Source organism: Musca domestica, unplaced genomic scaffold, assembly GCF_030504385.1.
Source record: "Musca domestica strain aabys unplaced genomic scaffold, Musca_domestica.polishedcontigs.V.1.1 6, whole genome shotgun sequence".
In the NCBI taxonomy this organism is placed as follows: Eukaryota; Metazoa; Arthropoda; class Insecta; order Diptera; family Muscidae; genus Musca; species Musca domestica.
Window position 1 is genome coordinate 22,385,598 of NW_026712363.1, and position 72,089 is coordinate 22,457,686.

Below are 72,089 nucleotides of genomic sequence, written 5' to 3' on the forward strand. Positions count from 1 at the left end.
ATGGAGGTTGCAGTATTACAATATGGGATGGGGTCCATATTGGGGTGGACACATGCATGGGATAAATATATTCATGGACTAACATATTGGCATTGATATTATATAACCGGTAAGGAAGAGTCAAAAGTCGGGTGCGACCGACTGTATGATATCCTACACCACTATGCATATTTAGTAGAACTCCCATAACAAAAGAATTTATTTGAAGTAGATCATACCACCTATCTACATTTGGCTTTAGAGCAGTTACAGTTTTGGTTTCAAAGGGAACTAATATATGGGAGGCATATCCAATTCTGATTCGATTTTCACTAAATTTGACGGAGACATTTCAATCTTAACAAAACATAACATTGCTATAGAGTGCGTGATATCACTTCGAGAAGGATTATTTTAAAACAAGCAAAAAAGTTGTGAGTTCGGCCGGGCCGAACAATTTAAAAAAAATTAAAATCCATTAAAAATTCTGTTAAAATCTGGAAACTACCGAATGTAGCCATATATTAGGGTATATATGACGACGTGGGCCTGCATAGGCAACTTTTGTAAAAAGCTATTATAATATTAAAATACGTAACTTGAAAAAAAATATGTTTATAATGTAGCTAAAATAAATAAAATACCGAATATAGGGAGGTACCATACGTGGACTTGCAAAGACAATTTTCTGACATAGGCTGTACTATCCATTACGAAATTCAAATACCAAATTTGAAACAATTCCGGTAAATAATGTCGCTAAAATCATCAAAATACCGAATATCAGGAGGACCTACATGGCCCATTTTTAATACCATAAGTCCTGCTGACATAATACACATTTGAGTAAAATTTTATCAGCCTACTCCATTTCGTTCGGAAGCTAGAGTGATTTCCACAGACGGACAGATGGATGAACTGACAGACAGACGGACCGACATTGCTAAATCTAAATAGAATTTTATGCTGATCAAGAATATAGATACTTTGTGGGGTCTAAAATGTATATTTCGAGGTGTTACAAAGGGAATGACAAACTTAATATACCCTCCGTACTATGGTGAAGGGTATAAAAATCATATCGAAGCCGAGTTCCACAAAATGGAAATCTACGTCCAGAAATACACTCCATTTGGGCTGATAGTAGCCATTATTTGCACAATAAACCTGAAATCGGATTAAGGATATATATGGAAGCTATATCCAAATCTTAGCCAATCTCAAATTTGGCAGAGGTATTTCCGATATCTATAAGATATCTGTTGTCGTATGCATATTACGAATGTGAGGGACTTAAACACCAAATCGGATGAAACCTATATATGGGAGCTATAGCTATATCTGAACCGATTTTCTACGAATTCGATGTACTTGCCTCTGGACTGAATTCGGTGGGATGTACCAAAATTCAGAACATTTGGACTGATATTTGCCATTTGGTGCACAATTAACCCGAAATCGGTTGAAGATATATGGGAGCTATATCTAAATCTGATTCGATTATCACCAATTTCAATAGGGTTCGTCCTTGGGCCAAACGAATATTGTTTGCGAAATTTAATCTCAATCGGATAATAAATTCGACCTCCATTTTGTTCACAAGAATACATGGACGGACGGACTGACATGCATAAATTGAATCAGAAAGTAATTCTATGAAGATCCTCAAAATTAATTATGGGTCTATCTCGCTTTCTGTTCCATGTTAAAAACAAATGCACAAAAACACACCTTTCCTAAACCGCAAACAGCCACCCTCTTTCTAAATTTCAAAATTCTGACTTGTTTTCTCAATATAAAGTATTCAATTTTTAGTCCGTCTTTAGTTCGAATTTTCGAAAACCCATCACATCTAAATAACGACCTTGACCCACATGGAAAATTTCAAAATATATATGTAGGTATATGTAGGTTTAGTTTTTTCTTAAAATGTTGGCCATATGTGGAGTAGTAATAGTGGCCCGATATATCCAATTTACCATTCCATAGATCTATAAAAATTATAAATATGTATCAGATTGGACCGAGTAAAAAAAAAAACAGGGAAAAATGCGCATTGTGGGATAGTTACCACAAGTTGGACATTATTGTGGAATTTCGCAGCTGAACTAAGCCTGAAATAAATATTTCGATTTACAAAGTTCCAACTAAATCAAATACTTGAAAGAATTTAATTTTTTTGAAAATTATACATTTTTTGGGAAAGATTCCACACAGCGTTGACCGACATAGTTCAACGTCTTCTTTGAGCTTAGTTTGACTTTTGTCAAACTTGCAAAAGTTGGAACAATTCAAATACTCCTTTTGAGAGTTGTGCCCAAACCAAAATTTTGCAAGTCAAAATTTAATTGTTTTTATACCCTCCACCATACTATGGAGGGTATATTAATTTTGCCATTCCGTTTGTAACTCCTCGAAATACTCATGTCAGACGCAATAGCGTAAAATTTTAAGACGATTTAGCGATGTCCGTCTGCCTGTCTGTTGTAATCACACTATATTTCGAACGAATTGAGATAGAAGGCTAAAATTTTGCACACATGTATATTTTGCCAGTGGGCAGATTAAGCTCGTAATTGGGCCATGTAGGTCTACGTTATCATATAGCCCCCATATAACGGTACCTCCCGATATTCGGTATTTTGATGATTTTAGCGACATTATTCACCGGAATTGTTTTAAATTTGGTATTTGATATTCGAAATGGATACTACAGCCTTAGAAAGAAAATTGTCTGTGCAGGTCCACGTCTTCGTATAGCCCCCATATAAGGGTACCTCCCGATATTCGGCATTTTTATGATTTTTCGCGACATTATTTACCGGAATTGTTTCAAATTTGGTCTTTGAAGTTCCCAATGAATACTACAGCCTTAGACAGAAAATTGTCTTTACTGGTCGAAGTCTTCGTATAGACCCCATATAACGGTACATCTCGATATTCGGTATTTGATTTAAGCTACATTATTCACCAATTTTTTCTAAGTTTCGCATTTGAATTTTGTAATGTCTTATGACAAAAGTTACCTATGCAGGTCCATGTCGTAGTATTGACCCATATATAACAGCTACATTCGGTATTTCTAAGATTTTAACAGAATTTTGTAACAGATTTTATTGTTTTTGAGAATTGCCAATTTCGTACCAAATGGTGGAGGGTTTTCAAAGTTCGGCCCGGCCGAATATATAGCTTTTTTACTTGTCAAATTTTAAATCATTTTTATTTATCTCTTAGTCCGCATTTACAAAACGAGTAACCCCAATACAAATTTGAGATTTCTAGCTTTATCCGTTCGCTAAATAATTTTAGAACTCGTCCGTCTGCCTGTTTTGTTGGCTGGTGCGCATGATAACGATCGAAGGGAATGTTTCTTTTTTTTAAATTTCACAATTCTCCATATTTCTACTAGCGCAAAGTCGGATTTGAATATGGTAGCTTTCTATCCGCTCCTTCTGATACCTCGCCCCACAAAAGGGGTCAACATTTTCAATAACCATGAAGCTCATAAAAATCATTTTTTACACATTTCAAATAATTAGTGTAATTTTATAGCCAAGCTAAATTGCTTACCAAATTAAAAGCTATGTTTTTAATTTCTCACCAAAATGTCTACATTTCCAAATACACACACACACACACACAGACACAAATAATCCCCCCAAAACATGGACGCATTTGTTTAAATTACAAATTGTCTTTTACCAAAAATGCCTTCGGTGTTAATTTGATTTGGAAATAAGTATGTTTGAGCGAGGTGCGTTGTGTCGCCGTGTTACGCTTTGGGACACAGCCAGTACAGGCCAGTCAGCTATTCGCGATTATCTTGCTCGTTTCGAATATTTTACAAATTACCTTTAATTTATTTGCTTTTTTCCTTTTATTGTCCACATACATTTACAGATACCACGTAAGTGGTTTAAATCCCTGCTGCTATTCGCTGTGATCGTGGCGAGCCAAGTCAAGACGGTAGAATTACAGCCAATACATGTGATCGACGAAGATGAAGGTGGCGAAATACAAAAAGAAATGATGGAATATGCCCCACAATTTGTAAGTAAAAATTTGATAGTTATTTTTATGAATTGTACAAAATTGTAAAAGAAATGCCCTGGAGGAACCTCTATCTCCAAATATCAACATTTGGTCGACAAGAAGGGTTTCTTTGGGAATCAAATATATTGATAATTTTTTCAGGATTTTTCTACCCAACAACACAATGTGCTGGGGGTATTATAAATTTGATTGGGCCAAAAATTATGTAACACCTCGAAATACTGTTTTCCCACATAGGAAAGTACATATGGATCTTCCTATCTCACCGAGCTAAGTCGATCTAGCTATGTATGTCCGTCCGTCTGTCCATGTTAATTTTTAATCAAGCTATAGGTCGCAATTATGGCCCGATCCTCACGAAATGAGAATGAAATGGAGGTGGTGTTAGGGCCGGAATAGAACCCTATTGGAGATGGTTGTGCAATATTTAGGGATTGATTGCAAAATAGGAACAATATATAACTATCACATATATATATATATATATATATATATCTTATTTATTATGCTTATAAGTCAAAAACATTTTTGAATTGTAAATTTTTACACCCTGTAACACTACGTTTTTTTGGTATTATATGCATGTCGCAATTATCGTCCAATACTTACGAAATTTTGCATGGAGATAGGGTTATGGTCAGAATTAAAGCCTATTGTTCTTAAGATTTACATTTAGGGGTTCAAATTTACTAAAAAATTAAAAATTTTCTAAGTCACGGAATTTTGCAACAGGAGAGAGTTAGGGTATTATTTTTGACATTATTTTTAAAAAGAAATCTTCCACAATGGATTCGGACATAAGGGGACTTCGAACAAATTGTAGTATTGTAGAGTAGCACATGGTCGGCCCCGCACGACTATAGCCTTTGCTTAATTGTTTTTTTTTTAGATTTGGTATTTAGAGATTTTAATGTGGTATAACATTATCTATATAAGTCGACATTCACATAGCCTTAAAATAACAGCACTTCCAGATATTCGGTATTGTGCCGATTTTTATCGGAATTTTTTGAAATTCGATATTTGAAATTCCAACAAGGTCCTTAATATCAAATTTTGGGATTCCCGCACAATTCCTTTACCCAATACCCAATTCAGGACCACTTAGTACTTTTTGAGCAATTATATTACGCATATCCAAAACCAGCCCCTTCTCTCATCCACAGATATACAGTGACATCTATATCAAATTTCCGGATCTCAACTCTATTCGTTCGCTCAATACCAAATTTTGTACTATTTACATCTATTCGTACAATTAGAGTGCAAACATAGACGACAATATCAAATTTTGAGGATTCCAGCCTTATCCCTTCACCCAATACCCAATTTGGAAGCACTTTGTACTTGTCGAACAAATGTACTTCACATTTCCAAAACCACTGCTATATCTTAAACACAGACACCAATAGTGACATCTATATCGAATTTCAGAATTTAGTACTTTTCCGAAATCACCTCCATATGTCCAGACTACACATGAATAGCGACCCTAATAAAAAATTTCAGATTTCGACCTCTTTCTGCACCATTGTAACATTTAGTACACTTTACGCACTTAGTACACATTTCCAAAACTACATCCATATCTCAATTCTAGATACAAATAGAGACCTCAATAACAAATTTCTGGGTTCCAGCCCTATCCCTTAAACAAATACCCAATTAAGTACCACTTAGTAATTTTCGTACACCAACAGTGACATCTGTATCAACATTCTGAATTTAATCTCTATCCCTTCAACCAATACCAAATATAGTATCATTCGGTACTTTCCGTGCAATTATAGCACACATTTCCAAAACCACCTCCACAGCTCAATTTCTGACACCAACAGAGACCGCAATATCGAATTTCAGAATTTCCTCCTCCCTCTCTCTCTCTCTCTCTTTATCCATGGCAAAATATGGTACCATTCAGTTCTTTTCCTACAATTATTGTACATATTTCCGAACACAATTCCAAAACTAACTTCGTATACAAAACTTTATTTCCGACCATGATTCTCACACAAAATTTCAAGTTTTAGCTCTAATCGTTTACATAATACCAAATGGTACCATTTTACAAGTTTATTTACATTTTAGAACGTTTCCTAAATTTAAAGTTCGATTTTCCAATAACCCTTTCTGAGCATCTATCCTGCACTACATCAAATACTCTCATTCCAAATTTCAGAACTACATTGGTTCATCACATTTCCAATTTGTACCAAATTTTGTACCGTTTAGTGCACATAAGTACGAATTTCCAAAGCTCCCTACATACCACAATCCTACACTCCGACATTTATCTCAATATCCAAATTTGAGGACTTTACCCCTGTTGGTTCGCCCAAATACAAATTGTACTTTATTTAGTACATTTTAGTACATATAAGTACAAATTTCCAATCCGACCTACATATCCCAATCTTACACTCGGACAGTAATCACATTTCCAAATTTCAGGATACATATTGTACCACAAAAATTACATCATACTGTCCGATAGAAATCTTATTTCCGAATTTCAACACAATTGGTTCACCCAAAATTTAAAAAGTACCAAATTTTTTACCATTTAGTACACATAAGTACAAATTTCTAAAACTACCTACATATCCCAATCCTACACTACAACAGTAATCCCAATTCCAAATTTTAGGATACCAGCTCTTTTGATTCACCCAAATCCTAATTGTACCAAATGTAGTACCATTTAGTACATATAAGTACGAATTTCCGTAACTACTTCCATCAGGCAGTCCAATAGAAATCTTATTTCCCAATTACAGGATTCCAACAGGACTCCAACTTCTCCCAAAATTTAAATTGTACCAAATTTGGTATCAGTTAGTACACATAAGTACGAATTTCTACTACAAACATTCCTCATTCCTAAAATGAAATTATTTCCAAATTTCAGAATTCGAGCTCAATCGGTTCACCGAAATTGTACTAAATTTAATACCATTTAGTACTTTTCGTGCACATAAGTACAAATTTTGAAAACTTCCCCTACGTTTTGGTACTTTTAGTACACTTATAGTGCGAATTTACAACATTTCGAAAATTTCAAGATTTCAACTTCAGCCGTTTTCGTCAGTCAATTACCTTATTCTTTTATTAAAATAGATTTCGAAAATTGTCTTTATATCCCAATCCTACACTTCGCAAGTAATGTTAATTTCAAATTTCAGAACTCCAGCTCCAACCGTTCCTCCAAATTTAAAAAGCACCAAATTTAGTACCGTTCAGTACTTTAGTAGAGTACTTTCCGTATAGATTAGTACACACTTTCAAATCTACCTCCTTCTTTCGACCCTACTTCTCAACCTTGATTACATTCACTCAATACCAATAGAATAAAATTAGCATCTTGAGGAACTATTCGTTAGCCGTTAGGTACGTATAGTACTAGGGTTCTAAAAATTTACTTATTTGATAGTATTTTTGATCATTTGAAATATAATTGTGTCTCTTCGGGCTACTCACGTGTGTAAGTTAAACCAGTAAAGGAAGTCTTAAAGTCGGGCGGGGCCGTAGTAGAGCTCCGCATAACAATTAAACGTTTTAATGGGAGAATTCAACATACACGCTATAATTATAATATATATATATATATATATATATATATATATATATATATATATATATATATATATATATATATATATATATATATATATATATATTTCAGTTAATTTGTTCAATGTTTTGTATGATATTCTAGAAAGCAGTTTTTTGTTGATTGGAAACATAATTCTACCTCACATTTAAGGCAATACACTGTTGTTCTAGATGTGCAATTCGGCATTTTATAATGAGGTTCGCCTGTTGTTAGGTATTTCGGGATGTGCCCAAAATTATCAAACCGCACGTCACTAGGCGGCATTACTACCCGAACTCGTTTTGGCACATTTTCAGGGGTCTAACATCCTCCAGTGCTTCTTGGACGTCCTTTCCTTATGAATTGTGTGCCAGATTTTACTAAAACTTTGCTGACGTCGTGCAAAATCAGCATTTTATCTGTACGAGGAGATGAAGAGAATTGGCGTTTATATAAAATCCATGCATTTATCATGACCATGTCCATCATATGGTATATAAGACGATTTGTCCATTTGCGTGACTTTATTCTTATGCGGCTTCTACCAAAGCACGAATCCATGAGATCAACACCTCCCATGAACTTGTTGTACTCGTGGAGTATCGCTGGGTAATTATCGATTGGGTAATTTTTCTGGCAATTTGCAGCCAGAAATTCGGTTACGTCGAACTGTTCCAAGCCCATAGATTCCCTGGGTGCGTAAATAAGCCAATAAAGGAATAGTTGTGTAATAGTTATCGAAGAAAATTCTTTAGTTCTTGAAAAGCGGAACTGGACAATGAACCAGACTTGGGAGCAGCAGCAAATGTTTGCTCATTGTCCAAAACATGGTCTTCATTGCCAGAATAAATTTCTAAATTATAGCAGAATCCCATATCGTCACACATCAAAAATAACTTATTGCTAAACGGGTGAGGCTTGTCTGGAAAGTATTGTTTCAAATAGTGGAACAGAGACAAAGTTTCGATTTAGGGCATCAATAAGCGGACGAATTTTATATAAACGATCAATGTTTGATGAATCAGTGTTTTGCGGACGCGATATTCGTCGTCGTGAAGGAGCTGCTTCTTGAGCTGACGGACGTGGCATCTTACTGTTGTCATTTAGATGCAAAAACTGGCGTACCTTGTCATATCGATTTCTCGTCATGGTATTCATAATAGCCGGTATGCCAAATTCACCCCAATACGTCCTGATACTTGGGTACTTGAAGACGGAAATAAAATATGTAATGCCAAAAAAGCGTTTTATTTCGTCTGGCGTTGTATTTAGAGGTTTCGATGAATCCTTTGGAATTGCGTACAAATTGCTTTGGTCTACAATATTAGAAATTAAATTTTACAAAGTAAGAAAAAAATTTGAAAGGTGAATCTAGTGCCATTATTTCTGTTGTCAATTCAATTCGCTGCCAAACTGAACCCAACTTGCATGATTCTGCATATGGTTTTTCTTCCAGATACATTTTTTAGACTCGGAAGAGTCCTTGTCAATTGTGATATCTTTGTAAAATGTTGCATTTTGATGCCAGCGTGTGCTATCTCCAGTAACAACAATGTCTTCATTTTGAATACTCTCATCAGCAGTTGGTTCCACACTCACAACTTGTTCAGCATCTAATTCGTTCACATTTTCGAACACATCATCCTCCAACTATCAGTGATATTCGCTCATCATTTGTCACTATATTGAAATCGGGATCGTCTAGACTGTCGTCGTCAAAATCTGATATATCGCCAATTTCACTTACTGGCCATTCAAAATCATTGACGAATGCTTCAAACTCTTCAGCCGTGGTAAAATCTTTGTATTTACGTGGCATTTTTCTATAAAAAATTACAAATTTACACTAAAATTAGAAAAAGACGCTAAAACACTAACGAATTTCACTTCTCTAATGAGTGCCTACTGGTTCTTTGAAGGACCGAAGGACAAAAAAATTATATTGCTTAAGAGATACTTACATGGTTTGAATATAGTGCACAAATAATAAAAATTAATTTTATTTGGTTCTTTTGGAGCAAAAGTTTTGATTTCAATTAATTTGAAAAAGCACGATTTGTTCACTTTGAAGCTTTTTTGTGTTTTTCTGATAAACGTCAAAAATCAGGTGTTCAGCACCGAAAAGCATATGATTTTCGTTTTCGTTAGATGGCATACATTATAAAGAGAATATTTGCTGAATAAACATTGCGCAAAAAATGTAACAGTTTTGAAAAACAAGTCTCTAAAGTTGAGGTTCCTGAAGGGACCACCTGGCTATAAAGGGTTAAAGTTAAAAAAAAAAAGTAATATATGCCGAAGCATTTGTATCTTTTAAATTCGGACTTGTATTGCCCATTTGGTGCACAATTAATTTGAAATCGGATAAAGATATATATGGGAGCTATATCCAAATCGGAACCGATGTCCATAAAATTTCGCTGTATTTGATATATTTCCCTGAATATCGTTGTTACGGGGTGCATATTACGGCTGTGGGTAACAAATATAACAAATCGGATGAACAGTATTAATGGGAGCTATATCTGAACCGATCTTCACCAAATTTGACATACTAGCTTCTAGACTAAATTCGGCCCTAGGTGCCAAATTCCATCCCATTTGGACAAATATTAGGCGTTTGGTGCACAATCAAAGGTAAATCGGACGAAGTTATATAAAGGAGCTACATCCAAATCTGAACCGATCTCGATAAAATTTGGCTCATGTATTTTTGGGCTGTATTTGATACATTTCCCCAAATATTGTTGTAACAGAGTGCATATTACGGCTTCGAAGGACAAAAATAACAAATCGATCAAAGATCTGATCAAATTTGGCATACTTATTTTCAGGCCTAATTTGGTTGTATGTGCAAAATTTCATACTATTCGGACTGATATTACACGTTTGGTGCACAATAAAAGGCAAATCGGATAAAGATATATATGGGAGCTATATCTAAATTTTGACCGATTATCTCCAATTTCAATAGGGTTCGTCCTTGGGCCAAACAAATGATGTGTTCAAAATTTCATCTGGGTAGGGCAATAATTGCGAACTGTACTTTGTTTACAAAAATACATGGACAGACAGATGGACGGACATGCATAAATCGACTCAGAATTTGATTCTATGCAGATCATCAAAAGGAACTATGGGTCTATCTCGTTTCCTTTTGCCTGTTACAAACAAATGCACTAAGACATAATACCCTGACCACCTTGTGGTGTAGGGTATAAAAACGAAAAACCGAACCCCCCTTTAAAGTATACCACTTTATGCAACAAACACCCCCCAGCATTTAGTCCGACAACAATAACTGTTACTTACCTGTCTGGCAAAACTTGTCAGGAATTTCGAATGGACATTTTATTGTTCTAATTGCCAGGCTACGGAAAGGCCTAGAACCTCAACTCACAGTCAACAACAACAAAACGAAGATAAAAGTATAAAAGTCTCAATTTTTCACCGTTACAATCCCACATTATGTCAATGTCTTGATCCGATTATGTCCGTTAACATGTTTATACCCTACAACACTATGTGTTGGGGGTATTATAAGTTTGATTGGGCCAAAAATTATGTAACACCACGAAATATTGGTTTCCCACATAGGAAAGTATATATGGATCTTCCTAGCTCGCCGAGCTGAGTCGATCTAGCTATGTATGTCCGTCCGTCCGTCTGTCCGTCTGTCCGTCTGTCCGTCTGTCCATGTTAATTTGTAATCACTCTACAGGTCGCAATTATGGCCCGATCTTCACGAAATTTGGAATGGAGGTCGGGATTGGGCCAGAATAGAACCCTATTTCTTTTTGAGATGATCGCCAAATGTTTAGGGGTTGAAATGGACCAAATACTGAAAAAATGTCGGATTTTGCAGTAGCTATACAGGTCGCAATTATAGACCAATCGACGCGGAATTTCGCATGTAGCTAGAGTTTAGGACGGGGAAGAAGCCTACCAATTTGGGTGGTCATCGGATAATATTTAGCGGGTAAAATAGACCATATATTTTGTGTTGAAAAAATTCAACATTTTTCATTAAACCGCGAATATTTTAAATCCCGGCGAAATCACAAAGCCATGACAAGGTTACTTCTGACCTTTACATTGATGTTAACATCCAACAAATCGGATATATAGCAAAATATGTTCGATATATATGTCTATCAAAGAAGATATGCTTGAAAGATCCCTTATATGTCGAGAACGGCTGAACTGATTTCGACAGTTCTCATTAATTCAGAATGGCCTCTTGGCAGGAAAGAAAAAACGTCTAAAAAATCGCATAAAAATATCTCTCTAAAGATGAAAATATTGATTTTGTAAAATTTTCTCATATTTTTTCAATTTTGTCATATTTTTGGCATATTTTCATTTTGAATTAAACATTTGGTAATATTTCTACAGCTAACAAAACTAAGTAGTTATGACATCAGAATATCATATACAGATCGCATTTATGGCCCGATCCTTACGAAATTTTGCATGGGGATAAGATGAGGGCCAGAATAGAAGCCTACTCTTTTTGGAGATGATCGCCATATATTTAGGGGTTGAAATGGACCAAAAAACTGCAAAATTGTCGGCAGGTCGTAATTATCGCCCGATCATCACGCACATTTGAAAGGGGGACATTGCGAAAGCCAAGCAGTTTTGGATGGCCATCCAAAAATATTCAATGTGTGAAATAGTTTGCCAACTTTTGTAGACAAAATACGAAAATGTCCATTCCAGAGACTTTTTCGAGAATTCTCAAATACAGGAAAGACGCACTTCTGACAATTTCGTTAACGAATATAGTCAAATGTCTGTATCTCATATAGATGCGTTTCAGTCAAAAACCAATAATAAATGTTAATCTTTTGCCACTTCTGTGTAGATTACAGGTCTTTGGGAAATATTGGTTCCAGATCTAGGAAGACCATTAACGTGCAACATCTATCAATAAATTTGAAATGAGCCAATTCGTTTAAGTTGCTATTATTCGAAAATTAGAAAACGAAACATTAAGGTTTTCTTTTATTATTTGTCACAATATCTTGTGGAATTCTGTCGAGTATCTCGCCTATATAAACTGTATCATTTATTATAGTGTTGTAGGGTATTCAACGGTCGGCCCCGCTCGACTGTAGCCTTTGCTTACTTGTTTTGACATACAAATGACATATTTATTTATAGTCGTCGTCATATTTGAATTATATTCGCCATTTATGCAGAATAGAAAGCTAAACGAGCAACGAGCAGTGATAGATAAGCGGATGGATGGATGGTTGGATGGATTGGTAGACAGGCATATGCAATATATCTACATATCTGTTCTGCGGTTCTACAAATTCAGACTGCAGGCAAATTCACATTTCCAACACTTGAATTTATTATTGTTGTAGTTGTTGTTACTTTTTTTTTATTTTTTTGTTTGTTATGTAAATTGGTCTGTTAACAAATCTCACAGTTCATTTACACCTTTCAAATTCGAAGAAACAACAACAAAAAGGCCCAAGTCAAGAAAAAAAAACTGAAAACTTTAAGAAAATTGATTGGTTTCGGGGGTTGGCGTTTCTGGCCGACTACAGGTTCTAACGTCTAAGGTATTGTTGAATATTTACATCAACATAGGTATGAAATATGCATTTTGTTCTGTTCTAATACAGAAATGGTTTTTCTTGTTTTCCCCTGAATGTAGACTGACAGACATTTTTGACAATTTTATGTTTGTTCTTATGTCCGTTACATGCGGAGAATTTAAAAAAAATATTCATATGCGTGTGCTAAATGTAAAATAGAATTTTTTTATGCCTTTCACACATTCGGAAAGGGGTCGAGATAGATGACTATAATTTGGATCACGATCACATGATGTCTGCAAGTTGTGTGAGATTGAAAATGGGATACATGTAGGTCCATCTTTCGTTCCACTCATTCTGGTACATTCCCCACAATAGGTCAAAATTTTATTCATAGACATTAAATTAGCCCAAATTTGCGAAAACTTTGGAAATCCTAATATTTTTATCAGTTCTAGGTAAGGTGCGCAAATGGACGCCATCAGTCCACTCTTTCTAGTACCTCTCCCACAAAGGGTGCAATAACTGACTGATTGATGCAGAATCAACGCTCTAAAGAAACAGAGGCATCAAGAATCTTAAAATTTTGCACGAGGCCAGTCTTGGTGAGGTGGCATTTAGAAAGGCTGGGTTTTTGGAAATACGTACTAAAGGGGTACGAAACATATTAAAATGTACTAAAAATTGAATAAATTGTATTAGACAAACGGAATGGGCTAGAATTCTGGAAATGGGAATGAGAGTTGCTGATGGCGTGCAGGATTGATGTATAATAGAGTTTTTGGAAATTCGAACATTAAGGTTACGAAAAGTTATAAAATGGTACTAAATTTCTAAAATCGTACTATTTGGTACTATTTGTGTACGGACAGAGCTAAAAACTTGAAATTCGGAAGGTGGTTTCGGAATCGTGTACAAAGCGTCCTAACTTTACTAAATAGGACTAAACTTGTAACAGTTTGTTTTAGGGTGAACGGATGAAGCTGGAATTTTGAAAATTTTGTCAAATTTGGTATTGGATGAAAAGACAGTGCTTTAAATCTTAAGCTTGGTATAGGGACCGCTGATCGTGTGTAGCCTGGATATATGGAAGTGGTTTCGGAAAAATGGTACCATATTTGGTATTAAGTGAAGGAATAAAGAAATACAATTTTGTTACATTTGGATTACTGATGGTATTTCTGTTTAAGATTTGATTGTGGTATGAAAATATATCCTATATTTGTACAAAAAAATACAAAACGGTACTTTATTTGGTATTGGGTGAAGAGATAGAGCTGAAATCGTGAAATTTTATATTGAAATTTTAGACATGGAATTGTTTAGCAAATGAGTACTGAAAGTATACGAAAAGTACTAAATGTTACTAAATTTGACATAGAATGAATGTACGGAGCAGGAATTCCGAAATTTGATATTGAAGTCTCTGGTGAAATCTAGTTGTTTTGCTCTAAATTTGTGCTTCTTTTTCAAAATGTACTAAACATTACTAATTTTGGATGATCGTTGGTGTCCAGGATGGAGAGATGTAGATTGATTTAGATATGCGTACTAAATGTTACTAAATTTGGCAAAGGGGAAAATTTGATATTGAGATCACTATGGATTACTAGGATTTACTTATGGAGACATTGAAAAAGTTTTCGACAGAAAAATTGGATGTGGGTCTATTGTGCAATCCTTTTATTAATATTCCTTTGGAATGTAATCCAAAGATCTATATGAAATTTTAAAGTTCTCTCCTAAATATTGCGAAATATATCTCACACCAGGTCTCTTTGGACCAAATCCGTTTCAGAAGATTTGGAGTCGATCTAGGGGTTTTCGTCGGACCGTCTATCTGACTGGTGCGCACAATAACTCTCGAAGGGAGTTTCCTATTTGATCAAACTTAGATCGACTTCGGAGATGGGCAATATCGATCTCTCCTCCCCAGCAAAGCGTCAACATTTTGAATATACATGAAGTTCATGAAATGCGAAATTAACAGCCAATTCCTTTCAAACTTGGCACATCTAGGATATTTTTCTATCAACACAAGATCTGTAGTAAAGATTGTAGAGATCAGACTATTCATTCTGGTACCTCTCCCCCACTTGGATCAAAGTTTCAATAACAATTATAAAATCCGAAATAAGCATGCGGTTCTCTCTATATTTCACACATGCTATTATTACATATCGATCAACTGCTTCTGGTACCTCCCCCATAAAGGGTCAAAATTTTTGATATCCATGAAGCTCATACAACGCGAAAATAACATCCGACTCCATTCAGAGTTGGTACGGTACCATTTCTTCTGGTAACTCCGCCACAGAGGGTTCAAGATTTTGAAAAAAAAAACCCTAAAAGAAAGCGAAATAAGCATCTACTCAAATTTCACACATTCAAACATGTTTGCTTACACAAAATCTGTTGTGAAGATGATACATATCTGCAAGCCACTTCCAGTACCTCATTCACAAAGGGTCACGATTTTTAATACTTTTATCTGTCATAAAGCCAGCTATTCTTTACAACTCGCTATACTTTGAATACCCTCCACTACTTAGAACGAATTTGGAAATTAAAAAAAAATTGAATACGTTAAAGTTCTCTTAAAACTGTTATTTTGAGGTCTATACAAAGACCTGGACCTGGAAATGCAATTTTCTGTCAGTAGTACCCATTACGAACTTGAAATACGAAATTTGAAACAGATCCGGTGAAAAATGTCGCTAAAATCATAAAAATACCGAAAATAGGGAGGTACCGTTATATCAGGGCCATACGAAAACCTGGACCTGCACAGACAATTTTCCGTCATAGACTGAAGTTCCCATTAGTACATACAAATATGGAATCATCAAAAACCGAATTTAGGGAGGTACCGATATATGGGGGCTATACAAAGACTTGGACCTGCACAGACAATTTTCCGTCATAGACTGAAGTTCCCATTAGGATTTTCATATACGAAATTTGAAACAATTCCGGTGAATAATGTATCAAAAATCATGAAAATACCGAATGTAGAGACGTACCGATATATAGGGGCTACATGAAGACCTGGACCTGCATAGACAATTTTCTGTCTTCGGTTGTAGTACCAGTTAGGAACTTCAAGCACGAAATGTTAAACAATTCCTTTGAGCAATCCAAAATCATCAAAATACCGGAAATAGGGAGGTATAGTCATATGGAGGCTATGACTAAAGGTGGACCTATATCCCATTTTCAATACCAACAAGTAAGCAAAGGCTAAAGTCGAGAGGAGCCGACCATTGAATACCCTACAACACTATAATAAACGATACAGTTTATATAGGCGAGAAACTCGAAAGAATTCCACAAGATATTGGGACAAATAATAAAAGAAAACCATCAGATTTCAAATTATAGCAACTTAAACTAATTTGCTCATTTCCAATTTATTGGTAGATTTTGCACGTAAATGGTCTTCCTAGATCTGAAAATAATATTTCCAAAAGACCTATAATCTCTCAGAAGTGGCAAAAGATTAACATTTATTATTGGGTTTGACTGAAACGTATCTATATGAGATACAGACATTTGACAATATTCTTCAACGAAATAGTCAGGAGTGCGTCTTTCCTGTATTTCTGAATTCTCCAAAAAGTCACTGGAATGGACATATTCGTATTTTGTCTACAAAAGTTGGCAAACTATTTCACACATTGAATAATTTTGGATGGCCATCCAAAACAGCTTGGCTTTTGCAATGTCCGGTAACCCCCATTCAAATGTGCGTGACGATCGGGCGATAATTACGACCTGCTGACAATTTTGCAGTTTTTTTTTTTTTTTTTTTTTGGTCCATTTCAACCCCTAAATATATGGCGATCATCTCCAAAAAGAGTAGGCTTCTATTCTGACCCTCATCTGATCCCCATGCAAAATTTCGTAAGGATCGGGCCATAAATGCGATCTGTATATGATATCCTGATATCCTAACTACTTAGTTTTGTTAGCTGTAGAAATATTACCAAATGTTTAATTCAAAAAGAAAATATGCCAAAAATATGACAAAATTGAAAAAATATGAGAAAATTTTACAAAATCAAAATTTTCATCTTTAGAGAGATATTTTATGCGATTTTTTAGACGTTTTTTCTTTCCTGCAAAGAGACCATTCTGAATTAATGAGAACTGTCGAAATCAGTTCAGCCGTTCTCGACATATAAGAGATCTTTCAAGCATATCTTCTTTGATAGACGTATATATCGCACATATTTTGCTATATATCCGATTTCTTGAATGTTAACATCAATGTAAAGGTCAGAAATAACCTTGTAGGCTTTGTGAGTTCGCCGGGATATAAAATATTCGCGGTTTAATGAAAAATTTTGCATTTTTTCAACAAAAAAGATATGGTCTATTTTACCCGCTAAATATTATCCGATGACCACCCAAATTGGTAGCCTTCTACCCCGCCCTAAACTCTAGCTACATGCGAAGTTCCGCGTCGATTGGTCTATAATTGCGACCTGTATAGCTACTGCAAAATCCGACATTTGTTTAGTTTTTGGTCCATTTCGACCCCTAAATATTATACGATTATCTTCAAAAGAAATAGGGTTCTATTCTGACCCTAGCCCCACCTCCATTCTAAATTTCGTGAAGATCGGGCCATAATTGCGACCTGTAGAGTGATTACAAATTAACATGGACAGACGGACGGACGGACATACATAGCTAGATCGACTCAGTTCGGCGAGCTAGGAAGATCCATATATACTTTCCTATGTGGGAAACCAATATTTCGAGGTGTTACATAATTTTTGGCCCAATCAAACTTATAATACCCCCAACACATAGTGTTGTAGGGTATAAAAATCCTGCAAATATCTATTCGATTACTCGTTTATCTCTTTTTAGCGCAAACACTTGTTGCATAATCAATTTTGACGATCGTGGGAGGTTTTTTTTTTTTCTTCTATACATAATACCGAATCTTGTCTGCAGTATCTCCGCAGTCTCTTGGGAGTCATTTTAATTAATTTTACCATTATTTTTGTCAGGCAGACAAAATCCCCTCATTTGTAACAATGATGACTTTGAGACATATGCTACTCAATTTTTTTTTGCCAAAATCTGCTCACAATGAACATAAGTTTCACTTGATCTTGACCAAGTTTCCAATCCGCCAGTCATCTAAAATTCTTAAAACGTTTTTAGTTTTAGTTGTCCCCAGCATGATTAGTCACTCGATTACCTGCAAAATGAACATTTTAAGCCTTTTATAGAGCGAACGCCTTGTGCGCGAAACAAAATCAAATCCTTGATCTTAGCTGAGAATAAGAAAAGCCAAAACTGGGCGACGAACAACAACGACGACGACGACTTCATTTTTTGGACAATCAGCTATGAAGTTGTCAATGACACTTGGCTTGGAGATTTTGTGTTCAGATCAGAATTTAAAAAGAAAAGAAATAAAGGCACAACATTTGATGTTGTCTTGCTGGCTGGCTTGTTGGCTGTTCATTACGCTCGCCATGTAGAGCAGTATTGGGCGAGTTTACAAATTTTGAAAACAGAAAAATAAATAAAAAACTTAAAAACACAATTGAAAATTGTCATTTATTGTATTGTTTGTTGTTACGCACAACCACTTTTTTCTGTTGGTGGCAGGTTGGCTGAGTTGATTTCTGATTGTTGCTCACCTGTTTTTGGGGGGCTTTGGTCTGGTCTGCAAAACTCCATTGGTCTGTGGCTGTCTGAAATTCAATTTTTGATTTGAAATGTCTCCACGACCACCACTCGATGTTGTTGTTAATTGATTTTCCAAAGAAAAAAAAAACTAACTACTACACATCAGATATGTATTGGCGAAAATAATTGCTGTTGTTGTTTCAATTTTTCGCTTCTTTTAGCTGCGTGTCTAGCAGCTAGCTGCAAGTGTCCAAATCTGTGGACAAGATTTTCAATTAGTTTGTTCATAAGTAATTGTTGGAATTTTTTTGTTTTCCTTTATCCCCAACTCTTTTTATAGAACCACATGGTCGAGGCAAAGACAATAAAAGAAGTCAAACTTGTTGTACGAACGATCTAAAATTGGCCATAGTAAGGTTAATAATTCTTGCAGAGCTGCCATTGTGTTTTGTCTTGTCGCTGATTTTATATTTTTCATTTTTGTGTTGCTACTTCAGGCATTCATCTGTTACAAAAGCATAAAATTAAGTTTTTTTGACATTTCTGAAACGGAAGTTTAATTTAAAGTCATAATTATATCAGCCTAGAATTTGAAATCAAAAAATTTAATTAAGTCGTGCAAGTTTTCATAACATTAATTTAAACGGTTACCTTTCTTGTCTATCCATATTCGAAAAAAATCATTATTTTCCAATCGTTCCAAATGTTACATTTTTAACGCCTGTCTTGGTGTTCTTAAACAAAGCTTAGATTTGCTCGGGAGTGAAACTTCTCGTGAGCAAGTGTAGGATAGCTCAAAGAGTACGAATTTTATACGATGTTTGTTTCATGAATTAGAGTGGGAGTCGAAATGCTCGAATTTGAGTAAGAATTTCTCTAAGAGTAATTTTTTTAGGGAACATCTCACCTTTACAAGTATATTCCAATGACTTACCTTACTATTAAGGAAAGGTCAAAACTATATGATACCCTACACCACTATGCGTATCTTGTAGATATAATACCCTACACCACTATGCATATTTAGTAGAGCTCTCTCTCTATGCATATTTAGTAGAACAAAAGAAGTTATTTGAAGTAGATCATACCGCACATCAACATTTGCCTTTAATGCAGTTATAGTTTGGTTTCAGAGGGAACTGATAGATGGGAGACATATCCAATTCTGAATCGATTTTCACTAAATTTGACGGAGACATTTTTATTTTTTATAGCAAATAACATTGCTATAGGGTGCATGATGATAAGGATTATATTAAAAAAAAGTAAGGTACGTCCCGAAATTGACTCCATTTGGGCTGGTATTAGCCATTATTTGCACAATAGGCCTGAAATCGGATTAAGGATATATATGGCAGCTATACCCAAATGTTAGCCATTCACGATAAAATTTGACGGAAGTATTTTCGAGCTGTATCTGATGCCCGATATCAAATGTCATTGTTGTGGAGAGCATATCACCCATGAGAGGGACTTTAACAGCAAATCGGACGAAACATATATATCGGAGCTATTTCTATACGTGAACCGATTTTCACCAAAATTCGAAGCACTTGCTTTTAGGCCGGATTCTGTCAGATGTGCCGAAATTCTGTCAATTTTGCCTGATATTAGCCATTTGGTGCTCAATAAACCTGAAATCAGATAAATATTTATATATGGGAGTTACATCCAAATCTAAACCGATCTTGACAAAATTTGATACACTACTGATTTCAGAGCTGCATCTGATATCTAGTACTAAAGATCATTATTGTGGAATGCATATTACTCAACTGAGGGACTTTCACACAAAATCGGACAAAACATATATATTGGAGCTATAGCTAGATCTGAATCGATTTTCTCCAGATTTCGCTTCTACACTGAATTCGTTCGGATGTTCCAAAATTCAGGATTTTTTGACAGATATTGGTCATTTAGTGCACAATTAACCCGAAATCAGTTGAAGATATATATAGAAGGTATATCCAAATCTGAGACGATATTGATACAATTTGGCAGAGGTATTTCTGGGCTGTATCTGATACCAAGCATCATTTATGTGGGGAGCATATTACGAAAGTGGGATATAAGCCATTTGGTGCACGAAAACCTGAAATAGGAAAAAGATATATATGGAAGCTATATCCAAATCTGAACCGATCTTGAAAAAAATTTAAACACTTATTTGTGAGCTGTATCTGATACCAGGTACCAATCTGATACCCAAATCAGATGAAACGTGTATATCGGAGCTATAGCTATGTCTGAACCGATTTTCAAGAAATTCGAAGTATCTATTTTTAGGGTGAATTCCGGTGGAAATCCCAAATTTCAGGTAATTTGGGCTGATATTGGCCATTTGGTGCACAATTAACCAGCTATATCTAAATTTGAACCGATTCACAATTCAATAGGGTTCGTCCTTGAGCCAAACAAATATTGTGTGGAAAATTTCATCTCAATCGGATAATAAATGCGACCTGCATTTTGTTCACAAAAATACATGGACAGACGGACAAATGGACATGCATAAATCGACTCAGAAAGTGATTCTATAAAGATCCTCAAAAGTAACTATGGGTCTATCTCGCTTCCATCTCCATGCAAATGCACAAAGACTTAATACCCTTACCACTATAAGGTGTTGGGTATAAAAACATTTTAACCATTTTCTAGAGGCCATCAATTCCGAATTCACCTGTTTTGTTTTTAGTGAGGTCACTTGATTTTGGAAGAATGGAGGGCTATCTTTATATTGGTATTTACATTTAGGAAGTATCGAATTTTGTTTGAAATAATTTAAATAATTCAACAAGAGTTCGAAAATATAATTCAACAAGTAAGCAAAGGCTACAGTCGAGCGGGGCCGACCGTTGAATACCCTACAACACTATAATAAAAGATACAGTTTATATAGGCGAGATACTCGAAAGAATTCCACAAGATATTGTGACAAAAGAAAACCATTAGGTTTCGTTCTCTAATTTTCGAATAAAAGCAACTTAAACTAATTTGCTCATTTCCAATTTATTGGTAAATGTTGCACTTAAATGGTCTTCCTAGATCTGTAACCAATATTTCCCAAAGACCTATAATATCTCAGAAGTGGAAAAAAATTAACATTTATTATTGGTTTTTGACTAAAACGCATCTATATGAGATACAGACATTTGACTACATTTTTCAACGAAATCAGCCTTAACGAAATAGTCAGAAGTGCGTCTTTCCTGTATTTGCGAATTCTCCAAAAAGTCACTGGAATGGATATTTTCGTATATTGTCTACAAAAGTTGGCAAGCTATTTCACACATTGAATATTTTTGGATGGTCATCCGAAAATGCTTGGCTTTTGCAATGTGCGGTAACCCCCATTCAAATGTGCATGAGGATCGGGCGATAATCACGACCTGCTGACAATTTTGCAGTTTTTTGGTCCATTTCAACCCCTAAATATATAACGATCATCTCCAAAAAAAGTAGGCATCTATTCTGACCCTCATATTATCCCCATGCAAAATTTCGTAAGGATCGGCCCATAAATGCGATCTGTATATGATATCCTAACTACTTAGTGTTGTTAGCTGTAGAAATATTACCAAATGTTTAATTCAAAATGAAAATATGCCAAAAAGTTGACAAAATTGAAAAAGTATGAGAAAATTTTACAAAATCAATATTTTCATCTTTAGAGAGATATTTTTATGCGATTTTTTAGACGTTTTTTCTTTCCTGCCAAGAGGCCATTCTGAATTAATGAGAACTGTCGAAATCAGTTCAGCCGTTCTCGACATATAAGAGATCTTTCAAGCATATCTCCTTTGATAGACATATATATCGCACATATTTTGCTATATATCCGATTTGTTGGATAATAACATCAATGTAAAGGTCAGAAGTAACCTTGTGATGGCTTTGTGATTTCGCCGGGATTTAAAATATTCACGGAATAATGAAAAATTTTGATTTTTTCAACATAAAAGATATGGTCTATTTTACCCGCTAAATATTATCCGATGACCACCCAAATTAGTAGGCATCTTCCCCGCCCTAAACTCTATTTATATGCGAAATTTCGTCGATTGGTCTATAATTGCGACCTGTATAGCTACTGCAAAATCCGACATTTTTTCAGTATTTGGTCCATTTCAACCCCTAAACATTTGGCGATCATCTCCAAAAGCAATAGGGTTCTATTCTGGTCCAAGCCCCACCTACATTCTAAATTTCGTGAAGATCGGGCCATAATTGCGACCTATAGAGTGATTACAAATTAATATGGACAGACGGACAGACGGACAGACGGACGGACGGACATACATAGCTAGATCGACTCAGCTCGGCGAGCTAGGAAGATCCATATATACTTTCCTATATGGGAAATCAATATTTCGAGGTGTTACATAAATTCTGGCCCAATCAAACTTATAATACCCCCAACACATAGTGTTGTAGGGTATAAAAACGGTTCGAAAATGTACTAAATATGGTACCCTTTTTATTTGAGGAACCAGTAGAATAAAAATAAATAAATTTGGAATAAGAGTCAATTTTGAGGAGTAGGGTCGATCTAAGGGGGTACTTTTGAAAATGTATACTCATGTATTTGAAAAGTACTAAACGGAATTCTGAAAGTTTTAATTAACATTCCTACCGGAGTGAAGGATTGGGATTGTGAGTTAGTTTTCGAAATTTGTACATATGTACACGAAAAGTACTAAATTGTACTTAATTTGGTACAATTTCGATTTGGGTGAACCGATAGAGCTGCAAAAATAAAATTTGTAACTAAGATTACGATTGCATTGTATGATTGGGGGGTATGTAATAAGCTTATGAATACTAAATGGTACTAAATTTGGTACAAATTGGATTGTGTGAACAGATAGAATCAATCTCAATAGAATCTTGTTAGAGTATAGGATTGGGTTATGCAGTAAATTTTGGAAGTTCGTACGTATTTGTACTGAATGGTACTTAATTTGGTACAATTTAAATTTTGGGCGAAATAAATAGGTGTGGAATCCTGAAATTTGGAAAAAAGATTTAAATTGGATTGTATGATAGAAAATTTTACTTATATATAACAAAATTACCAAATTTGGTACAATATATATTTGGCCGAAACGATATGGTGGTATCCTGAAATTTGGAGTCTGGGTTACGGTAGCAGTATAGGATTGGAGTATGTGGGAAGCTTTGGAAACTCGTACTTATGTGTATTAAATGATACTAAATTTTGTACAAATTGGAATCGTGGTGAATTGATAGAGCCGTCTCCCTATTATTTCAATATTTTGTTGTTGCAAAATGGCCAGGCTTTATCCCTTTATTGTTGTTTTTATAAAAACAACGTTTGTTTATTAGTGGAGAACGATGGTAATGTTTACCAGGGGGTAAGGTAGGGAATACCTAGGTTTCAGAAAGAGCCACCAATCCTCATCAGTTCCCTTGTTTTTTGTCTGGGATATTCTCCCCAGAAGTTATTTTAAAAAATAACTTCTATGACAAAAAAAAACATTTTTTACCCAAGTGACGAGATCGTAAGCTCAATAAGAGGAACCAAAGAATTAAATAAAACTAAAATTCTTTTATAAAAACAACAATAAAGGGATAAAGCCTGGCCATTTTGCAACAACAAAATACTACGGTATCCCGAACAAACAAGCCACACTGTTCTATTATTTCAATATTATTAAATTAAAATATCGATTTCCTCTAAAAATAAGTTCAAACATCTTCCCCTTACCACATAATTGAGCGCAAATTGTTGTACCAACATAATTAACACGCTGATTTTATGGAATGTGAGCTTTCACATTTGCAACAAATATTATTCCAAAACCCAACGTTTATGGCTGTCAAAAAAAAAACTTCAGCATCAGAAGGGGCAAAGGCAAATAAAACACCGAAACGAACAACAGATGAAGCGAGAGAATTTGTGGCAGATTTGTGCGCAAACCAATTGGAGTGGAATGTGGCACGAAGTCGACATATTGAGTGGATTTTATTCATATCAATACATTTTATTAATGTAACCACATTATGTTTAATAACAAACTAATTAAAATTAATTACATTACATTTTAAACTACATGATTATTTGAACATAACCAACGGAAAGCCGGTGAGGTGAGAAATGTAATAAGTCATAGGAAGAAAATAGTTATGTATTCTTAAGAATAATCGACATTTTTCGAAGAAAGCTGTTAGAACTTGTTGAATACCGAAATTTACAAGAGACCTTTAGTTGGAAGATTGGGGACTGCTTTAAAAAAATTGGGCCACTGTGGTCCACTCTAAATTAGGGAAAGATGGAAATAATTTTTAAAGAGCCTCATGACAATGGGGTTGAGGCCAAGCGAAAACAGCCCCCAAAATGGTAAACCTTAAGATATTTTTTAAGATTTTTTTCTTGAAAATCTATTTTTTTATCGTTAGGGCGAAATGGTTTCAAAAAGCATTTCTGACTACTCCGGTAAATATCTAATGATTCTAAGTCTTTAAGCGTGTCATCATACCCAATGTTTTTGTGCATTTTTTTGTAACATGAAGAAGGAAGCGAGATAGAACAATAGTTACTTTTGAGGATCTTCATAGAATCACTTTCTGAATCGATTTATACAGTCAGTCCGTCCGTCCGTCTGTCCATGTATTTTTGTGAACAAATTTATTATCCGATTGGGATGACATCTTCCAAACAGTGTTTTTTTTTTGGCCTAACGACGGACCCAATTGAATTCGGTTCAAATTTAGATATAGCTCCCACATATATTCAACTGATTTCGGGTTAATTGTGCACCAAATAGCCAATATCAGTCCAAATGACCTGAATGACCTACATCGCATCGAATTCAGTCTAGAAGTAAGTACATCAAATTCGGTTCAGATATAGCTATAGCTCCCATATATATGTTTCATCCGATTTGTGGTTATAAGTCCCACAAATATGCACTCCACAATATTGATCTATGATACCTGATATCAGATACAGCCGAGAAATACCTCTGCCAAATTTTATCGAGATCGGTTCAGATTTGGCTATGGCTCCCATACACAAGATAAGATGAAAAAACTGCAACCAAATTCAGACTGCTGTCATTTCTAAGCCACTCGTCCGAGAGCTGTTAACATTATTCCAGTGACAGCTCATTATACTGTTTACAAGCGTACAAAAGCATTTTGGGGAGAATTTTCCGGAAACAAAGTTATTCGTGATTGAATTCAAGCGTGATAGTGTGATTTCTTTATATTTGGCTGAAAAACCAGAAAGTGGCTATCGTTAGAACACTCCAGCATTTAAATGTGAATAATTATTTTGTGTCTCGTACCATCGCTCGTTACAGTGATACTGGTAGCGCAGCCCGACGTCAAGGAAGTGGACGGAAGAAAATAGCAACATCACCAGAAATGGTTTGAAAAGTAAAGAAGCGAATTGAACGAATCTCGCGTCGCAGTGGCCGAAATAGGCCCGTAAGCTGAACATATCGCAATATTCCATTCGGAAAATATTAAAAAATGAGCTCGGTGTAAAGACATTGAAATTATAAAAAGTGCAAGAACATACACCGCAACAGAAAGAAAATAGACTCAAAAGAGCTTAAGAGTTGCTTCGCTTGGCCGAAAGTGGTGAACTGCCGAATTCGGTTTCCTCCGATGAGAAAACATTCGTTGTCCAGCAGTTTTTAAGCAAACAAAATGATCGTGTTTACTTGCCAAATAGGTCAGCTGAAAATGTGCACCTTCGCATGAGAATAAATGCCGAATATTATTGCGAAAATATTCTGGAGGGTGTATTACAGTCTTGGGCACGTAAAATTTTGGCCGCAGACCTTGGACATTCCAACAGGACTCAGCACCATCGCACTCGGCACGCTCCACCCAAGAATGTTTACAAAATAAGGTGCCTCGCTTCATTTCCAGCGCACAATGGCCACCAAAATCTCCGGATACCAATCCGTTGGACTATTGTGTCTGGAGTATCTTTGAAAGCAAGTTTGGCACTAAAATATATCAAAGTGTCCATCACCTCAAGCAATTCCTTCGCCGGGAATGAGCCAAATAACGCAGAGCAACATTCGGGCAGCGTGTGATGGTTTCATTGGCTGTTTGAAGGCCATAATTCGTGCCAAGGTGACCAATTCGAACAAATCTAAACTTATTCTAAAATTTAATGCAATATCCGACATTTTTTGCTTTCATTCAATAAAATTTAAGAACAAATTATGTCGTTTGACTTTGTTGCAGTTTTTTTATTTCACACTGCCACCACCACTTCACTGTTAAATGTCCGGCTAACTTACCAAGTTCTATTTTTTTGCTATATGCACCTTCGGTTAGCCACCAGAACTCAAGCGCCGGCCATGGTGATGGTGTGGGTCGCCATAACAGCCAATGGCCGCTCTCCACTCGTATTAATCGACCGTGGCATCAGACAAAATGCCGAATATTATCTCGATAATATTCTGGAGGCTGTATTGAAGCCTTGGACACGCAAACATTTTGGCCGCAGACCTTTGACATTCCAACAGGACTTAGCACCATCGCACCCAGCACGCGCCACCCAAGAATAGGAACAAAATGAGGTTCCTCGCTTCATTTCCAGCGAAAAATGACCACCAAAATCTCCGGATACCAATCCGTTGGACTATTGTGTCTGGAGTATTTTGGAAAGCAAGGTTGGCACTAAAATATACCAATGTGTCGATCACCTCAAGGAAGCGCTTCGCCGGGAATGGGCCAAACTACCACAGAGCAACATTCGGAACGCGTGTGACGGTTTCATTGGCCGTTTGAAGCCATAATTCGTGCCAAAGGTGACCAATTCGAACAAATCTAAAATTATTCTAAAATTTGATGCTATTTCCGACATTTTTTGCTTTCACTAAATAAAATTTACGAAAATGTGTAAAAATTATGGCGTTTGACTTTGTTGCAGTTTTTTTATTTCACCCTGTAGGCGACACTTCCCTATTAAATGTCCGACTAACTTACCAAATTCTATTTTTTTACTATCCGGACTTAATCACTTTTACCTTTAACTATTAATTATTATAATTATTAATTAACTTATTTCCCATTTCAATGTGTTTTATGATGTAGTTGTTTGTTCTTTAGTTGTTGTATTTTTTTTCCATTCGGTCGATTTCAAATTAATGTCGGCAATTAAGATTTCTTTATTTCACACCCATTTTTTTTCTGTTTACCTCATAAAAAACCCTACCAACAGCTTCAACGCACAAGCCACAAATTAACATGGACCCAATCGAAAGTACAGGCCAAAAAAAAAAGACAAACCAAAAAATTCCAACGAAAAAAAAGTCTCATAAAAAATTGCAAATTGATTTCTTTACCAACTTTTTATTTTAAACCATTTTTAATTCGAATGTTTTTTTTCAATTTTTTTTGCACCAAATTTAAATTAAACACCCATATTTAGTGATTGTTAATTGACACTCATATCCAAATTTAATCGCAGCTGTTTGTGTTACCGTTGTTGTTATTTTTGCTGTTGGGTTCCATGCAGATATGTATGCAACAAAAACAACAACATAAATACATCACACATTTAATTTAAATTGTATCAGGAGACCTATTTGTTAAAAAAAAGTTGTCCAGGGTAGGAGGGTATATTAAATTTGTTGTTCAGTTTGTAACTCATCGAAGTAATAATTTTAGACCAAACACATTTTATATATTTTTATAATCCGATTCAGCCATCTCCGTCCGTCTGTTGTAATCACGCATCTCCACAGGAATTAAGATAGAATACTGAAATATGGTACAAGTGCGTCTTGGATCCGAACTTAGACCAAGTTCGAAAATGTGATATATCGGCCAACTTTTTCGTATAGACCTCATTTGACGGTACCCCCACATTTCAATCATTTCGACGATATTCCTCAAATTTTTCAAGGGAATGGTACGGAATTTGGTATCAATCATTTCGACGATATTCCTCAAATTTTTCAAAGGAATGGTACGGAATTTGGTATTTAAAGGTTGTTACGCGTTTCTAGCTCCTAAAAGTTAAGATAAGTCCACATTTTGGTATAGCCGCCGTAAAAGGCCCTCTCCCCTTTTTAAAGCATTTTAACTGCTCTCGGTCTACTTTTTAACTGAATCGTCTAGAATTTGGTTTTGAAGGTTGCTACGGATTCCTAGCCACCTTGCCAAAAAAAAAACAGTTACTATAGGTTTACATTGCCACTCTATATAGGGTTGCCCATATTCGACGGACCCATCTGGCAACGCCATAACTTTTGACAGAGATGTCACATCGCTTAATGACATACCGCGTTTGAAGTGTCAGTCCAAGCAGATTTTTACCATGAACCAATACACGCCACGCGAGCGCTCTGAAATAGTTGAAATTTACATTCAACAGAAGAAGTCAATTGTGAAAAAAAGTGTGAGAAGTGCGCCTTCTAAGAACACCATAAGCGTTAATACGAAAAATTTTCAACTGGTAAGGCTCTTTCTAATCCGAAGAGGCCATATAAAAGTCGACCAAGGCAATCGGCCGAGAATATCGCTGCCGTACGAGCCAGTGTTGAGAGGTCCCCAAGAACATCCCAAAAACGCCGTTCTCAGCAGTTGGGCATGGCTCGGTCCACTTTACAACGGATTATTCGCATTGATTTGCATTTGTTCCCTGCGGACAAGCCTCGTCGATTGGAATGGGCCCAAAGAGTCATCGAAATGGCCGAAAAAAACATGGGTCCGTCGAATATGGGCAACCCTGTATTTGGTATTCTAAAGTTTTTTCCAATTTTTAAGAGAATTGTCTGAAATCTAGGAGCCAACAGAGACTTTAATGTCGAATTTCAGAATTTCAGCTATATCAATAAAAAATCTTGGAAAATTTTATTCGCATATCCAAACCAATCCAGGACACCAATAGTGATGGAAAATTAATGCCTTTTAGTACTTTTCGTACAATTATAGTACACATTTCCAAAATCACCACCATATCTCAATTCCAGATTCAAAACAGAGACCTCAATATCAAATTTCAAAATTCCAGCCCTATTCCTTCACTTATGTCAAATTTAATACTATTCAGTACTTTTCCCACAATTTTAGTACACATTTCTTAAATCATATCCATACCTCAATTCCAGATACCAACATAGGCCCAAATATCAAATTTGAGGATTCCAGCACAATCCCGTCAATCAATACCAAATTTAGTACCATTCAGTATTTTTCGTACAATTATAGCACACATTTCCGAAACCTATGTAGGTAATTCCAAATACCAATTTATCACAAACCTACCAGCAACAGGGAACCCAATACACAATTTCAACATTTCAGCTTCATTCATTCACCCTAAACCAAACTGTTTAAAATTTACCACCATTTAGTACAGTTCACACACATTTCCGAATTCATCTTCATATGATAAACTTACTTTCCAACCTTGATTCTTATATCACAACTCATCTTATTAGCTCTTTTCACATAATTCCAAATAGTACCATTTAAGTATTTTGTACCATTTTGGAACTTTTCGTAGCCTTAAAGTTCGAGTATCAGTGATTCTTATTCCAAATTTCAATTCCAGCTCATTCCGTTTGTACAATACAAAGTATTCAATTTTTAGTACATTTTAGTAGTGCCTTTTAGTACAAAGTTCACGCGCTTACGTAACAAGACTCTTGTTAACAAGTAACAAGACGGTAACAAGACTCTTGTTAAGCATTTCAAGATGCTAGCTTCAGCCGTTTCATATGGGTATTGATTCTCGGGTTATCAGTCCGGTCGTGTATTACGATTATTATCCTCTGCTTGCAGACAGAGAGTCGACATCTCTGATGGATAGACGTCGGGTGTCCGGGTATCACGACGATGATGTTGGGATTGTAGACGATTTGAAGATAAACGATTACTCTCAGGTTGTCTGTGATTTCACGCGCTTACGAACCAATTCCAACTCTTGTGAAGCATTTCAAGATGCTAGCTTCAGCCGTTTCATATGGGTATTGATTCTCGGGTTATCAGTCCGGTCGTGTATTACGATTATTATCCTCTGCTTGCAGACAGACAGAAAGTCGACATCTCTGATGGATAGACGTCGGGTGTCCGGGGATCACGATGGTGATGTTGGGATTGTAGACGATTTGAAGATAAACGATTACTCTCAGGTTGTCTGTGATTTTGCTATTCGGGTTGTAGACGATACCTCTGTTTAGGTTGTAATCGAGAGGCCCGGTCGGGGACTACGACGATGACCTGAAAAGCGTACAATTCATTAAACAATTCTCTTTATAACTTATTGGGTATGAATAACTCTTTAGTCTACTTAGCATAATTTTCTTATTTTTATACCCTCCACCTTCAACGGGAGGGTATATTAACTTCGTTATTCCGTTTGTAACATCCCTAGACCCCATAAAAAATATATATTTATTAGCAGCATAATATTCTAAGTCGATTTAATTAAGTCCGCCTATCTGTCTATTGAAATCACGATACAGACCACACTATTTGACGTAGAGCTTCAAAATTTGGCAGAACAATTTGTATATTGAAAATGAGATATTTTGACACATTTTTTGGAGGATTTGTGTAAAAATTGGTATTTGTAGGTCATAATGGGTTCTAGCTCCGGTGGCGCAGCATTGTATGTATAGGTCCAAGTCTTTGTATAGCCCCCATATAACGGTACCTCCCGATATTCGGTATTTTCATGATTTTTGCACCGTGTTTTTCACGGAATTGTCCAAAAATTTCTATTTGTAGTTCGTAATGTGTTCTTGCTCCAGTGTCGGAACACAGTATGTATAGGTCCACGTTTTTATATAACGATACCCACCGATATTCGGTATTTGATTATCCTAGTAATTTCGTATTTAAGAAGTTTTTATAGATGACAATCCTTGAATTATAAAATTGTCTATAGAGGTTCCCGTTTCGGTATGGCCCCCATACAACGGCCTCAATTACTTTATGGTTTTTTGAACTGGTATTTCTAGTTTAAAGTGGAACACATTTGAATTTAGATATTTTTATAAAAACATGTTTTCTTTACCCAAAGATGTTGGAGGATATTAAAAGTTTGTGCCTGCCGAACTTAATGTTTTTTTTTATGAGTTTTAATTTTACCTAACTATTACAATTATGTGGCATCCGCAGTATACTCATACATCTATACACTTATAATTAATTCTAATATGTCAGCCGAGTTCAAGTTCAAGTTTATTTTTTCCATCAGATCTCTACACATAGTTATTTAATAACTTATTGACTAACAATATTTCTTAAGTCTATAGCTTAAAATTACTTAGCATAAAATCTTATATTTCTAAGTTTATCTAAATAATACGGCAAGGGACAGATTTAATGTTACCTAAAATTAATTCAATAGATTCTATAATACTTTAATGTAAATAAATTAACATTAATGAGTTCCCCTTAAAAAAGATGTATAAAAAAGGGACCCTAACATTTTTATGATTTTTATTTCTTACATACTAAATTTAAAAACTAATCTTATATCTATATGTTCTACTTATACTAAAATATATGTCAGCCGAAACGAAAACTGTATATGTATGTCACCAACATAGTTAAGTTAATGAGAATTATTTACTATGTGTCGTTGGGGTTGTAAAGGCGTGTAAGCGACTGTTCCACAATAAGCTGTGTAAGCACTGGTGGTCTTTTGCATTGCTCTAGTTGAGGGGTGGGCTATTTTTGTTAGAGTGTAATGTGGTTGTTTATGACAGCTATTGAGTGATGGTTGTATGTTCTTACTGTCATGTATGTATGTACGTGATCGCTCTTGTCACGTAAGACTGTGCCTTATACAGATGCCACTCTCACTTTCATCAGCTTGTGTGTCCTATGTCTATTGGATTTTATATCAACCCAGATTTCGCAACCGTACTGAAGAGTGCTCTTAGAAAACTCCTCTAGTACGACGAGTGGGCTGTTAGATCCCCTTTTCCTTTACTTTACAGCACAAGATGGAAAGAAACCCTCTGTTAAACAGCAGTTGCATATATTCAATTATAGGTTTGATCGTACATCAGCTATCTTCTAAAGGACATCCGCTGGAACGCCATCATGCGCCTTATTATGCCCTCGCCATTCCGTTTGTAACTCATCGAAATAATCATTCTAGACCCAAAAAAGTACATATATTCTTGATCAGCGTAAAATTCTAAGACGATTTATCACTGTCCGTCCGTCTGTTGTAATCACGCTACAGGCTAATGATTTTGATGATTTTAGTCACATTTTCTAATGGAATTGTATACAAATCCACGCAAGGAGTTCTTTGTGAGTACTTTATCCCTTAACTGAGAATTATCTATATAGGTTCACGATATCGTATAGCCCTCATATAACGATATAGGTTCACGATATCATATAGTCCACATATAACAATAACCCGCGATATTCGGTATTTTGATGATTTTAGCCACATTTTTCAACGGAATTGTCTGAAATTCTACACAAGGGTTTCTTTGTGAACACTTTACCCCCTGACAGGGAGTTCTCTATATAGGTCCATGATATCGTATGTCCCCCATATAACGGTATCCCCGATATTCGGTATTTTGATGATTTTAGCCACATTTTTCAACGGAATTGTCTGAAATTCTACACAAGGGGTTCCTTGTGAGCACTTCACCCCCTGAAAGGGAATTGTCTATATTGGTCCACGATATCGTATAAACCCCATATAACGGTATCCCCCGATATTCCATTGGAAAAAGTGATTTTAGCCACATTTTCCAATGGAATGGTCTGAAAATCCGCACAACGATTTTCTTGTGAGTACTTTATTCATTGAAAGAGAATTATCTATATAGGTCCACCATATCATATAGTCCACATATAACAGTACCCCCCGATATTAGGTATTTTGATGATTTTAGCCACATTTATAAACGGAATTTTCTTAAATTCTATTTGCAAGTACTTTATCCCTAGACATAGATTTGCCTATATAGGTCCACAATATCGTTTATCACACCATATATTGGCACCTTCCGAGATTTTAACAGAATTTTTAATGGATTTTATTTTTATTTTTTGAAAATGTCCTAATTCGTTCCAAATGGTGGAGCGTATTCAAAGTTCGGCCCGCCGAACTTACTGCTTTTTTACTTGTTTTTTATTAATTTCTTAGCTGCTACTTGTAGTCCTTCTATAGTGAAAGGTGTGGGAACGTCTATGGAACTCTCTGTTCTCATTTGGTGTGTAGGAAATATAAGATGGAAATAATTCGAATTTCTAATTAAATTCTATGAGTTTCAAGTGAAATTTAACGAATTACAATTGAAATGTTTTGAATTTTAAATGGAATACTCGAATCTCAGTTCAAATGTTACGAATTTTGTAAAGCATGTTGTAATTATAAATGGGGAAATTCGAATTATAAATTGTACAATTCAAATATAATTTAATGACATTTGTATTTCGACTTAAATGTTTCGAATTACAAATCTCATATTACAAATAATAGTTTCAATATTTTGAATTAGATTTGAAAGGTATTGTAGAGTTTCCAATTTTCGACGAATACCCAAGCAACTTCCAGCCATTAGTGGTTTTATTAAAACACTTGTAATCAATTGATAAAATATTTTTTTTTTCTGCCACTCAAATTGCATTCAATTTGAAATAATTATTCACACTTTAATATGACACTTTATAAAGTAGCTTGCATTTTTTTTTTCAATATTTTCAGCGTTCCGTTTTTAGCTTTTCGTTCACTCGCTCTCTCCCTCCCTCTCTCTTTGTCACTTTGTCTTGAAATATATGTGGGGGCTGTGACAGTTCATTAAAATGAAATAATTCTAATAAATGTTGAATTTGCAAAATTTTGACATCGGCTGGGGTGAAATGATTGATGATGGAACCCGAAACTAGGCTCTCTGTAGCTAATCGCATGCCACAGGTGTCACGTAATTGGCGGCGGTGTCAGTGCCAATGGTGGCATTGGCGTGAGAACGACAAGATTTTTGCATTTCACGAATTGGGTGCGAAGAAACAAATTAGTTAACTGTGATTTGACTTTCGAACCCACACAGGATTGGCGTTAATAAATTCATTGGACAAACAGCCATAGGGTTAAGCTAAAAATAGATAAGTAAATTGAAATTTGTGGTTGGGGATATTCAGAGGCAAACAAGTATGGCGGAAAAAAGCATTATTTCAGCCAAATGAAAAGTAGATTATATGACAAAAAATATGATTGAATATGTTGCAGAGAGTTTGCTTAAAAGTAGTGGTATGAACATAATAAAATTGGATACAAACAGGTAAAGAAGCTGTAAGTTCGGCCGGATATGAATACCCTCCAACATTTGCAATGAATTTGGTAATTTTCAAAAAAAAAAAAAATAAATAAATAAAATAAAATCCATAAAAATTCTGTTAAAATTTTAAAAATAACGAAAGTAGCACTTATATTACGATGACGTAAACCTGCATTGATAACTTTTGTCATAAGCCATTACATTATTCAAATGCGAAACTTGAACAAAAAATTCGGTGAATAATTAGCTATACCGAAACGTGGACCTGCACAGACAATTTTCTGTCATAGGCTGTAGTATTCATTACGAACTTCAAATACCAAATTTGAAACAATTCTGGTGAATAATGTCGCTTAAATCACCAAAATACCGAATATCGGGAGGCACCGTTATATGGGAGCTATACGAAAACGTAGACCTGCAGAGACAATTGTCTGTCTTAGGCTGTAGTATTCATTATGAACTTCAAATACCAAATTTGAAACAATTCCGGTCAATAATGTCGCTAAAATCGTTAAAATACCGAATATCGGGAGGTACCGTTATATGGGGGCTATACGAAGACGTGGACCTGCACAGACAATTTTCTGTCTTAGGATGAAGTATTTATGACGAACTTCAAGTACGAAATTTAAAACAATTCGGGTGAATAATGTCGCTAAAATCATCAAAATACCGAATATCGGGAGGTACTCGTATATGGCGGCTATACGAAGATGTGGACCTGCACAGACAGTTTTCTGTCTTAGGTTGTAATATCTATTACGAACTTCAAATACCAAATTTGAAATATTTCCGGTGAAGAATGTCGCTTAAATCACCAAAACTCCGAATATCGGGAGGGTCTGGTATATGGCGGCTATACGAAGACGTGGACCTGCACAGACAATTTTCTTTCTTAGGCTGTAGTATTCATTACGAACTTCAAGTACCAAACTTGAAACAATTCCGCTCAATAATGTCGCTAAAATTATCAAAATACCGAATATAGGGAGGTACAGTTATATGGGAGCTATACGAAGACGTGAACCTGCACAAACAATTTTCTGTCATAGGCTGTAGTATCTATTACGAACTTTAAATACCAAATAATCATCAAAATTCAATAAATCATCAAAATTCCGAAAATATTCCTACATGGCTCATTTTAAATACCAAAAGTCCTGCAGACATAATATACCTTTGAGTAAAAGTTTATCAGCCCACTTCATTTCGTTCAAAAGCTAGAGTAATTTCCACAGACGGACGGACTTCACTTAATCGACATAGACATTTTTTCTGATCAGGAAAATATATACTTTGTGGGGTCTTAATGTATATTTCGAGGTGTTACAAACGGAATGGCAAACCACAATAGTATGGAGGGTATAAAAAATACACTACTTATAAAGATCATCCTAGGTAACCGCTTGCAGGAAACGACTCCATTTTCTATCAAGCCTCCCTCGCCATTACTACCTCCTTTATCTGCCGGTTTAAACTTCCTAGCTTTAAAAATCCTTGGCGATTTGTGATTTGGTAGTTGCTGACTGCGATCATCCAAAGTGTAAACTTTTCTTACGGCATCCGGGTTAGCTCATTGCAGATGTATTTTATACGCGGTTGTTTCAATGAGGATTCCCAGTGTTTGTTATCACTACTTTACTTTGTCTTTCTTCTTCTTCTCCGCTTCCTTGATGCATTCTTCAACTGCTGATTTACCATTTTCCATACCCGAAACAATTGCCATAATCGTAATCCTTGCCAAATATATCTTCGCATCCTTTCAGCAAAGCACCGATATACCCCAGTTTTCTTGCTTTGCTCTTCTCTTGTTGGTGGTTCTGTTCTCTGTGGCTCCTCAAATTCCTTTGACCAAGCACACTTTCTGATGTGCCGATTTTTTTTTTCACCATGACTTTCAATATTCTATTTTGCTGCTCCAACTTAGTTTCCAGATTTTCGACTTGTGTTTTTTAAAATCACCCATTACTTCGCATATTCTTCTCCCATAGCCAGTAAGCCTCTTTCAAATTTATCGAGCAAGGATTGCTCCAAATCTTCAAGCCCCAGTTTTGTATCATTAACTGTTTTCAGACCATCTTCTAATATTTTAACTCGAGTAGGATATTGCCAATTGTGATTCAATATTACGTTGTTCCTCTTCCTTGGCTTCATTATTTTGGGTAAATGCTATTACTTTTTCCTCCGAGTTAGGACTTGCCGGCGGAAACACATTCATGTCCTCAAAGTTTTGAGCAGCACCAACAACAACAACACACCAGTCACATTCGCATTCATGCCGATAAAATATCTTCTGGCCATTTCGAGAATCTCTCGATCACCCTTACACCATTCACCTTCTCTTTTTCCATCCAGAGGGTATATAATATCACCCTTTGCATCTTGGTCTGCGAGGGCAACTGCTATGTTGTCCATCCAAAAGTGGAAAATACAATCTTTGCACACTCCTCAACCTCCATTGCTACTTCCTCCGGAGTAAGGAAATAGTACTCTCGTTGAAAACTCCAACCTTCTGGTGGTCTAAAGCATTCCTCAGTATTCGTTTATGCAGTATCTCCATTCGATTTACAGCCTCGTGTTCAAGTCGCCATTAATTTATGCACTAACACAAAACCTTTATCCACTGCTATAGAACTTTTTTTAATTCTCTGAGGAATGTCTGTCACATAGGAGGGTATATTAAGTTCGTCATTCCGTTTGTAACTCTTCGAAATAATAATTTTAGACCCAGCAAAATATTTATATTATAGATTTAGCCCTCTCCGTCCACCCATCTGTCCGTCTAGAGTGAAAACGATAGGAATCTGAAATTTGCACCGAACTGTCTTCTATCTGCATGCAGGTCAAGTATGAAGATGGGTTATATTGGTCCACGATATCGTATATCCCCCATATAACGGTACCCCCAATATTCGGTATTTATATGATTTTGACCACATTTTTCAATGGAATTGTCTGGAGTTATACAAGGAGTTATCTGTGAGTTCTTTACCTCCTGAAAGAGAATTGTCTATATAGGTCCACGATATCGTATAGTCCCCATATAATGTTTTTTTTTTAATTTTCAAATTCCTTCCGAATCGTGTAGGGTATAATATATTCCTCTCCTTGCGAGGATGCGGAAACTCCCGGAATTTTTACCACCATCGCGGGATAACGTCAAGTATCTCGGCACCATCCTCGACCAGCGTTTGAACTGGTTTGAACGTCACATTGAATCTTTCGTCTAAGACCAAGTATCTCGGCACCATCCTCGACCAGCGTTTGAACTGGAAGAGAAACATCGAGGAACGCGCTAAACTAGTCTTGATAGCACTCTACTCCTGCAAAAACTTCAAAGGAAAGTTCTGGGTCCTGAAAGCGTATATCATCAAATGGTTATATGAATTAATCGTCCGTACGAGTTAGCCTTATGGTGGTTAAGTTTGGTGGCTAAGGAAGGCTTCCCTCAGTAAAAACCTTGGCAAAGTCTAAAGAGTAGCATCACTGTTTATTACAGGTGCATTTAGAAGCACACCTCAGTCGGCCTTGGACACCCTATTTAACTTGAAACCCTTAAGTAGGAACAAGCAGAGAGATATGCACTGAAACTCAAGGAACTTGGTGAATGGCGTAGTCAATCATTCGAACATTCGGTCATTATGAAGTATGTGACGAACATAAGGTGTCGGGCCTTGACCGGCGACTATATATCACCTAGGCTAGACTTCGAAACACTGGACATCCACACACCTAGAAGAGACACTTGGAACCGGAACACTCTATCTTTCAGCTGTATAGCTATATATGCCGATGGCTATAAGAAGAAAAGTGCAGGTGTTTTCTGCGAAAACCTGAATATTCAGAATTCATTCAAACTCAATAACGACTGTAGTATATTCCAGGCAGAAATCTTTGCTGTCAGGAAAGCCGTAGAATTGCTAATGAATCGAACAGTTGAACTGAATGGATCGATGACTATATATGTCGATAGTCAAGCCCTAACTTCATCCACCATCAAATCTATGGTAGTCCTGGGGTGCAGGATTGCTCTGGAAAAAGTGAGGTCCTTTATTAAGCTTTACTGGATTCCTGGTCATAGTAACATCTCTGGCAAGGAAGCTGCAGATGAATTGGCAAGATGAGGCTCCGAGTCAACTTTTCTAGAGATTGAGAGATCGGTAAAACCACCCTTGTGACGCTTCTTCCTGATAATACGCAAACACTATTTCGAAAATTTTCAGCATAAATGGCAAAATGCATGAAAAATGGCCGGTGATCTCCGAAAGGAGATCTCTAGCACTCATTTCCATGGCGAAATCTGAATTAAATCTTGTAGTTGGCTTAAGCACAGACCACTCTAATAATAGGGCCATGACTTCAAAATTGGGGGTGGTGACAATACTGACTATTGCAGGCCTTGTCAAGAAGAAGAAGTGATAGAAACTGTGAAACACTTACTCTGTCACTGTCCAACTCTTTTTATAGCCAGACTGAGGCTCACGGGTAAGCAAACTCTGCATGATTTGTTTTCACTCTCCAATACTGAGCCGTCAACAATTCTTCAGCTGGCTGGAAGACTAAAATGGCTAAAGACAACACGATGAATTCTTGGTGGCTATATTCCAAATCAGATTCCCTACCTCCAATATGCCGGGAGACGTGCTATCCCTTGAACAACGTTGGTGGTTACCTAATTACTTCTATATCACCTTAACGATTACCATAACAGAGCCTTACATAACTTTCTGATTGGCATTTTCCTTGCATCAAGTGTGGCATGACACAACCTTTCATTTCCTTCCATTTACGGCGCTGGCCATTAACAATATCGCCAATGTGACAACGACAAAGTGAGACCTCTCCTAATTTTCCGTCAATAGAAATTTATCCATGTCGACATGATTTTTTGACATGACGAAGTTGTTGAATGGCAAACAAAAAAAATCACGACCAAAGCTTTGCACGCATGCGTGGCGGTGGCGATGGCGTTGCTGGAATCACACAGCCCGCATTACAAATTCCAATGGAAAAGGGGGAGAGAAAAAAAGCAAACAATTTTTCCCATTGAGTTTAATTAAAATGTCCGTTTTGGATGATTGCCTTGGCCCAATTTTTTCCAGCTAAGCTTTAGAATATGTTGTCGTTATTATTGTTGTTTTTTTGTTTGTTGTTCTTGTTGTTTATGATTAAGCTTTTGGTCCCCTAGTAAAAAAAAAGAGTAAACAATTCAATAAAATTGAGAGAGAGAGATGAAGAAAAAAAGTGTTTCACAATTGTTGCCACATAAATTTGCTAAGATTAAAACATACATTCGCACGAACACACACAGCGAGAGATGCCGAAGCACTGTTAACAGTGTTAACTTCATGAGAACAAGGTGTGGTAGAACTCCACACCAGGGGTTATACGAATGACTCCAAAAAAACACTAAAAGATTTTTTTTGCACTATGTTATGAGAGGGTGTATTAAGTTTGTCATTCCGTTTGTAACTCATCAAAACCCTGGTTGAAGACTCCATGAAGTTTCTACATTACTGATCTGACTAAAATCTTAATGGGTTCTGGAAAAGAAATTCCAAGCTAACGATTTTTTTTTGTTGTCGGAGTACAGACAGATAATTACTAACTACCCTTGGCCAAGCCCCAATGCAGTAGAGAGCCTATAGTGATCGGCATTGCCAAGTTAATGAGAATTATTTGCCTTATGTGGTAAATGGTATACTGACGAAAGCTGAATTATCCATTACACGACCAACGAATACTAGGTGGTTCATTCATGCCTCTAATTCACTGCCAATGTTTGATCCATAGTACGGAACAACCAGCCGAAGCTCTTGCGGAACATCGAGTCGAAGTCCCTGTGTAAATGAATTACCGTTCACTCAAACTAATAATAACCAGACTTGGAAAAGGTATCCCCACCTAACGATTTTGTTAGTCGGAGGCCAGGCAGAAAATCACTACATTAGCCTTTTACATGCCCCAATGCAGTATCAAACCTATCTCATCGTAACACAAACCGAATGCTATATGTGACCGGCATTACCAAGTTAATGAGAATTATTCGCCTTATGTAGTAAACGGTATATTGACGAAACGAATTCTGAGAGGCGAATTCACGCCTCTAATTCACTGCCAATGTTTGATCTATGACATGGAACAGCCAGCCGAAGGTCTTGCGGAACATCGAGTCGAAGTCCCTGTGTAAATGAATTACCGGTCACTCAAACTAATGATAGCCAGACTTGGAATAGATATCCCCACCTAACGATTTTTTAGTCGGAGGCCAGGCAGAAAATCACTACACTACCCTTTGGCATGCCCCAATGCAGTATCAAGCCTCTTTCATCGTTACTCTAAGCGAACGCTATATGTGACCGGCATTACCAAGTAAATGAGAATTATTTGCCTTATGTGGTAAACGATATATTGACAAAACAAATTCTGAGGTGGTTCATTCATGCCTCTATTTCACTTCCAATGTTTGATCCATGATACAGAACAGCCAGCCGAAGTTCTTACGGACATCGAGTCGAAGTCCCTGTGTAAATGAATTACCGGTCACTCAAACTAATGATAGCCAGACTTGGAAAAGATATCCCCACCTAACGATTTTGTAAGTCGGAGGCCAGGCAGAAAATCACTACATTACCCTTTGGCATGCCCCAGTGTAGTATCAAGCCTCTTTCATCGTTACCCTAAGCGAACACTACATGTGACCGGCATTACAAGTAAATGAGAATTATTTGCCTTGTGTGGTAAACGGTATATTGACGAAACGAATTCTGAGGTGGTTTATTCATACCTCTATTTCACTTCCAATGTTTGATCCATGTAGATACAGAACAGCCAGCCGAAGTTCTTACGGAACATCGAGTCGAAGTCCCTGTGTAAATTAATTACCGGTCACTCAAACTAATGAGAGCCAAACTTGGAAAAGGTATTCCCAGCTGACGATTTTGTTAGTCGGAGGACATACAGAAAATCACTGACTACCCTTTGGCATGCCCTAATGCAGTATCAAACCTCTCTCATCGTTACACAAACCGAACGCTATATGTGACCGGCATTACTAAGTTAATGAGAATTATTTGCCTTATGTGGTAAACGGTATATTGGCGAATGCTGGATTACACATTGACTTATGCCTAAAAAAAACTTATATTCTCACCTTAAGGCTTTCTCCAATTTTTTTCGCAATAGTGGCACAGTGTGTTTGACTACAAATCATAAGGTTGTAAGATCAATACCAGCAAGAACAAGTAAAAAAGCTGTAAGTTCGGCCGGGCCGAACTTTTAATATGTTTATAATGTAGCTAAAATCGTCAAAATACCGAATATGGGGGGTACCGTTATATGGGGGCTATACGAAGACGTGGACCTGCACAGACAATTTTCTGGCATGGGCTGAAGTATCCATTACGAACTTCACATACGAAATTTGAAACAATCCCTGTAAATAACGTCGCTAAAATCATTAAAATACCGGATATCGGAGGGTACCGTTATATGGGTGCTATATGAAGACGTGGACCTACATGGCTCATTCTTTGACTTTGGATGAAGTATCCATTACGAACTTCAAATACCAAATTTGAAACAATTCCGGTAAACAAAGTCGCTAAAATAATCAAAATACCGAATTTTGGGGGGTACCGTTATATGGGGGCTATATGAAGACGTGGACCTACATGGCTCATTTTTTGATTTAGGATGTAGTATTCATTACGAACTTCAAATACCAAATTTGAAACGATTCCGGTAAACAATGTCGCTAAAATCATCAAAAAACCGAATATCGGGGGGTACCGTTATATGGGGGCTACAGGAAGACGTGGACCTGCACAGATAATTTTCTGTCTTAGGCTGTAGCATCCATTACAAACTTCAAATGTCAAATTTGAAATAATTCCGGTGAATAATGTCGCTAAAATCATCAAAATACCGAATATCGGGAAGTACCGTTATATGGGGGCTATATGATAACTTGGACCTACATGGCCCATTTACGAACTTAACCTGCCTACTGGGAAAAAATACATGTGTGCAAAATTTTAGCCTTCTATCTCAATTTGTTCGAAAGATAGCGTGATTACAACAGACAGACAGACAGACAGACGGACAGACAGACAGACACACAGACAGACAGACGGACATGGCTAAATCGTCTTAGAATTTTACGCTGATCAAGAATATATATACTTTGTTGGGTCTGACATGAATATTTCGAGGAGTTACAAACGGAATGACAAAATTAATATTCCCTCCATAGTATGGTGGAGGGTATAAAAAATTATAAAAGGGTACTCTAAAAGCAAAAAAAAAATATTTTTTTTTTCCATTTCCATGTCTAGTTTTTTGTGGCCACAAGTGGCTACTTATTATGGGTAAAAATAATGGGTTAATAGCTTGATTTGTAGGTATTTACCAATGCCAAAAACTAGATAGGAAACTCATTATTTGGCGATGAGATGTATCGAGTATTGAACTAGATAGCCGTCGACAAGTGTTATGTCGGGATCTCTCACGGAATTGTTTCAAATTAGGTATTTCATTCGTAATGGATACTACAGCATGTGACAGAAAATTGTCTGTGCAGGTCCAAGTCTTCATATAACCCCCATATAACGGTACCTCCGGATATTCGATATTTTGATGATTTTTGCGACATTATTCACCGGAGTAGTTTCAAATTACATATTTATAATTCGTAATGGGAACTACAGTCTGTGACAGAAAATTGTGTATGCAGGTCCAGGTCTTCGTATAGGCCCCATAAATCAGTACCTCCCTATATTCGGTATTTTGACGATTTTAGGTACAATACTCACCGAAATTGAATGTGTTCGATGATCGTGGTTTGTTTCAAAGTACATTCTGCTTCGTTCTTGCTTCTCGCACTAATTATACCAGCTGTGTCGCCACATAGCCCAGGAGGAAAGTGTTTTGAGGCATTTCTATTATAAATATAAATATCCTCTCCAAGCATGGAGCCTTAAGCTGACGGAAACTAGATATTCCGTCGGTTGTGCTCTGGACCAATTCTCAGCTGTTGAAATAGTCTGCAATGATGCACCTCGAAAAAGTTGAGACATCGAATTGAACTTCTAGTGTTTGTAGGTCGTCCTTCCAACTGAGATTGCAAAAAAAAAAAATTAACATAGAGAGTTAATAGGTATCAGCGGTCCGATAAGGAGGTGCTTTAGTTGCGTTGTTTCGAGAAGGCGTGAATGTCCTTGGTTAAGGACTGTAGACCTGCCTAGCCTGAAGTCATGATGCTTGCTTAATAGAACTCAATTTCCCTCAAAGGTCAGTCTGGGTTTGATAAGCCTTTCAAATAGTTTACCGATGGATTCGATCGTACAGAGATCTTGGTAAGCAAAGAGAGAGTCAGTATCTGCATTTGCTTTCCTTATAAGTACCAGCTTCTGTGTATTTTAAATTTTAGGATATTACCCTTGTAATAAACATATGTTGTACATATCACGATTTAGTTTTGGACGTTTGAGCGCTATCTCCTTCATTACGTCGGTTCGTATGCCGTATGGGCCCGGTGTTTTCCCCGACTTTGGTTGGGGCTTACAAAGTTCCCTTGACTGCAACGATTATAGCGTTTTTTAGTTAAAGCGGAGTGGCGTTTGTAACATTCCCTTAACTCTAACATTCGTGAAGTGTGTGTGTTCTCTTCTAAGAGAACGTTCCCTTTACTTATAAGAGTATTGTTTTACGTCTTTGGAATTGATAGGGTTTTTAACGTTCCCTCAACTCTTAAATTTGTGGAGATTATGTGTGGTAAATCAAGAGGCGTCTATAACATTTACTTTACTTCAAAGAGTATTGCTTTACGTCATTGGGGTTGAGAGATGTTTCTAACGTTCCCTCAGCTCTTAAATTTGTGAAAATAGAGTATGCTCTCTTGTAAGTAAGGAGGGGTTTCCAACGCTCCCTTTACTATAAAGAGTAGTGTGAGATAATGTTGAAGTGGAGTAGGGTTTCTAACGTTCCCTCCATATAACGTGTTCACGTGTATTTTGGAAGAGAGTATAGGTGGCACCCCTGTGTCGAAAACGATGCCAAGTCACTGCCATCGATTCGTCAGCTGTTTTGATTGACGTCGCCGTACAGTGTGCTGTGTTTCTTACAATTAACCAAGAGATGCAGATGGAATTATGTGAACTGTTACTGCAATTGTGCTCCTTGGGGACAATCTTTTATTTAAATTTGGGGATATAAGTGAACATGTCTTTATACTAAAAGGGAATAGCGGGGCTCTCAGGATAAACAGGGATCTTTTTATGCAAATCAATGCGAATAATCCGTTGTAAAGTGGACCGAGCCATGCCCAACTGCTGAGAACGGTGTTTTTGGGATGTTCTTGAGGACCTCTCAACACTGGCTCGTACGGCAGCAATATTCTCGGCCGATCGCCTTGGTCGTCTTCGGATTAGAAAGAGCCTTACCAGTCGAAAATTTTTCGTATAAACGCTTAATGGTGTTCTTAGAAGGCGCACTTCTCACATTTTTTAATGTTTTAAAAGCACGTTGAGTTTTCACAATTGACTTCTTCTGTTGAATGTAAATTTCAACTATTTCAGAGCGCTCGCGTGGCGTGTATTGGTTCATGGTAAAAATCTGCTTGGACTGACGCTTCAAACGCGGTATGTCATTAAGCGATGTGACATCTCTGTCAAAAGTTATGGCGTTGCCAGATGGGTCCGTCGAATATGGGCAACCCTGTATTAGCGGTCGGCTAAAGTGGTGCTTTAGTTGCGTTGTTTCGAAGGCGCAAATTCCCCCACTCAGGGCACCTCCATTTCCCTCAATGGCCAATCTGGGTTTAATGAGCCTTTTAAGTAGTTTAACCGCGGAATCGAGCAAGAATAGATGTCCGTTAGCTGAGAGAGAGTAAGGATCTGCATTTCCTTTGCTTATGAGTACCAGCTTTTGAGTCTTCCAGATTTTAGGAGGTAACCCTTGTAATAAACATATGTTATACATATCACGATTTAGTTTTGGACGTTTGAGCGCTATCTCCTTTATAACGTCGGTTCGTATGCCGTATGGGCCCGGTGTTTTCCCCGACTTAAAAAAATCGCTTGACTGCAACGATTGTTGCGTTTTGTAGTTAGAGTTCAGTGGGGTTTGTAACATTCTCTTAACTCTAACATTCGTGAAGTGTGTGTGTTCTCTTGTAAGTAAAGAGGGGTTTATAAAGTTCCCTTTACTTCTAAGAGTATTGTTTTACGTCTTTGGAATTGATAGGGTTTTTAACGTTGACTCAGCTCTTAAATTTGTGGAGATTGTGTGTGGTAAATCAAGAGGCCATCTATAACATTTACTTTACTTCTAAGAGTATTGCTTTACGTCATTGGGATTGAGAGAGGTTTCTAACATTCCCTCAGCTTTTAAATTTGTGAAAATAGAGTGTACTCTCTTGTAAGTAAGGAGGGGTTTCCAAAGCTCTCTTTACTATAAAGAGTAGTGTGAGACAGTGTTTAAGTGAAGTGGGGTTTCTAACGGTCCCTCCACTTTAACGTGTATGCGTGTATTTTGGAAGAGTGTATAGGTGACACTCTGCATCGTAAACGTTGGCAAAGTCACTGCCATCGATCTGTCTGCTGTTTTGAATTTTTGATTTTGGGTGTACACCAGTGCTCAAAAAGAAATATCTCTTTTCAGTCAAATTCCTCTTTGCTTTTTTAAATCAAGAACAAAACAATGTTAAGTCATTATTTATACAAATATTTTTTATCCATTTGCTTTATAAATTATTTTGGCAAACATTCGTGTTTAATAACAATTAAATAGAACCGTAAAATATAAAGAAAAACAGAATTTTAATTTTCTCTTAAATTATCTCTTTTTTCTCTTCATGTTCTAGAACACGGTTTTGAGCACCGCTGGTGTACACGGATAAGTGAACATGTTTTTATGATAAAAGAGAATAGCGGGGTAACCTAGTGTAGATAAGAGAGATTTGTTAAGAAGGGATCTTTTTACTACAGTCCACATTAAATAAGATAAGAAAATGTGCTGAGCAGGCTTTCGTGTCAGTGGAAATAAATAATATAGAATTTCAGGATGTAATCTTTACTCAGACCTGTAAGCAAGGGCAGCATGTTTGTTTGCCACATGTGAGATAGCTTTGCGTGTTTATGAATTCCACCTAAGATTTATGGCGGAGTGGTGCATATACATACACACTTTTACACATATTGCTAATTTAGGTTATGTCATTCTTAAGAAATATTTTTAATAAATAATTTGGCGTCTTAGTACTACTCAATAAGGAAAAACGTGGTGTTTTTTATGAAACTAATGATCCCTGTTTACAGTTTGACTTTGTGAAACAGAGCGTTCCATACTCTGCACCAAATTTTTGAAATTTTAAGGGTTTTCAAAACATTACAATCTCTAACAGATATAACGGATTATTAAAAAGCCCCCAATAACTCCAAAAACTATTCAGAGTGGGTTTGATTAGGCGTATTATTCAATTCTTATCATTCAATTCTTCATTTCAAAATGGTGTAGCACATCCACAGTTCGTGGCGGCCAAACTAAATGCTTTTTTTTTCTTGTTTCTATTCCAACAGAGCAAAGTGCGTCTCATGTCGCTTGGAATTATTGCGTAACATTGACAAAGCATTTATTTCAATTACCAACCACAATTTTATTTTGTTGTTTTTTTCTTGTTTTTCATTTATCATTCAGGTACACCCAGAATATGCCTTTAGCTATGGCGTCAAAGATCTGCATACCGGCGATGTTAAATCTCAATGGGAATCGCGTGAGGGTGACGGTGTCAAGGGTCATTATAGTGTGCTGGAGCCAGACGGCTCCATACGAACTGTTACCTACACAGCCGATGCTAAATCCGGTTTCAATGCCATTGTCAAGACAGTGGGGGCGAATTCACATCCCGTCACCGATACACCACATGCCAAGGATGGCAAGAGTGACGACACCTCACAATCGAAAATCAACCACTATAGTAAAGATCAGGAACACATAGTGTTGAGTTCGGATATTAAGCCACTGAAGAAGCCCATAGAGGATCTTACGCATTCGCATCCAAAAATACCCAGTTTGATAGAATTCAAACCTCACGCCCGAATACGTCAAGTGCCCATGGAACTGGAACCGGGCATGAGAGAACGGTTACAGGAGGCCCGTGATAATTATTACAAGGACATTTCAAAGAATTCTCAAACCAGCTTCCAACCTTCGGGGTCCATTTCATCTAGTTATGATTCCCATCACGACAATGATTGGAAGGCTGTGGTGGGTCTGAGTCAAGGCTATCAAAATGTGGAGGATTTTCTACATCCAGTGCCGGCAGGAAATCACTACGACAATGAGCCGCTACAACCAATTGCTAAGCCCTCATATAAACCGCAACGCCATACCGATTTCATTGCCTCAAAGCCACATTATCCTCAGCAACAGCTACAACAATTACAGCATCAGGTTCAACAACATTATTCACAACAACCCCAACAACAGCAGCAGCAGCAACAACATCACTATCCTCAACGCTATCAAATAACCGCCCCATCATACCCTGATCCCCAGAGTAATGCCATACCATTTAATAGCAAGAAAATCGGTGTAAAAACCACCCTGGGCCTGAAACACTACGCCTCGTTGCCACACAAATACCTGCATCAGAAACCGCGTCATGATTATTCAGCGTATTTTCAACGTGGTGGTGGCAAAAAGCCTCGTAAGCTCGACATCCATAAACCCTCAGACTTGGATCTCCTGGAAATCGATGAAGAGGAGGCCGACGAAGAACTCGAACAGAATGCCGCCTCTGCCAGTCTGGTACAGTCGATGGTGAAGCGGGACAAAAAACACATGGTGCCAATGTATGCGGGCCATTATGGGCCCTGGAATTCGCCGTCACAGCAAAAGGTGCAAAATTTCCGTCCTTATCGTCGACTTTGAGCACGATTGCGTTTTTGGTTATTTGGGGAGTTTGTGGCATTCAAAAAAAAAGAAAAATATACAGGACATTGAGCTACAATGCAAAGAAACTTAACTTAAAAATTGCCTCATCCTGGAAAATGCCATGGTAGAATTAAGAAGGTATCATTTCAAAATCAGTCTATTCAGCTTTGCATTTTCTGTAATTTACATTGACAAATTTAACTGCATCGATTAAAAATTTTATTTCATTTTAAATTCGGAATTTAAGTCCATTTGCATTTAGCTCACAGAATATTAGTGTTTGTTACTTTTTCGTTGAGTTGTTAAGTTAATAATTTACTTAGTTTTAAGATTAATTTAATTAAATTATTGCATTTTTAATTTTAAGAATTTGTTGTATTATGAATAAAATCAAAACTGTTGTAGTGGTTTCGGATGGCTTTTTCTTTTGTTCTCAAACAGGTAAATAACATTTTTGGTCATAACGTATTTGAAAATTAATCTATATATAATCTATCATAGGTGTCAAATGGACCCATGATAGAAGCATAACGAATTCAATTTCTCTGTCCAATTTAAGTTAATTGAGTCTTTTCTATGCTAACACTTAAGTGGACAATTTTGAGGTGGTAAAAAATACCTGAAAATGTATTTTTATACCCTCCACTATAGTATGTAACACCTCGAAATACACATTTTAGACCCACAAAGTACGGGGTTGTCCATATTCGACGGACCCATCTGGCAACGCCATAACTTTTTACAGAGATGTCACATCGCTTAATGACATACCGCGTTTGAAGCGTCAGTCCAAGCAGATTTTTACCATGAACCAATACACGCCACGCGAGCGCTCTGAAATAGTTGAAATTTACATTCAACAGAAGAAGTCAATTGTGAAAACTCAACGTGCTTTTAAAACATTAAAAAATGTGAGAAGTGCGCCTTTTAAGAACACCATTAAGCGTTTATACGAAAAATTTTCGACTGGTAAGGCTTTTTCTAATCCGAAGAGGCCATATAAAAGTCGGCCAAGGCGATCGGCAGAGAATATCGCTGCCGTACGAACCAGTGTTGAGAGGTCCCCAAGAACATCCCAAAAACGCCGTTCTCAGCAGTTGGACATGGCTCGGTCCACTTTACAACGGATTATTCGCATTGATTTGCATTTGTTCCCGTACAAAATTCAATTGACGCAAAGAATGTTGCCTGCGGACAAGCCTCGTCGATTGGAATTGGCCCAAAGAGTCATGGGTCCGTCGAATATGGGCAACCCTGTATACACAGGGTTAGATGCAAAAACTGCAACCAACTTCAGACTGCTGTCATTTCTAAGTAACTCGTCCGAAAGCTGTTAAAATTATTCCAGTGGCAGCTCATTATATTGTTTACAAGCGTACAAAAGCATTTTGGTGAGAATTTAAGCGTTATAGTGTGATTTCTTTATATTCGGCTGGAAAACCACAAGTGGCCATCGTTAGAGCATTCCAGCATTTAAATGTGAATAAATCTTTTGTGTCTCGTTATCGTGATACTGGTAGCGTAGCCCGACTTGAAGGAAGTGGACGGAAGAAACCAGCAACACCAGCAGAAATGGTTCGAAATGTAAAGACGCGACTTGATCGAAACCCGCGTCGCAGTGGCCGAAAAATGGCTCGTGAACTGAACATATCGCAATATTCCATTCGGCAAATATTGAAAAATGAGCTCGGACCAAAGCGGTTGAAATTCCAAAAATTGCAAAAACTTACACCGCAACAGAAAGAAAATAGACTTAAAGGAGCTAAAGAGTTGCTTCGCTTGGCCGAAAGTGGTGAACTGCCGAATTTGGTTTTCTTCGATGAGAAAACATTCGTTGTCCAGCAGTTTGTAAACAAACAAAATTATCGAGTTTACTTATTCTTAAGAAAAGTACAATAAAGACGTCGAATCAGTTTAACTAAACAAAAATATTGTATTTTAATGAATTAATTTATTATTATTATAAATTATTCTTACAAAAAAATTGGTATGCCGACTGTTGGAACATGCCATACCGACAATTGGCAAGTGGTGCCGACTACTGGCACAAAAGCATTGTTTTAATAAAACTACAAATTTATGAAATTTAATAAAAACTTATTAAAACGTTATTTATTATTGCGAAAACTATACAAAATTTCGAATCTGAATAAATTAACTTTGTAATAATTGAAAAGTTCCACTCAGAATGGTGAGCGATTAAAAACGCGAAAATCCTAAGAGTGCCGATTACTGGTACACTTACCCTATATTATGATTGGATTAGGGCAGAAATCTCCAGCACCAGTGTCTTCATTCATGTTTGAAACGTCAGTGTATTCCGACTTATTGGTATGTTCAGGATTAATGCATGACCAAAACGCGTAAAGTACCATCGTCCAGCTTCCCGTAGTCTCAGCGCAATCCTTACTGCATACAACTGAGTGCTCTTGAAAGCTCCAATTGTCAGTAAGGAGTTGGCTCGTTTGCACTTTTAACATGAGCGACCTGGACCCAACTGTAGGTAAGAATACTGTGACGTACATCAAGCGTACGAGCCCCCAGATCTTCGCTAAGACATTTATGCGTGAATAGTTCCTGTTTCAGTTTAAACGCTGGTCCAGGGTCGGCCCAAAATATTTAAGACTTTTGTGACTGTTCACATTTTTTTTATAGGAATTTAAAACTGGGCATTGGCCTTTTTATTTTCTAATTTCAATTATTTACCGACAAGTGATCTATTTACAAATTAGTCACTTAGTCACAACTTGTGGGTGACTAGTCGTATTAAATAGTGTCTCATTTTAAAATAAGTCAAAACAACTTCTTGTTGTTCATTTTAATCAGCAGCAAATAGTTCTCAGAAGCTAAATGCGATTTGGTTATTTCTTCGATGACAACTTTCCAAAAGCGTAGGCGTTATGGGCTCCTACATCCTCTACACGCTAACAAAACCGAACTAGACCATGCCAGAGCACATGTGGGATGCAAATTATGACTGATATAAGTAATTATGGCCATGACTTACTGTTTCTTGTGTGTTTTCTACAACAACAACGCTCAGTTTTTTTTTTTTTTTGTTCTTAACAATATTCTCTCACCTCAGAACAAATCAGTGTAAAATTTGCATTATTCGTTTATGGTGCGGTGTATCAAAGCCATGGTTGTCATTCAAATGCAAACAACAAAAAAAAAATCCAAGGTCCATGAAAAGGTCGATACGAAGCTACTGTTAAACTTTGGCGGTCACTTGGACAGCAGTAACAGCAAACGGTTGTAGAACCAATTACTGGCAACTGCCAACAACTTAAATATTGGCAACCTTGGCAAAAAGGTAACGGCCAGCCTACAATGTCAAAGCCTTATGTTCTGAAATCCAAAAAAAAATCGAATAAAAATCACCGGCAAATGCAAATCAATTGCAACACTTTGAGATGTCAAAAATTTCAGAGAAAATGTGATAACACTTGTCACATTAATGGCCAAAAAACGTAATGAGCCACTCGAACAAATTTATGAATGGCTCTAATTGCAAACCATTTAAATAGCCATTGGAATTTTAAAAATAGTTTTCTCAGCCGCTTGGCGTTCCACTTTACCAAACTCTAATCTCTTCGTGTTCTAGTTGCTGGAATATTTGCTTACTTCCAATCAACCAGTCAGCCAAAAGGTGCGTAGCTACACATTTACGCTCGAATAACCAAGTGGCCGTCCATTTGCATCTCACAAAAGTTGATAACCTTTTACTTGACTCCGTCAATAAGCCCCAACCACCATTGCATTCGGCCATTTGAGAATAAAAAAACTAAACTAATCTAATTACATTATCGCTAAAATATGTTCTAAAAAACATATTGGTATTTGTCGCCGATTTTTTGTTTTGTTTTTTTATTTACATGTTTGTTTTTATCGAATCTCAATATTCTTGAAGAGAATTGAAAACCAGATGCTTTCATAGAGGGTACGCTACATGCGATGCAGACTTATATGCATTTAGAATAATTATTTGATACACATGTCCCACAAACATGTCCAAGTAATAATGTCGGAAAAAGAAACTCACATAAGGCCAGTAAGAAAAGTCAAAAGTCGGGCGGGGCAGACCTACGCTATGCATATTTCGTAGAGCTCCCGTAACAAAAGAATTTATTTCATCAACATTTGGCTTTAGAGCAGTTATAGTTTGCAATAGAGTGCATGATATCACATGGAGAAGGATTAAATTAAAACAAGTAAAAAAGCTGTAAGTTCGGCCGGACCGAACTTTGAATACCCTCACCATTTGGAACGAATTTAAAAATGCTCAAAAACAAAAAATTCCCTTAAAAATTCTATTTAAATTCTATTAGGGTCTTTACGACGACATGGACCTGTATTTTGCCATAAGCCATTACAGTATTCAAATGCAAAACTTAAAAAAATCGGCGAAAAATTTAGCTAAAATCATGTAAATACTGAATATAGGGAGGTACGGTTATATGGGGGCTATACGAAGACGTTGACCTGCCCAGACAATTTTCTGTCTTAGGCTGTAGTATCCATTACGAACTTCAAATACCAAATTTCAAACAATTCCGGTGAATAATGTCGCTAAAATCATCAAAATACCGAATATCGGGAGGTACCGTTATATGGGAGCTATACGAAGATTTTATCAATCCACTTCAATTCGTTCGGAAGCTAGAGTTATTTCCACAGACGGACGGACATCGCTAAATCGACATAGAATTTTATGCTTTGTGGGGGTCTAAAATGTATATTTCGAGGTGTTACAAACGGAATGACCCTCCATACTATAGTGGAGGGTATGAAAATGATTTGTTACACTATTCAGCAATTTTGGCCAAGTATATATGTCTCTCCTTCGTGACAGAAGTACGAACTCATAAGAGGGAAACGAACTGATAAGAGGGAAGCATAAGACAAATAATTCTCATTCACTTTGGGTTACGATGAGAAAGGCTTGCTACTGCAGGTGGCTTACCAAAGGGTAGTTAGTGATTTTCTGTCCTCCGGCTATCAGAATCGTTATCTGGGAATACTTTTGAATTGGATCTCATTAAGTTGAGTGACCGATAAATCACATTCACAAGATTTTCACTTCGGCTCGCTGTTACGCAGGAGCTTCGGGTCGTTGTACCGCTGGAGCCTCGGCTCGCTGTTCCACAAGAGCTTCGGCTCGCTATTCCGCAAGAGAATTGTTCCACAGGAACTTCAGCTCGTTGGGCCGCATTATAACTCAAATATTGGTAGTTAATTAGAGGTAGTAATAATCCGTAGTCCTAGGAGGAATAGATTCTTAGAAATTGTCGACGACCCAAAAATCTAAACTCGAACATACCCACAGTGAGCTACCAAACCAAACAGTCCATCTCAGAAGGCGCGGACATCTGCTCCCGAATATACCTTCCGTGAGCTGTCGAATCTGAACAAACTAAGACGACCTTCTCTCGCGAGTGAACGACCGCCCCGAACAATTATACCACGAGACCCCAACCTGTTTCCGAAGACCTGGAATTCAACATCCTAACCACTCGTTAGCCGGATAACTAACTATTCATTTCGAACGCCACAGTCAACCGAACATTAACATCGTAATTCCTGTTACCCACAAATACCGGATCACCTTCGAATCATCGGCTAATAAGACTTCACATTAACCACCTAAGTACCAATCGTAAACAACCAGACATCGGTACATTGTAATTTCCGATCGTTCACAAGTCGTAAACCCGACATCGTAAACGTCGATTTCCCTATAATCAAGGTAGATATTGGGTAGTCGCATTCGCCCAGCTGACGGCACCATTTAATGCCAAAACAATTGTATTCGCCCTAGTGAATAAATCGGCAGAATAGTAAAGGAAGATGCATCAGCATTAACTAATAATGAAATATGAACCAGTAAGGAAGGTCAAAATTAGGGCGGGACCAACAAAATGATACCCTACACCATACCCCCACACCACTATGCGTATACATGGTGAGATAAAAAACTGCAACAAAGTCAAACGCCATAATTTTTACATTTATTTTTCAAGATATATAGGATAAGTTTAGATTTGTTCGAATTGGTCACCTTTGGCACGAATTATGGCCTTCAAGCGGCTAATGAAACCGTCACACGCTGCCCGAATGTTGCTCTGCGGTATTTTGGCCAATTCCCGGCGAAGCGCTTGCTTGAGGTATTGATATTTTTTAGTGCCAACCTTGCTTTCCAAAATACTCCAGACACAATAGTCCAACAGATTGGTATCCGGAGATTTTGGTGGCCATTGTGTGCTGGAAATGAAGGGAGGAACCTCATTTTGTAACCATTCTTGGGTGGCACGTGCTGAGTGCGACGGTGCTGAGTCCTCTTGGTTTGGTTTAGTTGGTTGCAATTTTTTCATCTCACATTTGGTGCACAATGAACCAAAAATCGGTTGAAGACACATATGGGAGCTACATCCAAATCTGAACCGATCTTGATAAAAGTTGACTCATATATTTCTGGGCTACCACCTACCAAATATCATTCTTGTGGAGTGCATATTACTAATGTGAGGGACTTAAAACCCCAAATCAGATGAACCCTATATATAGGGGCTATAGCTATATCTGAACAGATTATTTGGAAATTTTCATCTCAATCGGATAATAAATGCGACCTGTATTTTGTTCACAAGAATACATGAACAGACTGACGGACGGACGGACAGACGACCTGACACGATTAAAGCGACTCAGATAGTGATTCCATAAAGATCCTCAAAAATAACTATGGGTCTATCTCGCTTCCCTCTCCATGTTACAAACAAATGCACAAAGACATAATACCCTTACCACCATGTGGTGTTGGGTTTAAAAACACAGGTCTAAACACTAAACTATGAAGCGTATATTAACTTTGTCATTCCGTTTTTAGAAAATTGTATATGCAGGTCCACGTCTTTGTATAACCCCCATATAACGATACCTCCCTTTTTCGGAATTTTCATGATATTAACGACATTATTCAACGAAATTATTTTAAATTTCATAAAGGAAGGTCCCCATGGATACTACAGCCGATGATAAAACAAGTAAAAAGCCATAAATTCGTCCAGGTCGAACTTTGAATACCCTCCACCATTTGGAACGAGTTTGGCAATTATCAAAAACAATAAAATCCTTTAAAAATTCTGTTAAAATCTTAAAAAGACTACATGGACCTGCATAGGTAACTTTTATCATATGCCACTACAATAATCAAATGCAATACAATTTTCTGTCTTAGGCTGTAGTATTCATTACGAAGTTCTAATACCAAATTTGAAACAATTCCGGTGAATAATGTCGCTAAAATCATCAAAGTACCGAATATCGGGAGGTACCGTTATATGGGTACTACACAAAGACGGGGACCTGCACAGACAATTTTCTGTCTTAGGCTGTACTATCCATTGCGAACTTCAAATACTTCAAATATTTTAAACAATTCCGGTGAATAATGTCGCTAAAATCAACAAAGTACCGACGAATAGACGGGCAGAGGAACAGACGGACGGACATTGCTAAATAGACATAGAATTTTATGCTGGTCAAGAATATATATACTTTGTGGGCTCTAAAGTGTATATTTCGAGGTGTTACAAACAATATACCCCCCATACTATGGTGGAGGGTATAAAAAATGCGTATGCAGGTCCTCGTCTTCGTATAGCCCCCATATAACGGTTTTCATTTAAACGAAATTTTTCTTCGTAATTTGCAAGTTCCTTCCAAATGGTGGAGGGTATTAAAATTTAGGCCCCACCGAATTTAGATGCTTTTTTACTTGTTTTTCCCATTTTGGCAGATTAATTTTATATATGTACCCTATGTAGCCATAAGGCTGAGGGCATAAAAATTAGCATTCACGAATTGTCTTCACAACCACTCCAATGATCCAAATTCCATCCTACCACATAAAAAAGCCTGACTATCTGTTGCTTTTAATTCGATTTATACGAGCTGGTTGGTGTGTTATTACAGCAATCACAGCAACTTATTTGGTTTTTATTTCAGTTTTTTTTTTTTTTTTTGCTGAAGCTGTAGTTGATTCTGATTCAATACTAATTAAACGCATTTTTGCATACGTTCGTAATATTTACTCTGGCTCCCAGCGTGAATACAACAACAAAGTCGACAACAACAACAACAACAACGAAAATAGACAACTAAAACTATAACGACATTGAAATAATTCTGGGTATGTGCGCTGCATTAAAGCCGCGTTAGTTTGGATATGGCCTCTCCTCCCTACCCGTCTCGCCAAAACGTAGAACCAACGCAAATAAAAAACAAACGCAAACACATTTACATGACAAAAAACAATCTGCTGTCATGACGTTACAAAAGATATGCCATGGAAAATGAAATATGCAACGCATATTTTATGTTTCCCCGTCATAGGGAGTCTAAAAAACAAACAAACAAAAAAAAGACAAAGGCAGAACTATCACTCCAGCCAAGCAACAAACCCAGCAGCCAACCAGCCAGCAGCAGTAGCTAAGTACGACGAAAGAAGGCGCGCGTTCGAACGGATTTGTAATGATAAATTAGCAGCACTTGAGTTCGGAAATTTAAGGGGTTTCCAAACAAATCTGAGAGTGTTGTTCGAGCGAGTCCCATGCCAAATCCCATCCCAGCCTCTTAATTTGTGGCAAATTGTCACCTTAATTTTTCAATTCTCCGATATGGTCAGTATCAACGCGACCCACTCAAACACGCACACGCACAGAAAAAAAGGTTCACAGGCTTCAAATGACATTCTATGGCTATGGAGTTGGATTGCGTGCCACAAAACAGTATTCTAGCACTCCAAAATGCTTCGAACATGCTTAGCCCCATTGATTACATTTCGGGGTGATTCAATCTTTGGCATAAACTGTGCTTTGTTTTTGTTGCTGTTGTTGTCGTCGTTTTTGTGATATGTTCTCCCACACGTCACATTGTAATCAACTCCAACGCTTGAAAAATGTGTTGCCATTAAAAGCAAAAAATATGAAGTTTTTTTCAGCTCTCTGATTCTAGAGTTATGAACACACATTCACACACCAGCGCACACACTCGAAACCGAGTTCTATTCGGAATTAGACAATTCTACGTTTGTTATGTTGTACAACAAGCAGCAACTACAGAACTTTTACAATTTGAACTACAACCGAAAAAAAAAGAACAAAACAAGTTTAACTCATATTTCAAAGATTTCAGAGCGCTCCAACAAATGATTCATGACTGGAGGATTAACAGTTCGGATGGATGGTGTCATATTAGTCACGGCAGCAGGATTCGGAGAGGAATCATGAAAATGCCATAAATCGGTTTATAAATAAATGGTATGCTAAGGGTCGATTTCTATATAGGAGCCCAATTACAATATGTCAACATTTTTAAGAAGACTTGTAGTTTTTTTCCGTAGGAGAAGGTTTTTAGGATTTCTTCACAAGGACAAGATAAACCAGTGAGGAAAAGTCAAAAGCGGACGTGGCCGAATATATGATACTCCCGTAACAAAAGAATTTATTTTTGGTAGTATTTTAGTATTTTGGCTTCAGAACTGTTATAGTTTGGTTTCAGAGGGTACTAATAAATGAGAGGCATGTCCAATTCTGAATCGAATTTCAATAAAATTTGACGAAGACATTTTAATCTTTTATACCAAATTACATTGCTATAGAGTGCATGATATCACTTTGAGAAGGGTTATATTGAAACAAGTAAGCTATAGACGTGCGGGCCGACCATCCCCTTGTATCCAAACTCATTTTGGAAGATTTCGTGTTTGCAATAGTGTCATAAATAATGACCCTATCCTAAACTCTCTTCTGTTGCGAAATTCCGTGTCGATTTGTTTTCAATTGTGGCCTATAGAGCAACTACAAAATTAGAAAAAAAAATATTTTTTTAGTCCATTTGAACCCCTAAATGAACATCCTAAGAACAATAGGATCTAATTTTGACCCTGTAGCTTGATTAGAAATTAACGGGGACAGACGGACGGATGGGCATACATAGCTAGATCGTCTCAGGTCGCCGAGGCCCAATCAAACTTATAATACCCCAACACATAGTGTTGTAGGGTATAAATCTATGTATCGGAGCAGGGTTCCACAGAATGGAAACGTACGTCCCGCAATTAACTCCACTCTGGCTGATATTAGCCATTATTTGCACAATAAGCCTGAAATCGGGATATATATGAGGGCTATACCCAAATTTGAACGGATCTTGATAAAATTTGGCAGAGGTATTTTCAAGCTCTATAAGATATTTGGTACCAAATATCATTGTTGTCGAATGCATATTACGAATGTGAGAAACTTAAACACCAAATCGGATTAAACATATATATGGGAACTATAGCTATATCTGAACAGATTTTCTCCAAATTTGATGTACTTGCCTCCGAATGAATTCGGTTGGATGTGCCCAAATTAAGGTTATTTGAACTGATATTGGCTGTTTGGTGTCCAATTAACCCGAATTCGGTTGAAGATAGATATGGGACCTATACCCACATCATAACCGACCTTGACAAAATTTGGTACACTTATTTCAGAGCTGAATTTGATATCTTGTACCAAAGTTCATTGTTGTGGAATGCATACTACGCTTGTAAGGGACTTTAAACACCAAATCGGATAAAACATATATATGGGAGCTATAGATATATCTGAACCGAATTTAGTCGCCAAAATTCTGTCAATTTGGGCTAATATTAGTCATTCGGTGCACAATAAACCTGATATCGGATAAATATATATATATATATATATGGGATCTATATCCTAATTTGAAACGATCTCGATTTGACAAAGGTATTTTCGAGCAGTATCTGATGTCCTGTACAAAATACCATTCATCTGGAGTGCATATTACGCATGTATGGGACTTAAAACCCCAAATCGGATGAAACATATATATGGAAGCTGTAGCTATATCTAAACCGATTTTTCCCAAATTTGATGTACTCACTTCTAGATCACTTGGTGCACAATTCACCCGAAATCGGAAAAAGATATATATGGGAGATTTATCCAAATCTAATCCTCTTTCTGGAGGTATTTCTGGGCTGTATCTTATATCTGGTATCAAATATCAGTGTTGTTAAGTGCATATTACGCATGTTATGGTTTTAAAACACCATGAAACATAAAAATGGAGCTATATCCATATCTGAACTGATTTTGACAAAAATTGACTTACTTCCTTCTAGACTGAAATCCGGCGCAAGTGCCAAAAATCAGTCCATTTGGGTTGATGTCAGCCATTTGGTGCACAATAAACCTGAAATCGTATAAAGATATATATGGGACCTATATCCAATTTGAACCGATCTTGACAAAATTTTAGGCTCTTATCTCAGAGCTGTACCTGATATTTGGTAACAAAGATCATTGTTTTGCAGTCCATATTACGCATGTGAAGGATTTAAAACCCCAAATCGGGTGAAACATATATATGGGAGCTATAGCTATATCTGAACAATATATCTAAATTTAATGTATTTGCTTCTAGATTGAATTCGGTCGGATGTGCCAAAACTCAGGTAATTTGGACTGGTATTGGTCATTGGGTGCACAATTAACCCGAAATCGGTTGAAGATATATATGGGAGCTATATCTAAATTTGAACCAATTCTCACCAATTTCAATATGAGCTCGTCCTTGGGCCAAGCAAATCATGTTTAGAAAATTTCATCTCAATCGGATAATAAATGCGACCTGCATTTGGTTCACAAGAATATATGGACAGACAGACTGTCATACATAAGTAAATCTACTCAGAAAGTGATTCTATGAATATCCTTAAAATTAACTATCGGTCTATAGTGCTTCTTTCTCCATGTTAACAACACATGCACAAAGACATAATACCATTACCACTATGTGGTGTAGGGTACAAAAGTTATAATAAATTTACACCACTTCGGCCTTTCTGGGCCACCCTGTAAATTCAAGTGAATTCATGCAATAAAAATGCAAAGTATCAAAATATACATTTTAGACCCCACAAAGTATATATATTCTTGATCAGGATAAAATTCTATATCGATTTAGCGATACCCGTCCATCCGTTCGTCTGTGGAAATCACTCTAGCTTCCGATAAAATGTTACTCAAATGTGTATTATGTCTGCAGGACTTTTGGTATTGCTAACGGGTCATGTAGATCCACGTTTTGGTATAGCCCCCATATAACGGTACCTCCCCATATTCGATATTTTGATGATTTTAGCTATATTATTCACCGGAACTGTTTCAAATTTGGTATTTGAAATTCGTAATGGATACTGCAGCCTAAGGCAGACAATTGTGTGTGCAGGTCCACGTCTTCGTATAGCCTCTATATAACGGTACCTCCCGATATTCGGTACTCTGATGATTTTAGCGACATTATGCACCGGAATTGTTTCAAATTTGGTATTTGAAGTTCGTAATGGATATTACTGCCTATGACAGAAAATTGTACTGTTCATATAGCCTCCATATAACGGTACCTCCCGATATTCAGTACTCTGATAATTTTAGCGACATTATTCACCGGAACGGATTTTATTTATTTATTTATTCAAATGGTGTAGGGTATTCAAAGATCGGCTCGGCCGAACTTACAGCTTCTTTACTTGTTTAAAAATGCCTTCGTTATATTTCAAAGCAGTTGTTTTTCATTAGAAATGCATTTCGGCCTACATTAAACAGAAATAACTGTTAGTTTCCTATAGGAGGATCTCTTAAGATTTTAGAGATCAGTCGGTAAGTTGCACCTACTGGGTTTCTATAAAATACACGATGGGCTTCTTCAATATTTGGACTTCTAAAAGGATCATAGCCCACTAATGTTTTTAGGAAAAACCAACCAGTGCCCTGAAGATAGCTTTGAATGCTTGACTCTAAGCTTCATTTTAAAATTCTTGATGAATTTATCCACATTCAACTGAATGGCTGATTCATAATAGAAATACAATCTTGCATATGTTCACAATTTGCAAACAACTACATATCCCCCGCCTGGTCTTATCTTTCAAGTTTAAAAGTTGAATAAAATTTTTGCTTAGGTCCGGTTCGGTTCATATTAAAATCCATTGCCTTTTTCGGCAATCAAAATTGCAGCTAATGTGATAATTGTTGCAGGCAGACCCATGTGAAGCGAACAACACGAACAACAGCTACAACAATTCGAACGAACCACTAAAACAATTAGAATAAACAAATTGAATGAATGCTGCCTTTGTTGGCTGTAACTAAAATAAAAAAAGAACAACAACAACAACGACGAGAACAAGAGAAAACACACCCATAACCCGAATAAAAATGTAAGCCATGTTGTTGTTGCTGTTGTTCTGATTGTTAATAAAATATGAACATTTCGTTTGTTGTGTTGCTCAAAACAATTTTATGACAGCAACAACCAAATCACATCAATTAAATTTAAAGATAACAAATGTTACGCTTTGGATATTTTACTCTAGTTTAATTTTCAAAAAAAAATAATAAAAATGCATTTTTTCGATTGTCAAAAATGTTGGCGAATTTCTGCTCCTTTCCCTCCCTTCGGTCGGTGCGTTATAATAAATGGATTTATTATTGACATGCTGAGAATGAGATTGCCAAAAAAACACATTTTTGGGTTAGATCAAATGTTATCTTGATTGATAGAAAACGCAATAGTTATTAGTGAATTCGTGTGCGTTTTATCAAGGTTAATTTGGCTAACTAGCAAATTTATGAACTAAATTTTATGATTAATTAATTAACTTAACGCTGTTTGATTAATTGAACAATATTAAGTTATTTATTTAGTATAACGATGTTGTTAATAGTATGTAGAAATAATTTAATTCAATGCTTGCAAACTTGTGGCTAATTTATACCGACACCTTAATTAAGCGTTTTACGAAGGTATTTTATTTATTTGGAGTTTTAATATAATATTTTCGATATAAATAAGACTTTATACATTCGAGGTCTGCTGAAATATTTTTTAAGACTAATATACACTTCTTGTTAGAGTCATATGTAAAGTGACTTTTATCACTTTTTTATAAATGTAGCATACTTTTAGGAGCTCTACACCAAATTTAAACTGGATTAAAAACAATTTAAAGAGTACCAGTCGGTTTTGCCGACAAATGTATACCCTCAGCCAATGTTCGATTATCTATATATATAAATGTAAGTTGTGTTAGTTACTAGGCTTATAACTTAAGAACCGCTGGACTGATTTTAACAATTCACACAAATTAGGAGTTGTCTCCTCTCCGAAAAGGATAATATCCAAAAAAATCGCGTAAAAATGTGATATATTAACATTTTCATTTTGACTTTTCAAATGTACAATAGTAATGTTTTATTTTGCATGATTTTTTTCTATTTTGACTGGCTTTTTTCTAATGTACATTTGTAGTGTTTTTTATTTTTTATTTTTGAATTCGAATATTAAAACCAATTTATTTAATTGACTTGATTTCTTGAGAACTGAAATTGATGGCGGGTTACATGGAAGTGTAATAACGAATTATATGGTGGCGAAACGGATTAGATGATATCGAAATAATTTAACGCGGTCACACCCAAAGAAAGATAATTATTAATTAAAAGATAATTACTTTTTCAAATTCGCTAAAAAAATAACGAAAAAGAGATCTCATTGCAAAAATTCTCAAATCGGGAAAAAATCGAAAAGATTTTCAGTGGAATCGAATTTTAAAAAAATAGTGAGGGTCTTTAAACATTTGCTGTAATAAATCAGCGAACAAGTTGAAGATTTTTTCAATTTGCTATTCTTCTTTTGTCATTTTTTTTTAATTTGTATTTACAAACACATTTAAACAACCAAAAATTACAGAAAAAGCCTAATGGAGCTCATTTCAAAGCGTGGACCTACTTCTTTCATGTGACAATAATCCGTCCAATGAGAGCTCAAAATGCAAAATTCTTTGGAAGTACAATCAGTAAAATACCAAATTTAAAGGGTGCAAAATAATAGAGCGAATGGGACTTTTAGTAAGAAAAGGATTTCTATCCTTCCAGGAATTCTTCCCAAACATTCAAGATACCTTAAATCACTTTTGCAGGTCATGATATCGATCATAACTCACGGATAAGGGTACAACCCGATTTTATATTTATATAACCATCATATGATTTAAGCTATTTTTGGGGTCTTGGCCACTTTTTTCATATTTTGGCCCTTATTTGGCATCTTTGTCTCTAAGGGGTTAGGGAACCATCATACAGATAATCGCCACATAGGAATTTATTTAAGTAAAGTCCCCACATTGGAGTATCCCCAAGTCCACTTTCACATATAATGTGTGGTCAGAAAAGAAAATTTTGTATTCTATTGAATTTGTAACTCTCAAGAGAATATTGGTTGGAAACGTAGATTTGGGAAATACATCTATATGATAATATGGTGGATAAAACTATTTTTACTCATTTAAATCACGCGGAATGTTTTTCAGTTTGACATGCTATGTTGTTCTGTTAAATTTTTGATTTGGTCTCTATTTGTCATATTGGATTATAAGGGCTAGAAAAATGTTTTCAATGTAGGTCGATGTCTCGGAGTAGTGCCCATGTAAAAGTATCTCCTGATTTTACCATATTTCAAAGGATTTGGCTAAAAATGTGTATTTGGGGGGTGAAAACTTACACAAAAATATGAACATATCTACAAATTTTAGAATTTTTTCCATATAATAGTACCCCCTCAAGTCCACTTTTTGGCGGACAAACAGACCGACATGGTTAGGGGGACTTATAAGAACGCTAATGGACAATCTGAGGTGCTAATGGCTTAAAAAAGTAATTAACTTTGGCTATTCTTAATTCATTCAGCGCTCAATTATGAGGTGTACAAAATACAGCAAATTCCAAATTACTGCTCATTTCACTGGAAGATTTTGCTACGATTTTTACCATACTAAAAATTAATTTGATCCCTTACATGGGGATAAGATTGATATATACTTTTTAATAGATTTGTATAGCACATCCACACCTTTGAAGCCCACGGCTTAAATATGGGTACAGGTATTTTAAAACACTTATATCAGTCATATCTGTGAATAATTATGCTTTGACAAATATGCATAATAGACAAAAACTACGGGCCGGCAACGCGGACCGGGCCAGCTAGTTTAATATATTTTGACTTCTGTTATGGTTATTCAAATTGTCGACCCTCTATGGAGTAGGTTCCGAACCAAAGCAATGGACCAATATTGTCCATTTCATATCGGACCTAAATAAATATGATATAAACATTGGGACTTGCCAGGTTTGGACTATATTGGTTACTTCCTTCACTTTATAAGAGACTAGCTGGCCCGGTCCGCGTTGCCGGCCCGTAGTTTTTGTCTATTATGCATATTTGTCAAAGCATAATTATTCACAGATATGACTGATATAAGTGTTTTAAAATACCTGTACCCATATTTAAGCCGTGGGCTTCAAAGGTGTGGATGTGCTATACAAATCTATTAAAAAGTATATATCAATCTTATCCCCATGTAAGGGATCAAATTAATTTTTAGTATGGTAAAAATCGTAGCAAAATCTTCCAGTGAAATGAGCAGTAATTTGGAATTTGCTGTATTTTGTACACCTCATAATTGAGCGCTGAATGAATTAAGAATAGCCAAAGTTAATTACTTTTTTAAGCCATTAGCACCTCAGATTGTCCATTAGCGTTCTTATAAGTCCCCCTAACCATGTCGGTCTGTTTGTCCGCCAAAAAGTGGACTTGAGGGGGTACTATTATATGGAAAAAATTCTAAAATTTGTAGATATGTTCATATTTTTGTGTAAGTTTTCACCCCCCAAATACACATTTTTAGCCAAATCCTTTGAAATATGGTAAAATCAGGAGATACTTTTACATGGGCACTACTCCGAGACATCGACCTACATTGAAAACATTTTTCTAGCCCTTATAATCCAATATGACAAATAGAGACCAAATCAAAAATTTACCAGAACAACATAGCATGTCAAACTGAAAAACATTCCGCGTGATTTAAATGAGTAAAAATAGTTTTATCCACCATATTATCATATAGATGTATTTCCCAAATCTACGTTTCCAACCAATATTCTCTTGAGAGTTACAAATTCAATAGAATACAAAATTTTCTTTTCTGACCACACATTATATGTGAAAGTGGACTTGGGGATACTCCAATGTGGGGACTTTACTTAAATAAATTCCTATGTGGCGATTATCTGTATGATGGTTCCCTAACCCCTTAGAGACAAAGATGCCAAATAAGGGCCAAAATATGAAAAAAGTGGCCAAGACCCCAAAAATAGCTTAAATCATATGATGGTTATATAAATATAAAATCGGGTTGTACCCTTATCCGTGAGTTATGATCGATATCATGACCTGCAAAAGTGATTTAAGGTATCTTGAATGTTTGGGAAGAATTCCTGGAAGGATAGAAATCCTTTTCTTACTAAAAGTCCCATTCGCTCTATTATTTTGCACCCTTTAAATTTGGTATTTTACTGATTGTACTTCCAAAGAATTTTGCATTTTGAGCTCTCATTGGACGGATTATTGTCACATGAAAGAAGTAGGTCCACGCTTTGAAATGAGCTCCATTAGGCTTTTTCTGTAATTTTTGGTTGTTTAAATGTGTTTGCAAATACAAATTAAAAAAAATGACAAAAGAAGAATAGCAAATTGAAAAAATCTTCAACTTGTTCGCTGATTTATTACAGCAAATGTTTAAAGACCCTCACTATTTTTTTAAAATTCGATTCCACTGAAAATCTTTTCGATTTTTTCCCGATTTGAGAATTTTTGCAATGAGATCTCTTTTTCGTTATTTTTTTAGCGAATTTGAAAAAGTAATTATCTTTTAATTAATAATTATCTTTCTTTGGGTGTGACCGCGTTAAATTATTTCGATATCATCTAATCCGTTTCGCCACCATATAATTCGTTATTACACTTCCATGTAACCCGCCATCAATTTCAGTTCTCAAGAAATCAAGTCAATTAAATAAATTGGTTTTAATATTCGAATTCAAAAATAAAAAATAAAAAACACTACAAATGTACATTAGAAAAAAGCCAGTCAAAATAGAAAAAAATCATGCAAAATAAAACATTACTATTGTACATTTGAAAAGTCAAAATGAAAATGTTAATATATCACATTTTTACGCGATTTTTTTGGATATTATCCTTTTCGGAGAGGAGACAACTCCTAATTTGTGTGAATTGTTAAAATCAGTCCAGCGGTTCTTAAGTTATAAGCGTAGTAACTAACACAACTTACATTTATATATATAGACTAGCTGGCCCGGTCCGCGTTGCCGGCCCGTAATTTTAGTCTTTAATGCTTATTATATCCCCCACCTTGGAAAGGAGGGTATATTAACTTTTTCATTCCGTTTGTAACATCCCTAAATGTTCGTCATAGACTCCGTCTGTATGTCTGTTTATTTAAATTACGATACAGCCCACATTATTTGACGTAGAGCTTCAAAATTTAACAGAACAATTTGTACTGTGTATAGGATGGTTGGTATTGAAAATGGTCCACGTTTTGGTATAGTCCCCATATAACGGTACCTCTCGAAATTCGTTATTTTGACGATTTTTGTCACATTTCTCCTCGGATTTGTCCGCGTTGCCGGCCCGTAGTTTTAGTCTTTAATGCAAATTTAGCATAGCATAATATTTCACAAATCTAGCTCATAAAGGTGAACAAATTTTAATATAAATATTGATTCGACTAATCAAAATAATTTCTGAATAGTCAAAGTTAATTACGCTTTTACACCCATTACCATAGCACCTCAAATTGCGCATTAGAGTCCCCAAAAAGTCTATGTTCTTGTTCATAGTAAAATTCAATGACGATTAAACAATACCCGCGTTGTTGTCCGCCAATCGGTAAACATCACTATAGATCGGCGGGCCTGGGGACTATATGGGGACTGTACCAAAATATTTACGTATGTTGACATTTTTCTGTAAGACGGTTCTCTACTCACAAAGTAGCCTAAATACAGCAAATAATGGCCAAATCAGTTGAAAAACGTGGCCAAGACCACGGTCACAGCTGAAATCAGGGATACATTTATATAAGGGTTATAACAAAACGTGGCCCAACCAATATTCTCTTGGGGGTTACAAATTCAATAAAAAACAAAATTTTCTTTTCTGACCACCAATTAGATGTGAAAGTGGACTTGGAGATACTCCAATGTAGGGACTTTACTTAAATAAATTCCTGTGTGGCAATTATCTGTATGATGGTTCCCTACCCCAGGGTAGCATAAATACAATTTTTAGCCAAATCAATTAATGAATATGGTCAAAACCAAAATGGGCCCTACTCTGAAAATTTCAAACTTTATGCGAAGAGGTTTTCTACCTCCTTAGAAACAAATATGCCAAATAATGTCCAAAATATTAAAAAAGTGACCAAGACACCAAAAAAACTTAAATCATACGATGGTTATATAAATATGAAATCGGGTTGTACCCTTATCCGTGAGTTATGATCGATATCATGACCTGCAAAAGCGATTAAAGGTATCTCGAATATTTGGGAAGAATTTCTGGAAGGATAGAAATTCTTTTCTTACTAAGAGTCCCATTCGCTCTACTATTTTCCACCCTTTATATTTGGTATTTTTCTGATTGTACATTGGACGGATTATTGAGACAGGAAAGAAGTAGTTCCACGCTTTGAAATGAGCCCCATTAGGGTTTTTCGGTAATTTTCGTTTGTTCAAATGTGTTCGCATCTTCCAGCTGAACCACGATGTCGGCCCTGGAGTTGAAAGGTAGATGTCAGTTAACATCGTATTTCCCACTTATTTAATTTTTTGGTGAAAATTTGTATATAGTGAAAAATTATTCTTTATTTTGTTCACAAAAAATTTACTGAATTCAATTAGATAATACAAATTGAAAAAAAAATTGACAAAAGAAGAATACCACATTGAAAAAATCTTCAACTTGTTCGCTGATTTTTTACAGAAAATGTTTAAAGATCCTTATATAGTTTGTCAATAGAATGTACTTCTATTTTAAAATTCGATTCCATTAAATTATTTCGACATCATCTATTCCGTTTCGCCACCACATAATTCGGTACTACACTTCCATGTAACTCGACATCAATTTCATTTCTCAAGAAATCAAGTCAATTAAATAAATTGGTATTAATATTTGAATTCAAAAAAAAAATAAAAAAAATAAAAAAAACACTACAAATGTACATTAGAAAAAAGTAAGTCAAAATGGAAAAACATTATGCAAAATAAAACATTACTATTGTACATTTCAAAAGTCAAAATGAAAATGTTAATATAACACATTTTTACGCGATTTTTTTGGATATTATCCTTTTCGGAGAGGAGACAATTCCGAATTTGTATGAATCGTTAAAATTAGTCCAGCGGTTCTTAAGTTATAAGCGTAGTAACTAACACAACTTTCTTTTATATATATAGATATGTAATAATTTTTAGAAAATGTTAAAATGTGCGTGAGGTACTAGATATAGTCGACCGAAACATCCATTTTTATACCCTCGACCTTTGAAGGGAGGTTGTATTAAATTTGTTATTCCGTTTGTAACACCTTTAAATAGTTGTCGTAGACCTTATAAAGTACATATATTCATGATCAGCATAAAATTCTATTTCGATTTAACGATGTCCGTCTGTCTGTTGAAATCACGATACAGCTCACATTATTTGACGTAGAGATTAAAAATAGGCTCACGTTTTTGTATAGCCCCCATTCAACGATACCTCCCGATATTCGGTATTTTGGTTATTTTTGCCACATTTTTCCATGGATTTATCTAAAAATTGGTATTTATAGGTTGTAGCTCCGATGGCGGAACATAGTATACAAGTGTCCATCATATAACGGTACCTTCCGATATTCGGTATTTTGATTTTTTTTTTTTGTGTGTTCCCCATACAACGGCCTAACCCACTTTATGTTTTTTTTTTTTAAGTTTAACTGCTTTATCCATTATCCACACACGATACAACAAAATAATTAATTTTCAATAAATTATTTTGATTTCAAAAATATACATTTTTGGAACTTCGATTATTAAATTTAAAATGCAGAAGAATAGTTCCTAAAATATTTAATTTTAATGCTTTCACATCATTCCCCTGAATGTATAGTTGTGAGCTGTGGGTTCAAATCTCTCCACACTTCAAGCGATCGCTAGAAAGTCGTGGAAAATGCAACATCCCTTTCAAATTGAAACCAAACGGCACACACAGATAAAGTATAAAGATAATTTTAGGAAACAAAAAAAATACGTCTATGTTACGTAATGTGGTATCGCTGCTCTTTAACCGCGAAAACAGTTTTCGCACCATCGCCGTTGGCGGTTTGTTAAGTACAACGGCAATTTTTCTATTATTTGGCAAAAAAATATGTTCTTATTGGAATTTTATATCAAAAAAGGGTATACCTATTGTATATCAAGAAATGGAATTAAATCATATCGAGATTGACACTAGTATTACTATAGAGTGAAATCAGCTGGGACTGGCTGCTACCTGTAATAATTATACCATGGTACAACCGAGACACAACTTCGTACAACTGGGCCACAAACGATACAATCTTGAATACAACCTCTCCAAGTTGTACAACCAGTTGTATGTGTGGCTTGCATTTCTGGTATTTGTAGTTTAAAGTGGAACACGTTTCTTTACCCAAACGAGAAGGGTATTAAAAGTTCGGCCTTAATGTTTTTTAGTTGTTTTGAATAAAACGCTATTTTATTTAACAAAAATAAACATTCGCAACCTGAAAATATTAGTTATAGTTATTAATTTATAAAAAATGTGTAAAAGTTATAAAATATGGTGACATTTGTAGAAGCTACTATTGGTTGTGATAGACAAATTGTTGAAGTAAACTGGACAATTTGTTAGCACACATTAAAAAAAAAAAAAACAAATTATACATAACAAAAATAAATAAAAATGTTGAATATTGCATTTTTGATGATGACCAGAAGACTGTCAGAGAGCAATTTTATTTAGATCAGTAGGACAATTTTCCTTATCTCTTTTCAGGTAGACTTCCACAGGCTCATCCAAATTGAATTTAAACCGAATTTGCTGTAAATTTGGGGTATGCGTTCCCAGTATGTAAGAAACATCTTTGCAGAAAATGGTATACAGGGTGAGATAAAAACCAGCAACAAAGTCAAACGTAAAATTTTAGGATTTTTTTTTAAATTTTATTGAATAAAGCAAAAAAATCGGAAATAGCATCAAATTCTAGAATAAGTTTAGTTTTGTTTGAATTGGTAACCTTTGGCACGAATTATGGCCTTCAAACGGTCAATGAAACTGTCACACGCTGCCCGAATGTTGCTCTGCGGTATTTTGACCCATTCCCGGCGCTTGCTTGAGGTGATCGACACTTTGGTATTTTTTAGTGTCAAGTTTGCTTTCCAAAATACTCCAGACACAATAGTCTAACGGATCGGTATCCGGATATTTTGGTGGCCATTGTGCGATGGAAATGAATCGAGGAACCTCATTTTGTAAGCATTCTTGGGTGGCGCGTGCTAAGTCCAATGATGCTGAGTCCTGCTGGAATGCCCAAGGTCTGCGGCTAAAATGTTTGCATGCCCAAGGCTTTAATACACCCTCCAGAATATTTTCGCGATAATATTCGGCATTTTTTCTGATGCCATGGTGGATTAATACGAGCGGAGAGCGACCATCGGCTTTTATGGCGGCCCACACCATCACCATGGCCGGCGCTTGAATTCTGGTGGCCAACCGAATGTGCACATTTTAAGCTGACCTCTTTCGCAAGTCAACACAATTATTTTATTTGTTTACAAACTGCTGGATAACGAATGTTTTCTCATCGGGAAAACCCCAATTCGGCAGTTCACCATTTTCGGCCAAGCGAAGCAACTCTTTATCTCTTTTGAGTCTATTTTCTTTCTGTTGCGGTGTAAGTTCTTGCACTTTTTGGAATTTCAACGACTTTACTCCCAGGTCATTTTTTAATATTTTCCGAATAAGATGTTGAGATATATTCAGCTCACGA

General features: G+C 36.3%; 1 protein-coding gene across 1 annotated transcript; it reads left to right on the forward strand.

The window, feature by feature from the left end:
- The first annotated feature begins 3,720 nt into the window (after nucleotides 1-3,720).
- Nucleotides 3,721-49,028, forward strand: LOC101892169 (myb-like protein Q). The gene is made up of 3 exons (XM_059129288.1): nucleotides 3,721-3,804; nucleotides 3,880-4,029; nucleotides 47,787-49,028. Exons 1-3 carry the CDS (start codon nucleotides 3,721-3,723, stop codon nucleotides 49,020-49,022), a joined length of 1,470 nt encoding a protein of 489 aa, XP_058985271.1. The 3' UTR covers nucleotides 49,023-49,028.
- The last annotated feature ends 23,061 nt before the right edge of the window (nucleotides 49,029-72,089 follow it).

Bases quoted from the DNA above. Each gene is read 5' to 3' on its own strand.
- LOC101892169 (XM_059129288.1), top strand. From the start codon at position 3,721: ATGTTTGAGCGAGGTGCGTTGTGTCGCCGTGTTACGCTTTGGGACACA. The intron at 3,805-3,879 runs GCTCGTTTCGAA...ATACATTTACAG, and splicing joins CAGCTATTCGCGATTATCTT to ATACCACGTAAGTGGTTTAA. The intron at 4,030-47,786 runs GTAAGTAAAAAT...TTTATCATTCAG, and splicing joins TGGAATATGCCCCACAATTT to GTACACCCAGAATATGCCTT.